Raw genomic sequence first — 69,049 nt, 5'->3', positions numbered from 1 at the left:
GCGCACCGAGGCAGCCAGCACCAAAGTGCCTCGGTGGCGGGAGCGCTGTCCCCAGAAGAAGCGTCCTGCTGAGAGGGGGACGATGAGGTACAGCCGATGCTACGGGCTGCCTCTGGGGCCTGGGGCAGCGGGCCTCTCTCACGAAGGGGTCACAGCCCGCTCGTTGCCAGCTTGGAGATCGCTGCCCTTCCCCGCACCCTGCGGTGCACAAGCCGTGGGGGTCCACAGAGCGCTGCCATGGAGGGGCCTGGTGGCTGCCTGGGGAGCTTTCCAGGCCCGGAGGGTTACCAACCCCTGTGCCCGTTTGGGCCAGTCGGGAAGTGGGGTGGCTGAGCAGGGGACACGCAGCCTTTCTTCTCCTGCCCTAACTACCCTCCCCGCTGCTATCCCCGTGTCCCCATCAGTGCGCCCATGGCCACCGCCTGCCAGGAGGCTGCTGCAGGGATTCCTGTGCCGCCTGCCCTGCCAGGAAGCCTGACGGGAAGCTGCTGCTTAGTGGCCAGAGCACTTTTGCCAGGGTGGTCTTTCACCGCTTCGCAACCAGGAAATTCTGTGCTTCACACAGGCAAGAAAGATGCTGGTCCTGCTGCCGGACATCCTGGAGAGCCAGCAGAATGCCAGCACTGACAACAAGAGGAAGGCCCTGCTTGTCTTCAGAAACGTCATGGGCCATATGAAGAGGAAGGAGGCCAGCCTCACCGCTCTGCAGCTGGCGGAGAAGCTCCTGCCGCTCTTTGATGACGTAAGGCTGCTGTGGGAGCCTGAGCCCCACTGATGGGCCCTCCGCAAGGACAACTGCCCGGCAGCCCAGCCCTGCGGCAGCCCTTGGCCAGGGCTCTTCCCCTCCTCACGCCCCCGCGCTCTCGTGGGGATGGCTTCTGGGCTCTGCAGCCCCGCACGCCTTCTCCCTCACAGCTTGATGCCTCCGGGCAACCTGAGCCCCCCGGGGCCATTCAGCCGCGGCTGCAGATCTGGCCCACAGCTCCTGTGTGCAGAACCTGACTCCAAAGCAGCCCCCCTCACATCAGCCACGCTCACGTCCTTGCTCAGGGAGCGCCTGTTGCTAAAGTCCTCCTGTCCTCCTCCCTAGCAGGAGTCCAGCCAGCTGCGAGAGCTCTCCATCTGCCTCTTCAAAGACGTCATGCAGATGGCGGTGGGGAACGACAAGCGGCAGCTGAAGAAGAGCGTGCAGAGAAGCCTGCTCCCCCTGCTCTTCCGCATGAGTGACCGGACCGAGAGCGTGGCCGAGGTACAGATTTCAGGCCCCAGCGGTCATGCAGAGAAGGGCGTGCTGACACCACAGGGGTGGCCTGGGCATCAGGGAGGGGCAAGGGCTGCTGGCAGTTGGACTCTGGGCAGAGCTCCCCTCCTTGCCTGCACCGCTCCCCCCACTGCCTTCCTCCTCCCTCTGTGCCTCCTGCTGCAGAGGGGGACGGGGAGGTGGGGTCCCCTCCCATCCCCGCTCCCCCCATTCCGCCCTCCTCCAGCACACCCCAGAGGAAGGCTCCCACCATCCCCAGCGTGAGGAGGGGCGCAGAAGCTGGCACGGACATTTCCCACACCTGCCCTACCTGGTCAAGCCGGGCTCAGCAGCAGCCCATGGCCACCAAGGCCTGAACATGAGAGGCCCTAGAGGCTTCCCAGCTGCCCCTGCAGGTCTTGGAGGCCAGGCCTTTGAGCCCAAATCCCTCTCCACAAGCCCCCCAATCCCTGTCCCCCTCTGCAGGCCTCTCGGGAAGCCCTCCTCGTCGCTGCAAAGCTGCTCAAGTGGAAACAGCTCAAGCACCTGACCAAGACCCAGCAGGCATGCAGAATTGGGGAGTGCTTGGTGAGGACAACCCCCAAGCCCCAGGGCCCGCGCTGGACGAGGGCTGCCCCCTGTGCAGCTCTGCCTCGCCTGCCCTGCTCCAGCCCAGAGCCCACAGCCTGGAGCTGCATCCTCCTTCCCTGCCCTCAGGCACAGAGCCCCCCAAGGGCTCTTCTCCACGCCCCTCTCCCCTCCCCACCCTCAGCATGTTGCACGCCCGGCTGCGCCCTGGCTCAGAGGCTCTCAGGACCTGCAGAGCCCACTCTGCCTGTGCCTGCCTCTCAACCTCAGTCCCATGCCCTTGTGCTCTCTCCAGCTGCTGCAGGACAGGAGCAGAGTTGAAGAATACCTGAGTCAGAGCCTGCCATACTTGACCGATGCTCAGGTCACCTTGCGAGAGGCGGCCGTGAGCTTCATTGGTGAGCCACAGCCCCTGTGCCCCATGGGGTCCCTCTTTTGGCAGCCTGGCCCCAGCCCCAGCCGCTGCACTGGCAGCAAGGGGCAGCCCTGCGGCTGCCACAGCCCTGACTGCCCCGTGCAGGGCCTGGGCAGCCAGGGGCTCTGTGCCTCCCTCTCCCAGCCCTGCCCACGCAGCTGGGCTTGCTGGCAGCCTTGCTCAGTCCCACCCACCCTTGCCTACTGCCCTTCCCTGGGCTCACCCTGCTGAGGGGGAGGAGGGTGTGCAGCCAAACCGGCAGAGCCGGGAGCTGCGCTGCTGGGAGCATGCTGGGGAGCGGGAGGTCTGACGCAGCTCTGTGCCTAGGGCTTGCCGCGCAGCACCTGAGGGACAACAGCAAGGAGAAGCTGTCTGAGATCTGCAGCGGTGAGCAGGGGCAGTGCTGTGTGTGCCGGGGCTGGTGGGACAGGCCACAGGGCCTGGGCAGTGTGCTGCTGCTATGCCTCGCCCTGCTCCAGGGAAACGCTTTCAGGGCAGAGGAACACCTCCGGGGCATTCCTGAGCAGCACCTTCCAGCTCATCCATGTGTCCCACCTGCTCCTCCTGGCCAGGGAAAGGCATGGCTGGGGCTGGCATGGTCTGGAGGGGATGCCGCGGGGTCTCTGCAGATAGGTGGGTTTCAGCTCTGTTCTCTTTCCCTCTGTTGCAGCCCTCCAGCTTTTGGAGAAAGACGCCGAGCCCTCGCTCTCGTCCCTGACAGCTCAGACCCTGCTGATCCTGAGAGCTCCAAGGGAGCAGCCAACAGCGGGGCAGAGCCTGTGGGCGCTGTGCTGCTGGCCCTGCACAGCCAGGCAGAAGTGAAGCTCTCCTCAAGACAACGGCTCTTTTGGATTAAAGCTGGAAGCACAAGCCCAAGGCCGTGGCGTCCTTCCTTCACACGGGAACCATCCTGAGCGTGCCGAGCGGACAGCGCTGTTCCAGGCCTCTACCACTGTGTGCAGGGCAGCTCACCCCTCAGCACACCACTGACATCACAAGCAGCTGTGCAACACAACTTCCTGCTCCTGCTCTGCCAACTCCTCAGACATCTCTGACATCATAATGACCGGTACCAGGAACGTTCCTGCTCCAGCCATACCACCTACACAGCTCCACGTGACATCACAAGCACCGCCAATACACAGCTGCATGCTCTGCCCTACTACATACACTGCCACCACAGGCATCACACGTAGATGTACACGCCACGAGACACCTCTGTCTTGCGATGATCCGGGGATTTCTCCCACGCCAAAGGTGCCAGCCCCCAAAGCTCTGGCCGGCCCTCACTCTGGCCATCTGCCCTTGCCTTGCTTCAGACCATTCCCAATACACACACATTCTCAGGCTCACTCTCACTCCAGGCACAGACCACCCCCCAAGGTACAATCATCCACCAATTTTCTCTGACACTATAGGCCTAAGTGCTAAGAGCTGTTGCTGGTCATCACCTTCCCTTGACTGCGCTTCGCAGCCAAACACACTCTGCCCATCTGCCCTTGCCTTGCTTCAGACCATTCCCAATACACACACATTCTCAGGCTCACTCTCACTCCAGACACAGACCACCTCCCAAAGTACAATCATCCACCAATTTCTCCCATACTATAGGCCTAAGTGCTAAGAGCTGTTGCTGGTCCTCACCTTCCCTTGACAGCGCTTTCACAGCCAAACACACTCTGCCCATCTGCCCTTGCCTTGCCTCCCAGCACTCCCATTACACATTCACAAGCTCACTCTCACTTTCGGCACAGACCACCTCCCAAAGTGCAAATTTCCAGCGATTTCTCCTACACCGCAGGCCAAAGGGCTAAGAGATGTTGCTGCTCCTCACCTTCCCTTGACAACGCTTTCACAGCCAAACACGCTCTCGCCATCTGCCCTTGCCTTCCCTCCCAGCACTCCCAATACACATTCTCATACTTACTCTCACTCTCGGCACAGACCACCTCCCAAAGTTCAATCATACACCAATTTCTCCCACACCATAGCTCTACTGGCTTAGAGCTGTTGCTAGTCTTCACCTTCCTTTGCAAGTTCTTTCACAGCCAAACACACTCTGCCCATCTGCCCTTGCCTTGCCTCCCGGCACTCCCAATACACATTCCCATACTGTGTGTTTGAAATCGCTGGGCGTTTGCACTTTGGGAGCTGGTCCGTGCCGGGAGTGAGAGTGAGCTTGACAATGTGTATTTGGAGTTGTTGGTGGAAAGGCAAGTGCAAATCAGCATTGTGTGTTTCGCTGTGAAGGCGGTGGCCGGGAAAGGTAAGGAGGAGCGAGAGCTTTCCGTTCTAGCACCTTTGCTGTGAGAGAAATCACTTGACTTTTGCAGTATCGGAGCGGGGCTCTGCCTGTCGTGACAGTGACACAGAGGCTTGGCAGTGTAAGGAGCTAAGCAAGCACGGAGCGCCACTGTGTGTGGTCGGCAGAGCCCTGCTCTGACGCTGCAAACTTCCAATGCTTTCTGCCACAGCAAAGCTGCCAGCACTCAAAGTTCTTGCTGCTCTTCAGCTTTCACTGTGTGTTGTTTCACAGCCAAACACACAGTGTCGCTCCGTGACTGCTTATTTCCTTACACAGCCAGCTCTGTCTTACTGTCACGATCAGCAGAGCCCTGCTCGACACTACAAACATCCAGTGACTTCTCCCACAGCAAAGATGAGAGCACTGAATGCTCTTGTTGCTCCCCACCTTCCCGTGCCAGTGCTTTCACAGCACTAAGGCCTTCAACTATTGCGGTGGGAGGAATCTCTGAACATTTGCACTTTGGGAGCTGGTCTCTGCCGAGAGTGAGAGTGAGCTTGAGAACATGTCTTCGGAGTGCTTGGCACAGAGGCAAGGGTACATCACCATTGTGTGTTTCCCTGTGAAGGCGGTGGCTAGGAAAGGTAAGGAGGAGCGAGAACTTTCCGTGCTGGCACCTTTGCTGTGGGAGAAATCGCTGGATGTTTGCAGGCTCGCAGCAGGGCTCTGCTGATCAGACACAGTGGTGCCTGTGTTTGCTTTGCTCCTTACAGCTCCAAATTCACTCTAGAGCATCAGCACATCAAAGTTCTTGGATGGAGCACCTGCTGCATCCATTTGTCCACAGGGATCCACTAAATCCAAGCTTACTGGTGAAGCCACTACTCACAGGACTCATTCCACATCGTGACCATCGCTCCTCTCGGGAACAGACGGGAAAGCTCTGCATGACAAAGGCTGTCAGGACGTGCTCCAGAAGACCAGTACAAGAAGACCCCCGTCACCTAATCGCACAGAAATAATTCCAGCTCAGTGAAACAATTATTGAAAATGAAACACACAGAACAGCATCCACCATCAAAACTCTTTCAGTCGTAGTTTTAACTGCCACAGAGCTGCAGGCTGGCGACCTTATCACCGTCACAGGACCCCAAAAGAAATGCTAACTGGCAAACAGTAACTCTGCCCACAGCCCGTATCTCTCCAGCCTTCAGAGGCAGAATAGCTCAGCCCACAGCTCTGCAGGTACAGACCAGCCCAGGCTTACAGCCTGTGTCTGCCTACTCCATCATCTGCCCAGAAAGTCAAATCAGCGGCTCCCGTCACGCAGCTCCCCCTGCCCAGGGCTGGGGCTGGCAGCACAGACAGGCCTGCATTTTGGGAAAGCCTTGGGGCCCAGAGCAATTCCCGGGCAGCTCCCTCCTGGCAGCTCCCTTCCCCTCCCCTCCCCTCCTGTCCCGTCCCCTCCGCTCCGCTCCCCTCCCCTCCCCACCCCTCACCTCACCTCACCTCACCTCTCCTCACCTCACCTCACCTCACCTCCCTCCATGAAGCAGGCCCAGACCCCTACATTGTGGCCCTAAACCCCTAATTCCTTGTGTTTGGGGGGACTTATTGGTCATATTGGGGTCACTCACCTTTTTTTGGTGGTGTTTCCGGTAGTAATGTGTGACTTCCGGTAATGCTGGAGGCCTTCTGGACCATAGAGAGGAACTTCTGGATCGTAGAGTTGGAAATCAAAAGCTCCTCTCTATGACCTGCACCGTCGAGTTCGACCCTGGAGGTCCAACTCCATGGTACGGCCTATAGAGTCGGCCCTGTGCAGCACAGAGTGGCGCGCCGGAAGCCCCTCTCGTACCCGGAAGTGCAGCTCCATGGTCCGGCTCCCAGGGATGGCCCACAGCGATCGTGGCGGTTTGCCGGTAGCGTTTGGAAGGCGCTGTCTGTGGTTTGGGAGTCCTGCACGGGCAGAGCGTGGTGTTGGTTTTTTAGGTTGTTCGTTCCTTTTGTTGAGCCTTTGTGTGCTGGATGTGCCTTTTGTTTTGCAGTGGGTGTTTTTACTTGGGTTTATGGGTGTAGATGTTATTTTGTTTGTGTGTAGGAGTGCTGGTGTGCAGGTCGGTTAACAGATTTGTTGACTCTTGTTTATATATTTGATGGGTGAAGTTTCCTAATGGTGATGTAGTTTGCATTCCCGCTGGGATTAATGAGCGGTGATGGTAATCTGTGGGGGAGGTGGTGGGTGTGATATCAGTAGTCCTGGCTGGAATGCTAATGATTGTGTAGATTAAGGTATAAAAAAAATTAAAAATAATCAGTCTGGTGCAGCAGTAGAAAATGCCATGCTCCCTGGGAGTAAAATTAATTTTTTTTTTTTTTTAAATGCTTACTCGCAGGGAGTATGTAAGTTTCTCCTGCTGCTTCTTTTCTTTTTATAAAAGTGATTTTTCTTTTAGGTTTTTTTTTTTTGTCTCGACTGAGCGTGCGAGCGATGTCAGGGCCGTAGGGAGGCAAGGCAAAGCCAGAGCCCCCGTGTTTGTGGTGCTGTGGAAGCGGCGCCAAGGGAGGGTGAGGGCTGGGCAGAGCTTTGGGTGCTGGCACCTTTGGCGTGGGAGAAACCCCCGGACGTTGGCAATTTGGGAGGTGGGCTGGAGAGCCCTGAGGGAGGGCAGGGCTGTGCACAGCCCTTGCGCTGCTGAGAGAACAGCCCCAGGGCCATGGCCCTTCTCGCAGGCCGTCTCTCCGCAGGCCCAGTGTCCCGGCGGGCTGAGGAGCCGCTGCGGGCTGGGGGGCAGCGGGCGCAGGGCAGCCCTGGGAGGAGAGGCGCGGGCTGCCTGTGCCCGCCTGGCAACAGCCACGCCATTGGCCACAGCTGAGCCAATGAGCGGAGCCGGAGGCGGCCTGTCAGTCCCAGGCAGCCTGGGGCGGGGCCGGAGGGGGCAGAGGCCGAGCAGCCTGAGGGGAAATGGGGGAGGGGGGGAGCGGGGTGGGGGGGCTGGGGAGCTGCGGGGGCAGGGGTGCTAGGAGAAGGAGAAGAAGAAGGAGAAGAATGAGAATGAGAAGGAGGAGAAGAAGGAGGAGAAGGAGAAGGAGAAGCAGGAATCTCCCCGTGTGGGTGGGCCTGGGGGCACGGACCTGGAGACCTCAGTGCCCTGGGCCCCAGCATGGCCCAGCTCCCCAGCCCAGCCCCGAGTGCTCAGCCCCAGGGCCAAGGCCACAGGCAGGGTCCGAGCGGCTCCTGCTGCTGCCCCGAGGGTCGCCAGCCCGAGCCCTGAGAGCTGGAGGTGGGTGTCTGATGTGCGCAGGGCAGGGGAAGGCGGAGTGGCCTCCTCTCCAAGAGACGGCTGCAGGCTGTGGAGCGGGCGTGCTGTGGTGGGGACAGAGCAGGTGCCTTTGCTGTCCCCAGGCCTGCACGTGGGTCTCGTGCTCATGGTCGGCCCCACCTCTGTTGACAGCCTTTGATAACTGGGGATTTGCAGACATGGAAGTTGTTTCTCCCTCCAGGTGCCTGGCAGCAGCCAGCAGCCGTCGCAGGCCTCCAACAAGGATGGGGCGGCCATTGAGGACAGTGTCCCTGCCGCCACCACCCACCAGCATGCCCTGGCTCCGCCGACCTGTGGAACTGCAATAAAACCCTAAGGTGAGGTTTGGGGGCTGGCAGAGCCTGCAGGTGGGTGGCCAAGCTGAGGAAAGCCTGCATCGCCCCGGGGTTGGGTTGCCTTTGTTTGCTTTTTCAGCAGCGGTGACCACCCCAGCAGCCCCAGGGAAGCCCATGGATCTGTCCGAGCAGGGGCCAGACGCCTTTGGCAAGGCCCTTCCTGAGCAGGTAGAGGACACCACCAACTGTATGCTCACCTGGCTCAACACCACAGACAGTGAGGACACTGTCCCTGATGTCCCTGACAGCCCCAGCTTGACTGCCTTCCCCCACCAGCTCCCCAGGCTCTCCAAATGTGTGGCAGAGGGTGGCTGCCCCAAGGAGCAGGCGGTGGTGGCAGGGCTGGGGGACAGCAAGGACACCGTCCCCGATGACCCCGACTTGTCTGACTTCCTCCATGAGTTCCCCGAGCTCTCCCAGTACGTGGCAGAAGGCGGCTGCCCCAAGGAGCGAGCGGTGGCGGCGGGGCTGGTGGATGGCGAGGACGCTGTCCCCAATGTCCCCGACATCCCCCACTTGACCTCCTCCCTCAACAACCTCCCCCACCTCTCGCACTACAGGGCAGAGGTGGCTGCAGCAAGGAGCGAGTGGCGGCGGTGATGCCCCCAGCTGCGCCCCAGCACCATCCACCCCGCACGGCCCCACTGCTGGAGGAGGCGCTGCGGAGGCAGCCCCGGGGGCTTTTGACCCGCTTGCCGCTGGGCACTGTCTCCTGCCGAATGGTGCCTAACTCGGGAGAGGCGGGTGGCAAGAAGGCCAAGGGCCTTGCGCCAAGCAGCAGGAGAGCGTGGTGAGAGAGAAATGGGAGAGGGATCAGGACAGAGGCAGAGAGGGGAAAGGGTGCGAGGGGAAAGGAGAGGGAAAGGGAGAGGCAGGGGGACAGTGCAGGACACAGAGCAAGGGAAGGACGGGAAGCAGAGGCAGCTGAGCAGGGGAGAGAGGCAGGAAAGAGGGGACAGGCTGCAGGACAGAGAGGAAGAATAAGGCCAGGAAGCAGGAGATGGTGATAGAAAAGATGAGAGAGGTGTAGAGAGAGAAGAAAATAGCAACAGGCTGTAGGGCAGCAGAGGAGGAATTAGAAAATACAGACAGGGAGCCAGAGAGAGTAAATAAAAGAAGGAAGAAAATAGTGATGGGCTAAAGACAGAGAGGGAGGAATTAAAAAATGGGTGCAGGGAGCTGGACAGAGAGCGATGGGGAGAGACCCAAAACAGCAATGATGGGCACCTGCCCCCATTTCTTGAGCAGTCCCCAGGAAATGCGTTACCGGGAGTCTCAAGGAATGTGCTGCCTGCAAAAGGCCTGCCCTTGGGCCTAATCCTGCACCCTAATATTGGCATCACCTTGCAGAGCGGCCAGGAGTGGGGAGAAAAGCCCAGCTGGAAGGAAAACAACTGCCCAGCTTTGGGTTTTTTCTTGGTTTGCTTGTTGGTTTTGCTTTTAAAATAATACTATTTAGGCTCTAAATACAACCTGCAAGGAAGAAGGTATCAGGCGTACCAGGCTGGCCACATTTCAAGCCTGAATGCATTCAACAGCCGCACAAACCACCGCTCACTCCCGCTGTGCACACTCCACCGCCTGCCTGCAGGTACAGGCAGCCGCCCTGTTTCTTGAGCACTCTCCAGGAGCGGCACCACCAGGCAGCTCAAAAAACCCTCCTGCCTGCAAAACCTTGAGCAGGGGTTAATGGGGGACAATTTCTCCTCTCTTCAGGCCTGCTGGTTAAAGACTCGTCCATGGAGAGATGGCTCAGGACCACGGTAGGGCCAGCGGCGCTGCTTTCTGGATGCCATGGTGGCGATGGGCAGAGGGACCGGTTGTCAAATCCCAGGTCTGGGTACCCGTGTGGGGTGTGTAGGGTGGTGGTTTGCGCATGGCACTGCTCTGTGCTGCTGGGTCCACGTCCCTGTTGGTTGCCAGATGCAAGGCAAAGGGCTTATCCTCGTTAAAAATGACTTGTCTAATTTCAGAAATTGTCTGCATAGAGTTAAAGATGAAAGTCTTCCTCATCTCTTTGTGCACTAGTAGAGAAGCAGTGGGGGGTTTTCAGGGCAGTGCCTGTGAACGAGCCTTTAGGAGATGCTGTCCCTTGACCCTCAGATGGGGCAGTGAAGAGTTTGAGAAAGTCGTGGGTGTTTTGGTGTTCACCAAAGCAGGTTTTTTTTTTTTTTTGTAGCTTATGTTTCTTATGTAGGAGAGCTGTGAGGCTGGGAGGACAGGCTGTGGGTAGGAGGGAATGTGCTTAGTTACATATCAAAGGTAGATAAAATAAATATCTGAGTAAGGGTCAGTGTAGCCATTCAGAGCTCTGGCTGTTTACATGTGGATCTGCACTTTTACCAGAATGGATTTGCTTACAGTTTTTCTTCTTGTCTAGTTCATGCGTGGGTACAGGAAAGAAGGCAGCAGACGTACACACTGGCTCAAATCCCTTTTTCTTGCTGGCCATAAAGGTGCCTCTCACTGGGAGCCTGAGAAGGACACCGTGTTACAATTCTTGATTCCTTATATGCAGTCTTAAGGCTACTCACATATCTGTTTTTACAGTCTAAAAAAGCTCTTGGATTTGACCATGAGGTGGCCTGTTAGCATTCACTTTTGAGTATTTGTTCACGTGAACCCCTGTGCAAGAACGCTTAATGCATATTTCCTAGCTGAGTTGGCACTCTTTTGGTGCAACTTTGCTGCTTTCAGCTGGTTTCCGTCTGGTGTCTTCTAACAGTAGAGCCACTTGTATAGGCGAGGTCACAGTCAGTCAAGTTCTCTTACGCATGTCTTCGAAGCCATCTTTACATAGGAGCTTTTCTTATGTACCGCAATGTGCTGGTCAGCTTTTTCACCCGGGATAGTTGAAAGCCCCCTTCCTCCCACTCCTCCTCCACAACTTCATCCTAATCCTCCTTCTCCTGTTAGTTGTCCTTATTCTCTTTTTCATCCTCTTGCTCACCTTCTTCTTGCTTCTCCTCCTCCTTCTTCTCTTTCTCCCCCACCTCATCCACTGCCTCCTCTTTGTTCTGTTCATCTGTTCATCCTGTATGTCATCCTCCTCTTCCTTCTCTTCATCTTCCTCCACCTCATCGTCCCATTCCTCGTCATTCTCCTTCTCCTTTTCCTTCCTCCTCCTCCTCCTCCTCCTCCTGCCCCTCTACCCCCTCCTTCTCGTCCTTCTCCTCTTCCTCCTCTTTTTTCCTCTTCTTTCTCATGTTTGTCCTCCTCCTCCTGTTCTGTGTCTTGTTCCCCTATCTTCTGCTCCTCCTCCTGCTCCTCCTTCTTCCCTTCCTATTTTTCCTCCTGCTCCTGGTGCCACCTGTTCCTCTTCTGACTGTTCCTCGTGTTCCTCCTCCACCTCTTCTTTCTCCTCCTCTCACTCCTCCTCATGTTTGTCCTCCTCCTCCTGTTCTGTGTCTTGTTCCTCCTTGTTCTCATTCTCTTTCTGTGTTCCTCATCCCCTTCATCCCCTTCCTCCTCCTCCTGCTGTCCATCAGTTCATCCTGTTTGTCTTCCTTCTTGTTCTCCTCCTCCTGTTTGTCCTCCTGTTAATTCTCTGTGATGGGGTCATCACAACGTGGTTGGTTGGGTGGCCTGGGAGCCGGTGATAGATGAAGGGATTCCCCGTTTAGAAGCGGCTTTCCATATGCCCTTTTCTTGTGTCAACATGAGAACGACGACAGGTTGACAGTGGGGGTTTTAAAGGGTTGGAGAGAGCAGGAAAATGAGCTGGACACTCTGTCCTGTGCTGCTAAAAGGTGGTCTCGGGCTGATCGATTCTGTGTTACCATTTGTGGTGATAAGTTGATTTCTTCCTGTAGGGCTGTAATACTCCCTGCGGTTTCATTAATGGCTTTTTCTAGTTCTCTTGACACATTTGCAGTAGCTCGCTCTAGTTTTGCAACCCCTGAGCGTGGGATAAAAGCTGTTACAGACAGGGGGAACGTAGTGCCACATGCCATCAGAGGGCTGTAACACTTCTTCCCATAGCTATCAGTAGCTAGGAGCTCCAGAGGCAGAAGAGATACTGGTTCTACCCTGTGTGGGAGGTATTATTGCACTTAGAATCCACTTTTCAGCTCAGGTGGAGGGTAAATCCTGGAAAGCCCTTTCTTCACCTATCCAATATTGCCCTGGTGCTTGTGCAAATAGGGCAGTCTGATCTTCAAATGAGTCTGAATGATGCAAATGATTTCCTGTGCAAGGGTTAGCATGTGCCGGATTGGGCTGTTCAGGTAAACCAGTAAGGCTGGGACCCAGAGGAGATGGCTCAGAGCATCAGGATCCTCTGGGCCCGTAGTGGCAGCCAAACCCTTACCATTACCTTTAGTTTGATTGTGGCTTCCTGCAGAACAGCAAGTGAATCTCTCTGCGAACATCCACGTTGTCTGGCAGTGTGCAGGGCCGGATGAACTCCCTCCAGGAAGAAATGGCCAGCGTGCTGGCTTATTCGAATGGGTTTCATGTAAGGGCTTCTGGAGAATCTCCCTTGCCCGCTCAGTGGATGTGGTAGATGGGAAGGTTTGGAGGAATGTGTGGAGGAATGGCGATTGCCTTTAGGGAGAGCTCGGGGTTAGGAGGAAGAGGGCGGGGCCGCCGTGCCCCCATGACGCGCGCCTTTTGTCATAATGCGCTGGGTGAGGTGAGGCGCTGGCGGCAGCCCGTGCACTTGTCGTCCAGGAAAGCCCTGGGCGGAACGCTGAGGCCGGGCGCCCGAGTGGCCATAGGGAGCGGTCGGGCCTGGGAGCGCTGCGTGCGAGAGAGGGAGCGGAGGAGGAGCCGGGGCCGCGGGGGCCTCTCCCCATCGTGTGGCCGCCCGGCCGGGCTGCGAGGAGGAGCAAGTCGTGTGTCCACTACAAGTTCTCCTCCAAGCTGAGCTATGATACGGTCACCTTCAGCGGCCTCCACATCCCCCTGTGCGACCTCAAGCGCCAGATCATGGGCCGCGAGAAGCTGAAGGCGGCCAACTGCGACCTGCAGATCAGCAACGCCCAGACCAGCGAAGGTGCGTGGGGGCGGCGGGCGCGGGGTCTTGGGCACCTAAAGCTGCCTGCTTATCTGCAGACGTGTCCTGGTTTTGTCTGGGACAGAGCTGGTTTTCTCCCTAGTAGCTGGTGTGGTGCTGTGGTTTGGATTTAGCATGAGAATAATGTTGATAGCACACTGATGTTGTAGTTGTTGCTCAGGAGTGTTTGTGGCAGTCAAGGACTTTCCCGCTTCCCATGCTCTGCCAGGTGCAGAAGAAGCTGTGAGGGGGCAGAGCCGGGAGAGCTGACCCAAACTGGCCGGAGGGCTGTTCCATACCATAGGGCGTCATGCTCAGTATAGAAAGTGGGGGGAGTTGGCTGGGGGGCAGCGATTGCTGCTCAGGGACGGGCTGGGCATCGGTCGTTGGGCGGTGAGCAACTGCGTTGTGCATCACTTTGTGCTTTGTATGTTCTTTTATCATTAGTAGAAGCAGTATTACTGTTTCTCTTCCTCTGCTGTCCTATTAAACTGCCGTTATCTCAACCCATGGGTTTTAACCTTTTCCCCCCCGATTCTCTCCCCCATCCCCACGGGGTGTGGGGGGAGGGTGAGCAAGTGGCTGTGTGGTGCTTAGTTGCCGACTGGGGTTAAACCACGACAAGATATTTAAACTATGTTCAGGAGAATGTCTGTGAAGAGACTTAAGAGCACACTGTTAGGGGTCCTAGGAATGCCATTGGATTGCATGGCACGCGTAGGTAGAGATCCATTTCAGAAGTCTTGTATTTTTCTACTACTGTTGAATGAAATTGTCAAGAGCTTTTGAAAAATGATTGCTTTGCTTGAAGGGCTTTGCTGCAGAAGGGTCTGTGAATGTTGTCTTGGGTTGCTAAGGTACTGTCAGCTTCACACATGCCAGCAGGCTGAGTGGCCAACTGGCTGGCGTCACTACTGGAATGGTTGGGTCTGTGTCAAACAGAGCCTTAAAACCAGACTGATGGATGGTCCTAAATGTGATGGAGCCCAATTCTTATCCCCAGGAGAAGAAACGTTTTGAGATAGGCCGAACATGTGGCTTTTCTTATAGCAGGTGAGGAACAGAAAGCAAAGTTTTAGAAGAAAAAGTGATGCTTATAAAGATGTTCCACCGTAAAGTGTTACTCTAGTGTATATCATACCAGTTTTACAAAGTGTGTTGCTTTGTTTCCATACGTAATCAGAATCCGGTGAAGAAAAAGTGTCTGCTTCCCTAGGTTCTGTTAAGCGTGGTGTTCCCTAAAGGTGAGGTTAAAGAAGGAGTATCTGTCATGCTTTAAAGAGCATCCCTCTTGTTCACCAGTGAGCAGATCCTCCTCTAGGTCGGTTGTGTTGCCCTTTGACCTTTGTAAAAGGAGTCTAAAATTTTAAACTTGGTCTATTAGTGACACAGGTGCTTCCTGAAGCTTTCCTAAGGGTGTTTTCCATGTGAAAATGCAAAAATCCCCCCGTGGTTTTCAGAGCAAAGCTAGAGAATACATTTCAGTGTAATGTATACGTATACCAAATTTTTGCTTGAAATGCATAACCATGAATTTCAGTTTTTATTCATCAGATGTAGATGCTTAAACTCACTAGAAGTAAACAGGATTTTAAATATGACTGTGTCCTGGTTTTGGCTGGGATAGAGTTAATTTTCGTCCTAGTAGCAGGCATAGTGCTGTGTTTTGGATTTAATAGGGGAAGAATGTTGATAACACGCTGATGTTTTTAGTTGTTGCTGAGTACTGCTTATGCTAGTCAAGGACTTTTCAGCTTCCCATGCTCTGCCAGGCACACAAGAAACTGGGTGGGGGCACAGCCAGAATAGTTGATCCAAACTGACCAAAGAGCTATTCCATACCATACCACATGACGTCATGCTCAGTATAGAAACTGGGGGGGGTTGGCTGGGGAGCAGCGATCGCTGCTCGGGAACTGTCTGGGTATCGGTCGTTGGGTGGTGAGCAATTGCATTGTGCATCACTTGCTTTGTATATTATTATTATTATTATTATTATATTGTTGTTATTATTATTATTTTACTTTATTTCAATTATTAAACTGTTCTTATCTCAACCCAGGAGTGTTTCTCACTCTTACTCCTCCGATTCTCTCCCCCATCCCATTGGGGTAGGGGGAGTGAGCGAGCGTCTGTGTGGTGCTTAGTTGCTGGCTGGGGCTAAACCACGACAGACTGGAATAAAATGATATGATGGACTCTTTTAAGATGCTGGGAAGGCAGACTGGATGGTTGGGAGCTATTTTAAATGTCAGGGGGGCAGGGGTGTCCTCTTCCATGCTTACTCTAGAGGCGCGTTCTATAAAGGCAGAATTCCCTTCAAAAAGCCTGCACTCAGGAATGATGCATTTCAGCTTGCCGCCTCCTCTTAATTTGATCTGAACTTCTTCACCTGTCTTTTAGAATAGATGTTCTCACAATGTTGTGGAAGAACTGTGAACTGCAGAGCTCAGGATTCCTGAGTGCTCTTTCCTGCCCTGTAACATTCTGACTCCAACCCCTTGGAGCATGTGCTATTCTGCTTCTCAGGCAAGAGACAACAAACCAACAACCAAACAGCAAGCCCCAGCTGGGACCTGACCTGGTCTCAGTGCAGATGGCAGGCTGTCTTCTGTGTTCTGTCAGTCCTGAGTGACCTTGGAGACCAGTGTGCTGCTGGCATTCAAACTGTTTTAAATGAATGGAAAAGATTTTGCTGCTTGTGTGTGATTACCAAACGTGAAGACTTCTAGGAATGTCCCATTAGTGTGTTGAGACGATAAAAGCGCAGTGTTACATAGAAAGCTTTGCTTTCATCCCTGTGAAGGGATTGCCTGAAGTGCTATGTCATTACATAGTAATAGACATTCTTACAAACTGAATACTGTTTTGTTCTGTATTTGTGTTGTTTTCAGAATACACAGATGCTAATGCGCTGATTCCAAAGAACTCATCAGTGATCGTTCGAAGAATCCCTGCTGGAGGAGTCAAAGGCACCAGCAAAACCTATGTTGTGTAAGTATCCATACAGCATTGTACCCTTTGTTAGGGCTTTCAGTGTGTTAGCTGGTTTTGTGGATATTAGTTTACAGAGGCATTCCGATTGCATCTTTGTTGTTAAAGGTGCTGTTAATTTTGGTTGTCATGAGGTAGATTGTAATGTATCTGTCCCAAAGTCGACTGGGACATGGGGTTTGAACTGCAGCAATGGTGACTTTTAAGATGATTCTCTTGGGCTTGTTCTTGGGCTTGATTTTTCTGAGACCCAAGTTGTAGGTGCTGTTTCCTCTACCTGAGTGGTCATTATTAAATCTTCTTGCTTCTATTGCTTTTATAGTGAAGTAGTAGTGTGAACTCAGAATTTGTTCCCATCTCAGAAGAGTCTGATTGTTGGGGTTTGACTCTTTCTTGCCTTTGGGGGAGGGAGGGTGGGATATGGCAGGTATTCTTATGCCCCAGGTCTGGGGGTTTTGCATCCTAGCTGTAGAGGAAAGAGCGAGGGTGTCCAGCTGGCAAACCATGCAAACAAGAAGTTCCATTCATAAGGGATTTGTATCAGTTTCCTAAAGACAGCATCCGTTTCAGGCAAGAGAAAAAGAACAATATCCCAAAGTGTATTGCCTTTTGAGCGAGTACAATGAAGGAATAGTTAATCCTTTCCAAACCTGAAACGCAGGAAGCAGTTTAGCACGTTGCCAACTGTTGCTAGTTCTCTTTCTACATCTGTTTTTACCCTAAGCTGATATCTGTGCTCCAGGTTTTAGTTCTGTATTCCCAAGATTTATGGAGGACAGAGAACTGGGCGTATTGATTAAAATGACAGCCACTCAAATGCCATCCTGCCTACAGCATCATTGCTGTCATTTCTGTATTCACACAGTCCAGTTGTGTATCAGCTGCATTAGCACTGTTTGAATGGTCACGTTTTCCAGCCTTCTTAAAGATAGGCCTCTCCACCACAGTTAGTAGGTGTTATTAGCTTGTGGTTTTGCCATGACCTTCTGATGTGGGTTCCCCATAAATAAAGTATACTGATGAGTTACAGTGTGTCTCGAACAAACAGTACAGCAGCATCCTGGTGCCCGTGAAGCACTTGCAAGCAAAAAAACCCTGAATTTGTGGGCACATTACTGCAGCAGTTGTTGCAGTGCTTTCAGGCACTACTGAGTAATTCTGGACGCCACGGCGTTGTGCTTATAAACGTGGCCTTGTTTTGGGGGTTAATTTAAGGATGGATGCTCAGTGCTGCCTTGTGAATGCATCCTCCGTTTCTGGTTGGGTGGCACCCTCTCCTGGTATTGTAATGCTGCCCTAAAGTGAGAGGACAGATGCTGCTGGCATCAAAGCTCAACTAAATCCCTGTGTGTGGGGACAAGGAAAGAATGGCACTGCTGTTGTAACGTTGAAAATTAGCCGTGCAGATTAGCTTTTGATTCCTCCAGCTGGAAACATTGCAGAAACTGCTGGTAGGGTGGTTAATGTTTGGGAATGATGAATGCATGCTGTAATGGTGGAGAGGCCTTGAAAATGTGTTACTCGCCTTGCAGTTTGTTCTTGAAGGAGAATGTACAAAGAAACCCCTGTGTGGTGATCTCAAGCCTTTCCTTGTACTTCCTCATCTTCAGGAGGTACGGGCTCTATTTTAAGTTCTGATCACCTCCATTTCTCTTCCAGAAGTCGAACGGAGCCAGTGAGTGGACCATCAAAACCAGTATGTAAAACCACAATCTGACACTTTATTCTACACACTGCGCTTAATTGTAAACAATGTAGCTTTGTATTAATTTTCCAAACAGTAAGTCACTGAATACTTTACAAAGTACACTGAAAATAAGTTTCCTGTAGTGATGGTTCCTTCTCAAACAAAATTAAGTATTTTTTTAAATTTTGGCACAAGGCTAGAGCCTGGTGCATTTGTGGGTGAAATCCCTGTCATTTGTCTTAACCTCTGCCTGCAGTTTGCTTTTGGAGCTGGGTGACTTCAGGGTTGGATGCTGCTTCAATTTCCCAGAGGTTAAGCCTGTCTTTAGTGTACCACCATATGATGCTAAACATATAGAGAAGGAACGATGAACTGGAGTGAGGAATCATTTTCTGCATTTTCCCAGAGTCTGCTAAAACTGCTGCCTTGAATTCTTCCACTGCGTTAGGCACTAAAGGACAAGAGCGTTTTCCACGGAAGGCTTTTAATCTCTCTTCTGATCCAGTTAGTGACCCCTTGAGGAGAGCTGTTCAGTTTACATTGTGAAATGTTATTCTACGCTTTTGAACAACTTCAGGCATAATAAGCAGTGATTCGAGTGTCTTTCTGCTAAGGTTTTACTGGTGTGAGCTTCACTGCTGCTTGTGGCGTAATAGAATTGAGTATACTGGAAAAGGAACAAGCGAGGAGTTCCCCTTTTTCCTTGTGGAAAAAGTGCCCTCCAGTCTTAGTTCTCAACAAACACAGCAGTCCATTACGAACCAGTGGCCTGAGGACTTCATTCCTGCAAGCCCTTCCGTAGGGAGCTGGGAGGGAGGAGTGTGGTTGCAATTTATTCTCATAAATCCCTTTTTAGCTGAAAATTGGCAGCTTCCTTACCCCTGTGACTCTTAAGCAGTTGTGAGCATTTGACAAGGGTCCCTCTCTGAGATAGTCTGGAGCAGTAAGTTGATCTCAGGCGGGTTTGGTGAGTTTGGTTTCTTCTCATTAACCACAGAGGCACTCTGGAGCTGTCACAGGTTTGGACGCTTTTTTGAACAAATACAGATTACACTGGGTTGGAAATGCCTCTTTCAGTGACACTCAGAGGATATGGTGCAGCCTTTCAGACTGCAGTAGAGATGAACTATTGCTGTGTTTTGATTGTAGAACTTGAATATGTGTTTAATGTTTTGTGCACAGATCGATGACTCTTCTGGATCTATTTCTCTGGCCCAGCTTGTTAAGGTATATCTAGATCTATTCTTGTCAAATGCTTAAAACCAAAAGTGTTTGCTTGTATTTTAAAATCTTATACTGTGATCTATAGCTGGATAACTCTTGTAATGTGAACAGAACTTTAATTTAGATTTTACTAATTTAAAAGTATTTATTTTAACTGTAAAATATATGCGTATTTTGATACTGTCCTGTAAAGAGTAGTTGCCAGTCTGGAAAGATAGAAGGGGAGTACCTTATCAGCTTCAACGTAATGTTGCTGTATTACTCACCTTCAAGACGCAAAGAAGCAGCACTGCAGAAGCTGTTTACCGTTTTTCATACGTTTCATTCATTTTGTGTTGGAAACTAACACAACTTTCAGAGAAGAATTATATGGTCTGTAAGTTATGGACATTTCAGGGCGGGTTGCAACAGCCAAACGAGAAGCGTTTCTGGAACATGGACGATTGCGTGGCTATTTTTGAATTTCTAGTCACGATAGTTACAGTTCCGTTCTGTGAATGCTGCAGAGTTTCATACATCGTAGTACATCTACAGTGGACAGCACAATCTAATTTGTTTGAGCGCAGGCTGTCAATTGTGTAAATGTACCTGACTGTTTATAGGAATATGCCAGTGTGTATGTGTGGCATATTAGCAGATGGGACCTTCTGAAACTGTTGCAATGCCGTGTTTTGCTGTGGAACTGCTTGCGTTCTGTGCTCAACAATGTGTAGCTTTGCCTGGTGATGGCACTAGTTAGTGCAAAGGCGTAGTGCTAGCCAATGGAATGAGTGGTCTTTCGAGTGACAAAGATGAGAGAAGGCAGGGCCTAGTGCAGAGGAGCTGCTTCTTTCTTCTGAAAATAAAGGCTGGAGTTCATTTCCAAGAAAGAGAAATCTCTTCCCACTCGTAACTTCTTCCCTCACTCACTGCAGAAATTACACTGTGTACATTTGGCCAAAAAAAAAAAAAAATTAGTTTGGAAGGTATCCACCAGAAGAAATTGGACTCCATTAGTGCTGTGCCTAAATGTGTCCTTGTTTCTGTAAACTCATGTGAAGTTTTCCTGTGAAATGTGAAAAACTGTCCAAGTGGTGTAGACATTTCAGCTTTTGAGAACATTTAAAGAAAAATACAGGAACATAACATAAAGCAGCTCAGAACTGTTACTTGCTCTGACCTCCTGAGTGCAGACTGCCTTAGCATGGAGGCAATGTGTTGTAAAAAGTTTTCCGGTTTGTTATTCCTATGTATTAAATGCCCTATTTGAGTTTTGGTCTATTCCTAGGATGTGTTTTTTGTGTTTTGGAAGTGTTCTGTAAACCGTTTGGGTTCAAACAAACTAGTCAAGTATCTGTAAAGTTGTCTGTAAATGTTAATGGCAGTGACTTCATAGATGTTGATGTGGATGATGTTACAGTTGAGCAAAAACTGTCTATATGAATGACTTGACAGATGTTGATGTGAATGATGTTACAGTTGAGAAAAAAACTGTCTATATGAAACAACCATTTAATAAAATACTGAAACTAGATGGTTGCTTTTGTGAATGAATGCATCTAAAAGCAAAAACATGCGCTGTTGATCTGAAAGATAGGTGCTTGAAGGTCCAAGTCATTTACAGTCCCTCCCTTCGTCCCTGCTTATGTCTGGACTAGTGTGCAATAAAAAAATCTGACCAAATACTGGTTAAACAAAAGCAGCTGGCTTCAAGAATTTGATGATCTCGTTGTGCGTAAGGTTTATGAAGAAGTTAGTAGGGGGGAACATGCAGTTTGGACTGCCTACAGCACATGATGGTGACATTTCTACTGAAAAGAATCCTTTGTCTTGCTGAGGGATTCTAAAAATCTTGATTCCTTTTCATGCTTCTGTGTCCGAAGCTCAGTTTCAGCAAGCAGAAACAACTTCCCTGACTGCTAAGTTGAGTGTCCTTTTAATGCTGCAAAAGGTAAATCATGATAGTGGCATACATCTTTCTCAGTTAAATGTACAGCGGAGATCTTCTCCTTCACATAGTCTGGAGCTTAATATCAGTTCAAAAATACTGGACAGTGTAATTGTTTCTACGCAGAGCTTGAGTCCACGTGGAAGAAAGTGGGACTGGTTCCACAAGCCTTTATGCAAGGTGCAGACAGAGCCTAAGGTTTTGGGTGCCCAGGAATGCTCTTGTCAAGCAGGTTAACGGGCACCCAACCCCCACGTAAGGGCATAAGGACTCCCCAGAACATCTTCAGCACAACTCTGTTTTATATGAGTAGCTGTTTTGGTGCAGCCTCAGCTGGCGTTGTGCTGCTCTTGACGGGACTGGGTGAGTGCTGTGGTCTTTGGCCGTGGGGGCTTCACTGTGTTTCTCATGCGTGTGTCAAATCCTGACCTGTTAAACAGACTGCCAATCTGGCTGAAGCCGATGCTTCCGAGGAAGATAAAATAACAGCGATGATGATACAGTCTTGCCAGGAATATGATCCATCCAAGTGAGTGTTGCTGATGTCAGATCTGTTCTTTGAAGATGATGGAAAAGCTGAAAGGATGCTTGTTGGAACAAGAGAGACACCTTTGCATACCTTTTTCTTTTTTTCCCCAAAATCTTTCAGTTACCTGAAGAAAGCCTTGGGTCCACCTCCACCATCTTACACTTGCTTCCGTTGTGGAAAACCTGGCCACTATAGGAAGAACTGCCCAACACATGGGGTAAGATTGTGGGGGACTGCTGGTGTTCGGTAGTTTGTCATTGTTTTTACCTTGGCAGTCACGGAACAAATACAGAAACGCTCCTATTAAGAGTTGTTTCTCTTGGGGTGAAACACAGAGGTTACCTGGCAGTGTTGCAAAGCCCTTCAAACTCCCAGGGAAACCTGCAATTACAAATGCAAAAATGTCTTTTTTCCAGGCCATAGACATTAAATATGTCCATAGACCTTTCTCTGTGGACTTTCACGCACATTTTTGTATATTTCAATATCACTGGAAATGTTTCTGGTTTTAACTCTTTTTAACTCTACTGGTTGTAGACAGGTTTCAGGATTCCGTCTAAACCCAAGATGTTTCTGTTGACCCCATCTTGTGACTATGTGCGTGTTTTAGGTACACAAGCCTCTGGTTGAGTATTCATGCCATTGAACGTTCGTCACTGAATGCATATGCATGAGGTCTGAATTCAGCCTTCATCTAGAGATGGTGAACACAAGTTTCCCCAGCGAGTGATTCAGAGCAGCGAACTGAGCTCTCGCGCTGAATTGCGCTGGGGAGGAGGAGCGGGTTTGTGTCTCTTCTCCGAGTGGATGGCGAGCGCAGGGATATTTCCCCCTTCAGGAACCTGAAGTTAAGCCAAAGAATGTTGGATGAGTTCAAAACGCTGCTCAAGCCTTTTGAACGTCCTGGCTTTGTTCTTTTAGGAAAAGAAGTATTTTAGTTGAGCAACCCTTACGCTGGGTACAAGGAGAGCACTAAAGGCTTTTGCTGCTTCAAATAGTCCTTGAAATGTCATTTGAAGTGTGGGTCTTGAGCTGAGATATGTCTGCGTTTCTTTCCTTAACAGGACAAACAATTTGAGTCTGTTCCCAGAATTAAAAAGAGCACAGGAATTCCCATGAGTTTCATGGTGGAGGTGAAAGATCCCAACACCAAGGGTGCTATGCTGACGAAAAGTGGAAAATATGCAATACCAGCTATTAATGCGTAAGTAGGGAATTAATTGGACTGACCACAAAGGGAAGGAGAGAAACGATGTGTAAACGTCCGAGTGGCAATGCAACCAAGTTGGCCAGCATCTGGAATAACGGGAGAGGAAGCATTGTCATTGTAGCTTAACCTTAAAATCTGTGATACTTTCTACCATTAAAATAGGGCGGTCCTTCTGTTCCTGCCCCTGCAAGTTGGTGAAACTTGTGGTATGCTAAGAATGTGTATTTCTGCAAAACGTTTCAGTAGTGTTTACAGCGGAGTCGGTCTCTGTGAACGCTCATTTTGCTTCTGGGTTATGCTTCAAAGGCTTCCTGCAAAATGTAACAAAGAGCTGTTGGACTGAGCTTTCCTGCCCCCCTGACTTTTATCCAATCCCATGTGTGAAACAGACTGAAGTTTTCCTGTGGCTATAAACTAAGAAAAGACTACTGTGTGCTGACAAGAGTGGCTGTTTTCAAATGCACTTGGTAGCACTTGTGTTTTTCTGTCATGGATCTCCTTTTGTAGAAGCTGTAACACAGACTTCCTCCATTAATCAAACGTAATTACTCAGAGACTAACTTTACCCTGAGCCTGCAATTTACACTTACCCTCTGGCAAAGGAGAGGTGGGATTCATTTCACCTTATTTCTAGGTGTCAAGGAATTATTTTTCCAGTCTGAGCTGGTTTCGGAGTTGATCCAATGAATGGGAGAGTTCTGCAGAAGGAAAATTCTTGCCCCCTCCCTCTTTTAGTGCTGTGGCTACAGAAAAGTAGTTCAAACGAAATGCCTACATGTTAGAAGGCTAATGGTGTATGAGAAGGATTCCATCTATTCTCTTCCTTTGATAAAATCCAAAGTTTGGAAAAGTTTTCCTTTAGCCATCTTTAAGTCTTTCCTTTTTCCTTCCCCACCCTGCCTCCAGGGAAGCTTATGCTAGAGGCAAGAAGGAAAAGCCTCCCTTCCTACCAGCGGAGCCGTCCTCCTCCTCCTCAGCTGATCCTATTCCAGAGGAGTTGTTGTGTCTCATCTGTAAAGATCTCATGACAGATGCAGCTGTTATTCCCTGCTGTGGGAACAGTTACTGTGACGAATGTAAGTGTTACTGCCCTGTCTGTTCATTCAAAACATCACATGTGATCTTCGGAAAGCAGAAATAGGAGATAACAGAATTGCTTTATTACCACTTCTACTTAATACTTCAGTATACCCTGAACAAGAAAGGACTCTTCTCGTATAAAGGAAAAAAAATGCAGAAAGCTGTTTCCCCTTTTCATGTATCTGGTTAAGTCCTCTTTACATGGGAAAGGATGAGTATGAGAAGAGTGCATCACTGTGCAGGTGATTACAGTATTGGATATGGAATGCATTTAGTTTGTCCACAGTCCTTTCCCTCATACAAAATTATACAGCCAGCTCTGGTGCCTGACTGTGCTCTGCAACAAAGGGAGAGTCAGGCATTTAATCCACGTTCTTCTCCACGGGAGAGCTGGTTAAAACCTTCACAATTCAAATCTACTAATGGTTTTTTGAGACGTGTTTTATTCATTAACCTGGAGGTTGGTGACTTCTCGCTGTACTAGACAGTGGAAAAAAGACTCGTGGGGACATCAAGACACAGCCTACTCTACATCTTCAGGTGTGACAGTAGTGAAATATCAAACCTGTACGGTTGTGTGCTGCATACGAGACATTTGTGACACTATTGAACTTTTATAGCTTCATGCTCTCAATTCCAGACCACATTCACCCATTAATCATAGACGTGTTTTGAGAATTGATTAGAAGCCAACAAATGTCCTCACTTTGGCTAAAACCTTTTTTGATGGTTCTAATTATTCACAGGCATTAGAACAGCGTTGCTGGAATCTGAGGAGCATACCTGCCCAACGTGCCACCAGACAGACGTTTCGCCTGATTCTTTAATTGCCAACAAGTTCCTACGCCAGGTGCCATGATGCCTTTTACGTAAACTGTTTGTAAGACAAGTCTGTTTGTGAAAAGGTGAAAGGGAAGCAAATACTAATTTACATCTCCTTTAAGCAAGGCTAAATGGAACAAGGCCAAATTTACTTTTGAAATCCATGATCTGTTGTTACAGAAGCTTACAGCCTGGCACATTCAGGTCACACTTTTGTTTAAGATGATTGCCTCGCTTTCAGATTTGGTGTTAACACTGAAGGACTTTAAATACAGATACTCTGAGTCACCAGTCATTAATATCAGTGTCTAATGGGATGTGTTCATATATCTGTATGGCGATTTATTTTACGGTTGATAGCATTTATAAGAACACAAAAGCAATTTTACTCTGCGGAGGCTTTTGTTGGTGTATCTCCTGAAGTTCCATATTACCTTTTTGTCAATGTTTTTCTGCCTCTAGGCTGTGAACAACTTCAAAAATGGAACTGGCTACACAAAAAGGCTCCATACACAAATTCAGCAGCAACAGCAGCAGCAGCCACCACCACCACCACCACCACCACCACCACTCCTGCCCGTCACCCCTCCTGCTGCTCTGGTGAGTGCCGCTCAACTGTCTAAACCTTCCCCTCTGTCAATCAGCAGTCTGTTGGAAGAGAAGGTAAGTTTTATTTCAGCCTATGTGCTGATTCTTACTTTTCATAGAGCTTATTTTCCAACTGTTTGCATTTATTCACAAGGGCTACCAGATTCCTGTTCAAAGACAGCCAGCATTAGCAAGTGTTGTGGGCCCCCAAGGACAACCAATACCCACAGCTGGTAAGTAACTAGAACTTCAGGATTTCCTGAAAAGAATTATCTTCAGACCAGCTGAATGGGATTTTTTTTTTCTTTTTTGCCTCCCCACTCCAGTAGGTCATCCAGTGAGAGCCAGACCAATTCGCTCAGCAGGTGGCAGAGCAGGCTGGGAACTGTGAGTATTCTACAGAAATTCAATAGATGCCTACTTGTAACCTGCTAAACGAGGCCGTAACACATAACTTATACAACAGCTGATTTCTAATGAAGTGAATATGCATAGATAGCAGTGGAGGGAGAATACACATGGTAATTAATTTTGAAATGGTTTAATTTGAGTTGGGGCTTTAACAAAGGGGATCTGGGCTTGCAGTAAGGTTATTGAAAACAAATCTCCAGTAGAGGATGGAAAAGAGGACTCTGAAAAATGAATGCTTTTTTGAGGAAACCATAATTACCTATAAAACTTAAATATAATTAAAGGATCAAATAGAAAGCCACCCTTTTGATCACTGCCTGAATACGGCTGAAGAAATTGATTTCCCAATAGTAAACAGCCTCCAACATTCTTTTTTAAATAACTTAGATGATACTGATGGAGCAAATTGTTGGAAAAGTCAACGCTGTTATTTTATGACAACGTTGAATTTCTTTCAATTCAGCCATCTCAAATAGCCAGGATGCTTTCTCTCAGTTGGAGAGGGAGGAGTCTGTTTTATCTATTATTGCAGTGCCAAGTGAGTCCTTCCTTTTGGTACATATTTGTAATGGCATTGAGTGACATTGCTAGCGGCTGAGTTCAGAAGCTTTTAGATTTGACTTGTCTTGAAATGCAGTCACTGTCCTTGGTTAGAGCTAGAGGTAGGTGCCAAATGTTGCTAGGACATCTGGCTAGAAGTGCTGATGAAATAGTCCTGTAGGTAGGATTGCAGTACAAGTATTTTGCATCCTGTACAACTTGCCAAATAAGGAGTGAAGTTAAGTAGACTCAGCTGGCATTTTAAAATTGAGCTCTCTTGAGGCTAAATCATGTTTTCTTGATGTTTGGTACTGCATGGGAGCTGTTGAGATTTGCTCTTTTTGCATCTTACTGCAAAAAAAAGATTGCACTGCATGTAGTCGTGGAGGAGTGAAAAATGTGCCGCTTCCCGTGCCAGTATACACCACCTGAAATCAATCAACAGCTGTGGTAGTTCATGAGATAGGAGTGAGTGGAAATAGAGTTACCCTTCCTGGATGTTTTCACACCAGCAAAGCAGCAGCTGTTCTGCCTTGTAAGCAGAAACTCTTATCAAGCTCTTGACTTTGCAGTAGCATCATGTCAGCAGCTGAAAGCAGCTTTGCCATAAGCATATGGGAAAAAAAAAAAAAAAACAAACACAAAATTGGGACAAAAAAAATTGGTGAGAGTGACTGTTTTGAATTACCTTCAGTATTTTTTTTTTGTGTTGTGCTTTTTTAAGGTCCAAGTCTCCCCGTAATGCTTCATCTTACTCTAGAAGGTCATATACCTATTCCAAGTCAAGAGCTGGTTCTTCCCATTCCTACTCTCGAAGATTTGGTCGTTCCCATTCTCACTCCTACTTGCGGTCGCCGCCGAATCGAAGAAGAGGCAAAGGGAAGAGCCGTAACTCTCGGTCTAGGTCAAGGGCACATGGTTATCACCAGTCAAGGTCAAGGTCACCCCCATACAGAAGATCCAAATCACGGCCAAGATCACCAGTATTTAGAGGCCAGTGTCCCATGAAACAGACTATACCTCAAGGGGAGGAAGAAAGGCAGCCTTTTAACAGACACACACAAGTTCCACCCTATGACATGAAGGTTCACTATGGCAGATCTGCTGACGTCAGAGATCCTTTTGAGCAGGAAAGATACAGCGCATGGGAAAGGAACTATCGAGAATGGTATGAAAAGTTTTACAAGGGCTGTTCTGTTACAAGGGGCGCTCTGTTCATGCTCCCAAGCAGAGACGATGCCACCCCTGTAAGAGATGAGCCTAGACCAGCAGATTATAGCGCTTTCAAACCGGGGTCTGAAAAGGAGAAAAGAGAGAAGGATAAGCCAAAAGCAAAAATTGAAAAGGCAAAGCAGAAAGTAGAAGTGGCTTTTCCTCCAAAGAACAACAATATAACAAAAGCATCTAAAGCTTCCCAGAAGATGGACACCAGTCTTGAAAAATCTGCTCAATTGGAACCTCCTGTAAAAAAAGCAAAGAAGGAGTAGCCAAAGGCCAAGAGTGTTGAAACGTTTTCATCTTAAAAGGCTGAGAATATTTTGATATTTTCCTGTAAAGAGTAGTTTCCACTTTGGGAAGGTAGAAGGGGAGTACCTTTTGGAGGCAGGGGGTGGGGGGGAACGGGGGCGTTGCAGAAGCCATTCTGGAACATGGACAATTGCATGGCTATTTTTCTCTTTGTTTACTAGCATGTGTATAAACACAAATCTCATGTTCATAAATAAAGTTAAGATTCTTTTAGCCTCGTCTATTCCCTGGCATGTCTGTATTACATTTCTAAGTAGCATCTTACCATAAGGGAACAGAGAAGTCTCCAAAAAAAAAAAATTAAACCAAAGGAAAAATCCTGGAGTGGGAGGGAAGACTTAGAGTTGGTTAGAAGGAATTCAAGTAAATGAAAGAGAAAGCAAACCCATTCCCTTCTTGTTTGCTCTGACTGTCCCTGATTTGGGCTGTGGGTGGCTGTCAGCAGGGTGGAAGCCTTGCATCTCTCTTCACAAGTCCTCTCTCCCTCCCCCTGTAAAAGCTCTGCAGCCTCAGGTGCTTCTGGTCTTGGAGGCACAATGAGCTGCATTCTTAAAGCTACCTCAGGCCTTGGTCTACAGAGAGGGGGTTTGGTCTTGGTTTTGGTTTGGTTTCTTTTTTTTTTCATACGCATATCCCTGTATGAATTTCAAAGCAGAACCTGGATCTGTGTGTGGCAGGAATAAATCACTGGAAAGCTTGCCAATTCTTGTTGCACAGTAAAGCAGCAAAACTAAAATGAGTGAGACTTTTTTGAAAAGAAGACGCACAAAATCTTATGCTTTGTGTATTTCTTCATTGTCTTATCCTTATGTTCGCTGTCATTCTACACTTGCAAATTTGTGCTACTGTCCTGCTGTTCCTGCAGCCAAAGCAAGCAAGTGGATCCTTTTTGGTTTAGTATGACTATTTCAGTAAGTGCAGGGATCTCTTGTTGGTGTTTGTCCTTAAAGGCTGAAGAAATGCAGAGTCATGCCCATTGTTTTAGTGCGGTCAAGCACAGCTGTGATCTGTGAACTTTGAGTTTAGCCAAGCCATTGGGTTTTAGGAAACCACTGGAATTTACATGCAGCACTGCAGCAGTGAGATTAGCCTTTTCCTGCTATTTTCTGTCCCCTTTCCCACTTGCTCTGTGTTCGTTTCTGTTTAGTCTTCTGTTGGAAGTGGGAGTTAATACATTCACTGTCAGTTCTGGGTTTTGGGGTTTGTCTTTTCTTCTTCTGTTTTTTTTTTTTTTTTTCCCAATTCTTCTGCATTATTATCTTTGGGTTGTATCCAAGTTGCATACATCGCCTGAGGATGGAAACATTTACCCTGCTCCTGGGAGCAGGGAGGGCTCAGGAGCATATCTGAAATGCTTGTACCCCAGGGCAGGCAGTGTGAGAAACAACCAAGCTGAACTGGAAGCCTGGGTCCATTCCCAGAGCTAGGATATCATTGGTATCAGTGAGACTTGGTGGGGCAGCCGGGTGTCAGCTACAGCTGCTCACATGCTGGAGTGCAGGGCAGTCCCGGGAGAAAAGCGGGAGCCAGGCACGTGCGTTGCATTTGCTGAGCAGGGCTGGGTCCCTGGAGGGCAGAGAGCAGTGGCTTGAAGAATGGCAGCCTCAAAGGGCGTGCAAGGTGCGGGAGCTTCCTGCTGCCACCCTGGCTTGTGGGGATAGAGCTGAGGCACCCAGCCGAGTGCAGCCTGGTCCCTAGGATGGCAGGGCAGGCTCTGCCTGAAAGTGGAAGAGCTGCTCTCAGGGCCCTTGAGGCGTAGCATGGCTTCATGGGCACCAGAGCTGGGCCCCAAACCAACTGGCTCAAGGCTGCTTTGGATTTTGGAATGGACCTGAAGGTGGTGCCCAGTATCTGCTCAGAGCAGACAGAAGGCGGCCTTAGAGCAGACAGCTTGTCTCCTGTGGATACTCTGCTGTTGCAGCCCCAGATTTTGCAGGTGGTTAAGGGGGATGGATGTGAGAGGTGGCCACACTTGACAGAAAATTGAAGGAAGAGTTGGGGTCATTTTGGGGAGAGGAATCTGGCAGGGACAGCAGTACCCGGGAAACCCCATCAGTAATGGCATGGAAGTCCAAGAAGACCTAGCTAACAGCACCTGAAACACCACATCTGTTCCCAGGTGTGGCAAACGTGGGAGGAAGGGGGAAAAATAAGCAGGGGTAGGTGCCTTGTTTGGGAGGGGACACGGGCGCAGAAAGGCAGGAGCCAAGGAAGCTGAGGGCGATGTACAAGCATGGAAAGTGGAGAGGAGTGGGGATCAAGGATCCAGCTGCTGCTTGGTTTGCTGGTTTGACTGAGCCCTGCACCTAATCCCCACAGCCCGTCCGACCTTCTTTTGGAGGGCGATTCCAAATCCTTTTGTGCGTGGCCCCACTCTGTGTACCCGGTGCAGGGTGGGTGCAGAGGCCTGGCTGCTGCAGTGGCAGAAGGGAGCACAGGGCATGGGGACCCAGCAGCTGGAAACACCGAGTGTCCAGGGCCAGGTACTGCTGGAGCGCTGTGTGTGTGCAATTCGCGAGTGAACTTGAAGCTGGACGAGCTGGCGAGCAAAGAGGAGAGACCCTTTCAGTCATGTGGGTGGCATGTGGCTGCAGCACGGGTACACGGGGTTATATGTTGTTATTATTATTAATACTACTATGACTATTTTACTTAATTTATTTCAATTATTACACTGTTCATATCTCAACACACGAGTCTTCTCACTTTTAACCTTCCAAATCTTTCCCCACATCACCAGGACAGGGGAGTGAGCGAGCGGCTGTGTGGTGCTTAGTTGCTGCCCAGGGTTAAACCACCACACTCTGTGAGCTGCTCCCTTAGAGCTTGCAGTCACCTGCACATGTCTGGGGCCACCTCCTGAAGCCCAAATGTCACCAGGTGTTTGTGCCTGAACAGCTCCCTCCTGGCCTCCATCTCCATTATTGCTGTTGGAGGTGAGACAAGGAGCTCCCATGCAGGTGCCCATGTTGTGCCCACCTGAAGTGAGGCAGGAGGAATCCCCCCTCCTGTGGGTTTCTGGCAGACATTCTTGCCCCTGGACTAAACACCCGGAACAGGACCTGAATTCCTTCCCTCAGCAGGGGTACAGGAGACCCCTTCCTGTTACAGTCTCTGTTGTCCTGCCTAAAGATGGGTTGAGAAAAGGTGATTCTTGGACCTAACTCTTTCTCTGGTAAGAGAAACGCACTGGTGGAACTGTCTCTCCAGCTGCGGGAGGGACCATGAGTGATGGCTTCAGGCAGTTTCACAGCAGGTTCCCCTGCAGCCCCAGGGACAACACAAGGCAGCCCAGAGGGGCAGAGCAAGGGCTGCCTTGGGCTGGTGCTGTGCTGCTGAGCTGGGCCGGGCTCCTGGGACGCAGGCAGCTCCTGGCAAGCGGGCAGCGCTGCAGAGAGACAGCTCTGCCCAGGAGCAGCTCCTGTGCCAAGCGCAGCAGGGCTGAGGGCAGTGCCTGCAGGCAGGGAGGGGAGAGGAGGGAGGCAGACAGGGGTTAAAGGCAGTGTGGGGTGGGAGGGTGCTGAGACCTCACTGTGGGAGAGATCTTCACAGCCCTTGACATGGTAAGACTCTGGTTGCAGGGCAATGCAGGTGCAGTTCCTGGAGGCATCTTCTAAAGCTGGCACATGCCACAGATTACAGGATCTGTAAGTACAACTCTCAGTTCTTCTCTATTGTAGAGGAGTAGGGCATACAGCAGAGCAGGGCTGCCCTGCTGCACTGTCCGAGGGATAAGGCATGACAGCTGCCTTCTCCAAGGGATGGCTGCAGGGGTGTGAAGGCGGGTGTGCAGCCAGGGGTGCCCAGGGCTGTCCTTGCGAGCAGGGTCCCTGCACCGCAGGGTGCTGTGTGCCGGGGCAGGGACTCTGCTGCCTGCCAGGGTCAGCTCTCAGCCTGCCCAGGGAACTCCCCACGGTTGTGCCAGGAGAAGCTGTGGGTGGAAGGAGGGACCCCAGCAAGGCAGGGTCCTTCTGCTGGTGAGAGGGTGCTGCGTGGGTCAGGGCTGCTCAGAGCTTCAGCCTCATCTCCAGAATGTTTCCAATAGGAGGTTTCAAGGGGAACATCAAGGCAGGGACTGCTATAATGAGAAGGAACTCTCCTCTGTTTTCAATTCCCTTCTCTTGGGGAACAGCAGGCAAGAAATGATAAAGGAGTTCTTAATTTTGACAAGACACTGAGATGGCTGAACTGGAATTTTGAGTGATCAATAGGTCTTCCAGGAGTCTCCTAATGTATTTTCAGCCACTCCTCTGCATAGGGATACTAGCAGGATCACCTTGGCTGGACCCACCTGCCTTAGACTGACCTGTCCTTCTTTCTACCTGCAAACAGGACCATGCGCCCAGCCAGCACCCTGCACACAGGGAGGTTTCTGGAGGGCTGAGGTGAGTGCACAGATATTGCGATGGGGTCTGTGAGTGCTCACAGGGAACGACATGGCAGAGGGAAACACCTCCCAGGATGAAAATCTCCAGGAAGCAGGGATAGGATCAGGGAATGAGAGGAAACAATAACCAGAAATGTGGGAGGGAGAATTCAGAAAACTTCATCTCATCCGCTCCAATGCAGAGCCCTTCCCCTGAGCAAGCCCCCTTGCCTGGTGGTTTTTCAGGGTAACATGGGAGTGGGATCACCCTACATCTCAGAAAGTTTCAAGATCAGGGCTCCTGGAACTAGACAGAGGGACAGACAAGCTTCCCTCACTCTTGCAGGAAATCTCAGACAATCCTGCCTCTCAGAACTCACTCTGTTCTCCCTGAGTGCAGCAGAAATGCTGACAGTTTCTGATACCCAAGAACTCTCCCTGGGGTGAGAGGGGAGGTGGAGCTGTAAAAAACCTAAACCTCTCAAAGTGCCTTCTGCCATCCTGGTTCCTTAGCACTGGGAGTGCAGATGCTGACAAGTCCTTCTGCATTACGAGCAATCCCATCTGATAAAGTCAAACACCTGGACTGGCTCCTGCCCCCACCGTTCCTACGAAGCCACTGCTGCAGAGCAGGGCTGACTCCTTGGCAGTCAGCTGGCAGAGGCCCTGCTCCTCAGAACACACTCATCCAGCACCAAACAGAGCTCCAGCCATGGAGAGGAAGAAAGGTCTCCTAGAAAAGTAAAAGTGTGTGTGTGTCTAGCAGCAGAGTGCCTAGGACAAATGGCTTTGAGTTTGCTCAGAGAAGCAGCCCCTAATTTGGCTTTTTTTTTCTTTTTGACAGTGCTCCGTTCTTACAGGAACCAAATGTCTAACCACAGCTCCATCACTGAGTTCCTCCTCCTGGCATTCACAGACACACGGGAGCTGCAGCTCCTGCACTTCTGGCTCTTCCTGGGCATCTACCTGGCTGCCCTCCTGGCCAACGACCTCATCATCACCGCCATAGCCTGCGACCACCGCCTCCACACCCCCATGTACTTCTTCCTCCTCAACCTCTCCCTCCTCGACCTGGGATCCATCTCCACCACTGTCCCCAAAGCCACGGCCAATTCCCTGTGGGACACCAGGGCCATCTCCTACTTGGGATGTGCTGCCCAACTCTTTCTGGTTGTCTTTTTCATTTCAGCAGAGCATTGTCTTCTCACTGTCATGGCCTATGACCGCTATGTTGCCATCTGCAAACGCCTGCACTATGGGACCCTGCTGGGCAGCAGAGCTTGTGTCCACATGGCAGCAGCTGCCTGGGGCAGTGTCTTTCTCTATGCTTTGCTGCACACGGCCAATACTTTTTCATCACCCCTCTGCCATGGCAATGCCTTGGACCAGTTCTTCTGTGAAATCCCACACATCCTCAAGCTCTCCTGCTCAAATGCCTACCTCAGGGAAGTTGGCCTTATTGTGATTAGTGTTTTTCTTTTTTTGGGTTGTTTTGTTTTCATTGTGGTGTCCTATGTGCAGATCTTCAGGGCTGTGCTGAGGATCCCCTCTGAGCAGGGACGCCACAAAGCCTTCTCCACATGCCTCCCTCACCTGGCCGTGGTCTCCCTGTTTTTGATCACTGCCATCTTTGCCTACCTGAAGCCCCCCTCCATCTCCTCCCCACCCCTGGACCTGGTGCTGGCAGTTCTGTACTCGGTGGTGCCTCCAGCAGTGAACCCCCTCATCTACAGCATGAGGAACCAGGAGCTCAAAGATGCTGTAGGGAAACTGATAACTGGATGTTTTTAAGAAGCTATAAACTTCTCCTGCAGGGCATTTTAATGTAAATCATTACAGGCACAGCCTGTCACCTGTATTTTTTGTTGTTGGTGGTGGTTTTTTCCTTGTCATAATGTTGTCATCCCCTTTGTACATCACTGTCTGCTTTTATTTTCTGAGTGTTTGTGTAAATGAGGAGCCCTGCTCTGTCTGTGTGTTTAAATGCAGTAGAGCACACTTCAGTCACTCTTTTTGTCTTCTGTTCCTTCCTCCAAGGCCTTTAAACACAATAAAGTACACTTCAGTGAATTTTCTTGTCCTGCGATCCTTCCTCCAAGGCCTTTTTGGACCTGCAGGGACAGTTCCTTTGTGCACGGGTGGAGGAGAAAGGAGTACCGGCATGGCAGCACTGCCAGGGAGCAACAGCCCTTGCTCTTCCAGGACTCTTCTCTTTCCCCTTCTACACTCTCGTTCTGATCCCTTGCGTTGCTGTAAGGCCTGAGTGCTCTGGCAGCTTGGTCACAGGCGTGCTGCGTGGTAGTGCTGTGACCGCAGGCAGGGACAGGCCATGGGCACTTCTGTGACAGAGCTGGCCTCCATACCAGCATTTCCATAAAGAAAGGTGATGTCCTCAGGGCAGGGCCTGAAGCCTTAGCTCTGCTTTCAGAGTTGCTCTCAAGGAGACACTCAAGCGAGTGCTGTGTTGAGGGAAACACCAGTGAAGAGCTCAAGTGTGTGAGTGTGCAGGACACAGCAGTGCCCCTTGCACAGCCAGGGATCACCTTGAAGGACCAGCAGAGCAGGGTCTGCTCTGTGTCCTTGTTTGCTGGACACCACGGGCAAGGTGCCCCAGGGCAATGGTCACAGAGCAGCCCCTTGCAACCACCCTTCCCAGCACTGGCCTCTCACTCCACCTCGGACACGTTGTTTGTCCAGAGGAGACTTAAGCATGCCCATGGTGTGCGTGTGGGGAGATGAACCCGAGTGAGCACCAATGCCATCAGCTATTGCCAGAGGTGCCATGAAGGCCAGTGGGACAGGCAGTGCCTCCAGGTCACTGCACCTGGAGAGTAACATCCCCGGGGAAACCACCTGAATGCAGCACTGGGATGTGCTCCCTTGACCCGAGGTGCCTGTGTCCATTCCCCCTGCCGTGGGGCATCTCAGATGGGTGCAGAGCAGGGCGACCCACCGCAGGGCTGAGGTGCCTCCCAGCCTCTGGCAGTGGCAGCAGGAGGCCAGAGGGTCATGATGCTTGCTGCAGTGCAGGGCCTGCGCGTGTGCAAGGGCAGGACTCGTGCCTCTACACAGCCCTGTGTGTGTGAGGAGTGCAGGAGGCCAGCTCCGATGGGGACACCTCAGGGGGCCCTGAAAGGGAAAGACATGGCAGAGGGAAACACCTCCCAGGTCTCTTTATAGCCACATTGGTGATACCTGGAGTGAAGCACTGGATGATGTAGTGGGTGGGAAATTGGCTGGTGCCTCAAGCCCAAATGTCACCAGTGGTAGAGTCCTCCTGGTGGCCACTTCCTAGTGGCATCCCTCCGTGCAAGCGCTTGCGCCAACACTCTTGAGTGTCTTTATTAACTCCCTGCATCATGTGATGCAGCCTTTTCAGCTCCTTTGTGGATGATGCCAAACTGGGCAGAGTCCTTGAGACATCTCATCTGCTTAAGCCTGCCTAGAGCAGCACAGCTGGACAAGGTGATGTTCATGGGTCTTTTCCAGCCTGAGTTATTCTATGATTCAATGAATCTTTTCCTTGGAGAGATTTCTGAAGATAGTCGAGAAAGTCAGAAGTAGAGATATAAAATGCACCAACAGAAATACAGCAGTTCCTCTGAGGAACGTTTCTCCACACAAACCATGGTAGGCAATGTATTAGATCAATTTGGTGAAACAAGCTTACTGTTGTCTGCTCACGTAGTCGGCCACAAGGAGGGTGATGGCTGGGTACAGTACCATGTGGTCACTTGTGTCTCAGAAGCTCCTAATCCAGCCAATGGCTGTGAAGGGGGCTGTGAGGTCACTTCTGCCTCTGGAGGTGACAGGCCAACAGCTGGACTGTGTCTGGGAAAGGGACTTCATTCTGAAACAGCTGATAGGTCAGCCCTTGACTCATGGCTGGGATCTGTGCTTTGAAGCGCACATCTGCCAGCATCTCTGACAGGCCAGCAGAAGGCACCTGGTTGGCACATTGACTGGGAGATGCCTTCTGCCCAAGGACCGAGGCTCACTGCAGGAAGGGGGCTTCTCTTTTGGTTGTCATGTCTCTTCTGCCTGAGAACATGATGGGACAGCAGCAGGCACGCAGCTTGGTCATGTCTATCCGAGAAGCTGAAAGGGCAGCAGGCTTGGAAGATGGTGGTGAGGTTCCTTCTGTGTGGTGAGGTGAAAGGCCACAAGAAGGCTGATGGGTTGGGATGCCTGCTTGAAGGGTTGTTTCCCAGATGATGGAGCTTTTTTTGCACATAGGAAACAGCAGGAGAGGGAAACACTGCCACACAGTGACCCTGGGAAGGTGGAGATTAGGAGGAAGAAATGTCACTCAGAGGGTAGTGCTGAGGGACATGAAGTCCTCCAGAAGGAGTATGAAATCAGTCCATCTCTCCGTGTTTCAAGGAACAGAGTGTGAGGGTGGACAGACGTCAGTGAATGCATGGAAATGCCAGGGTGAGAGCAAGGTGGGGAAGCGAGGTGGGTGCCTACAGCCTGCAGGGAAAAAGAAGCAGCTGTGGCACAGCGCAGGACAACCTGTGTCAGAGATGGCAAAGAGCGCTGGCAAGGTTGGAAGTCACCAAGAGGACCCAAGCCCTTGTGCCCCTGGGTACAGCAATCATCTCTGCCACCAAGGCCCATGAGCAGACATGTTGTGCTAAGGCACTGGGGGGGCCTCATGCCCTCCTTGCACACCCCCAGGAAGCCTGGAAGCTGTCACACCGTTGGCCTTCACTCAGCATCACACCCCACACAGCCCAGTGCCCCAGGAAGGGCCCTGAGCAAGGTGTGAAGGACAGGATCTGCCTTCCATGGGGCTGGGGGTCAGGCCTTGGCCTTTCTGCTTCATCAAACAAAGCCAGGGCTTTCTCAGCAGCTGAGCTGCCTGCACATTACCTTTGCCTCCCTGCAATCACAGCCTCCAGTTCTCTGCTCTAACGAGTCCCTTGGGAATCTTTGTCAGTAATGGTCCTCAGTGGGACTCATTAATGCTTCAAGGTACTTTGGGTTTTGCTTTTGACATTGAGTCTTGGAGAGGTTTGTGCAATCTCCCCTCAGTACCTGAGCATCAAGCACTCAGCACCAAATACTCCATAGCACTCATTAACATCAAGCAAGCCCTAACAAGCTGTGTCTCTTCCTGTAATTGTCTTCTACTCTTGTACAGTTCATTAAAGAGGTTTCCTAGTGCACTTCTGGAAAAAAAATTCAAAGAACTTCTAATAAAAATGAATTTCTTTTTAAAGGGTGTAGTTTGTTAAGTTTCAGTTTAGAGAAGAGAGGATAGCAGCCTTCTCGGAGTGCTATTGATGCAGGGTCTCCCCTAAGGAGGTCAGGAGTGGTAGCAGAAGCTGTCCCTTGAGCTCTGACACAGCATGGACACCCTTGCTCCTCACCTCCCCAAGCCCATCATGGCTCTCATCGCCCACCTGGCACTTGCATCCCTTGTCCTTACATCAGACTTCTCCTCTGCACTCTGCAGCTGGATGGTACAGCTCCTTTGTGCCAGCTCCCACCTGCTTGCCTTCGAGACCTGGCTGCACAAAGGCAAAGGGGGATTGCTCTCATTTTTGAGCAAGCAGAATAAGATAAGACTCAGCATTACAATCAAACACCCTCCTCAACTGTCTGCCAAGTACAAGCTGCCACCAATGAGGTTCACCTTCCACAAGGCATAATCATGCCAGAAACATTTGAGACAGAAGGGAAATGGTAAAACAAAGATAACTAAAGATTTGGCTAAAGTCAGAATTAGCCAGACAACTGAAAGATAGGCAAGCTTTTAACTCCCTGAAGCTCAAATCAGCTACAGGATAGTTGAGACATGTCTGAATGATCAAAGAGTAAGAGGAAGGGAAATCTTGACAGCAACAGCACATGTTTCTGTACAGATAGGCTGCTGGCAAGGGGACTTCAGACATGGTCAATTTAGTTTGGACAGGTGGAAATACGTGAAAGATGAGGGAGATGAAATGCACAGCCCAGTAGAGAGAGGACTGACAATGCAAATGCAGAGGAAGGTCAATAGTTCTCCTCTTGCTCTTCAGGGGCACCCTGAAAGCTGCTCATTTTGATCTCAGGGGAAAACACTGATGTTTTATTAAAAGTATTCAATTGTTTTAGCTGATGATGTCATGCTCATCGATGTTAAAGATGTTTAAAAATTCCTGAGGTTTTCAGGCAGCGCTCCACTGTCTGAGCGCAAGCATGCAGGGCTACGTGGAGAGGAGCCAGTGTCTCTGCAGCCCATGCCTGGGACTGGCAGCTGTCACACAGGACCTGCTGGAGACGAGAGCCCCTCGCAAGCTGCAGCTGGAGCCTGGGCAGAGGGTCCCGGGGCACCTACACCGGCATCATGTGCCCATGTCCCTGTGACTGCCTGCCACCCCAATTGTACCATCAGTTCCTTTTGCAAACAAAGGCAGTACACAAAATCCCCCCGAGATCAGTATATTAAAACAAGACAAAACAAAGCATGGAGGATAACAACATCAACAGTGTTTGAAGCATAAAGTGTTAATAAGACATTTCCTTCCCTCTGTATCTTTCATTCTATTTCTTTGTTGATTCATTTTTTAAAAAAGATCACATTATTTCCATCCTCCTAAAGCCTAGAGCATTAAGAAAGGTAATTTTTGTGTCTTGCACAGAGCCCAGGGCCCCAAAGAACCTCCCAGCCCTGCACTGTCCTTGCACCCTCTAACTCTTGGCACAGAGCGAGTCGTGCTCGGATATGTTGACCACTCTTGCCTGATGCAGAAAAGCAGGGTACAAAGCTTCAGTGAAATGCTCTCTTTTTGGATGGCCAAATGTGACCTTTTCTCATCAAATCTGTGCTGTCTTTCTATGTAAGTACGTGGAAAAATATGTGTTTATTTGTAGGTCAATGTACTTCTGTGGCTTTGTCGCTCCGTCCCCTGCTCCACGGGGCACGGGGAGCAGGGTTCCCTCAGCTGCCTGCCTTGTGCTCACAACACACTCAGAGAAGCCCCTCTGGGTGCCCTCCCCATGCACGGCCATTTCCAGCCACCGCTGAGCTTGGCCTTTGCTGGCTCCATCCCTGCACCCACAGGCCAGGGGTCCATCTGCCTCCTGGGCAGCCTCTTCCCACTCCAGCCTCCCGGACCTTCCTTCTGCAGGGTCACCTCCTAAGTTGCAGGGGTCCCTCTTCATCAGTAGTCCTGGTTAACAGGGGAGGTCCCTGATGACTGGAGGCTTGCCAATGTGACGCCCATCTACAAGAAGGGTGGGAAGGAGGACCCAGGGAACTACAGGCCTGTCACCCTGACCTCAGTGCCGGGAAAGATTATGGAGCGGTTCATCTTGAGTGAACTCAACAGGCAAGTGCAGGTCAACCAGGGGATCAGGCCCAGCCAGCACAGGTTTATGAAAAGCAGGTCCTGCTTCACCAACCTGATCTCATTTTATGACCTGGTGACCCACCTGGTGGATGAAGGAAAGGCTGTGGATGTCATTTACCTGGACTTTAGCAAAGCCTTTGACACAGTCTCCCATAATATTCTCCTTGGGAAGCTGGCAGCTCATGGCTTGGACGGGCGTAGTCTTCGCTGGGTAAAAAACTGGTTGGGTGGCCGAGCCCAGAGAGTAGCGGTGAATGGAGTTATGTCCAGCTGGCAGCCGGTCACGAGTGGTGTTCCTCAGGACTCTGTTTTGGGGCCAGCCTTGTTTAATATCTTTATCGATGATCTGGATGAGGGGATTGAGTGCACCCTCAGTAAGTTTGCAGATGACACCAAACTGGGTGGGAGTGTCGATCTGCTGGAGGGTAGAATGGCCCTGCAGAGGGACCTGGACAGGCTGGACTGCTGGGCCGAGGCGAACTGTACGGGGTTTAACAAGGCCAAGTGCCAGGTCCTGCGCTTTGGTCACAACAACCCCATGCAGCGCTCCAGGCTTGGGGAAGAGTGGCTGGAAAGCTGCCTGGCCGAAAAGGAGCTGGGGGTGTTGGTAGACAGCCGGCTGAACATGAGCCAGCAGTGTGCCCACGTGGCCAAGAAGGCCAACAGCATCCTGGCTTGTGTCAGGAATAGTGTGGCCAGCAGGAGCAGGGAGGTGATTGTGCCCCTGTACTCGGCACTGGTGAGGCCGCACCTGGAATCCTGTGTCCAGTTTTGGGCCCCTCAATCCAAGAAAGACATTGAGGTACTGGAGCGTGTTCAGAGAAGGGCAATGAAGCTGGTGAAGGGTCTGGAGCACAGGCCTTCTGAGGAGCGGCTGAGGGAGCTGGGGTTGTTTAGCCTGGAGAAGAGGAGGGTGAAGGGAGACCTTATCGCTCTCTACAACTGCCTGACAGGAGGGGGCAGTGAGGTGGGTGTTGGTCTCTTCTCCATGTAGTGAGCGATAGGATGGGAGGAAATGGGCTCAAGCTGCACCAGGGGAGGTTTAGGCTGGAAATTAGGAAAAATTTCTTCACGGAAAGGGTAGTCAAGCATTGGAACAGGCTGCCCAGAGAGGTGGTGGAGTCCCCATCCCTGGAAGTGTTCAAAAAACAGGTAGATGTGGCACTTGGGGACATGGTTTAGTCTAGTCTACCCTTGATTGGCTTAGAGTAGACTTGGTAGTGTAGGTTAATGGTTGGACTGGATGATCTTAAAGGTCTTTTCCAACCTAAATGATTCTATGATTCTATGATTCATCGACACTGACCTCTTGCCAGGCCCTGCTCGACTCCCTGCACATCCGACTGCCTTCTTCGTGGGCTTTGAGGGCATTGTCCCTGAAGATCCAGGAGGGACTCACAGCTCCTGTGTCCTCCAGGACAGGCCAAGCACATCCTCAGCTAACTGCAATCAGCTCTCCTGCACTCCGCCACTGTCATTCTGCTACTTGTCCTCCTTCTCCACCACCTCATGGTCACTGCAGCCATGGCTGCCCTCATCCTTCACACCCCCAGACAGATCCAGCTGTCAGTAACTGAGACCAGCCCTGGTGAGCTCATCGACTCCCTGTGTCAAAATGTTGTCTTCCACACCCTCCAGGAATCTGCTGGCTTGCTTGTGCCCAGCCCTGCTGCCTTCCCAGCAGACTGTGCAGTGGCTGAAGCTGCCATGTCCCTGAGGAGCTGGGACCATGAGGCTTCCTCCAAGGCAAAGCTCTGTACACGCCAGCCTCCCCTTTGCACAGAGCTCACCTCCACCTCCTCACGCGCCCACCTGCCCTCCTGAGGAGCCCTTGGCGTCCATGGCTGCCCTGCCACCACTCAAGCTGTGCCAGCAGGGCTCTGCAGTGCCCATGGGGGAGCACGTTGGTGCCTGCCCAGCAGAAAGGAGAGCGCTGGGGAAGGGAGAGGAGAGGCAGGGTAAGGGGAAGGGTTGTGGGAGGTTGGCTGGGAGGTTCCTGCTGTTGCCAAAGAGGACGATGCAAGGAGAGGCCTGGTAGCTGGGAGGTGGATTTTGAAGTCCCTTCTTTGGAAACAACCCAATTGGGCTGGTGCTGAGGCAGGCCCCAAACTGTCAAATTTGGGTACAAATGGAGAAAACCTGAGACTGTTGAGGAAAAAGTAATTGCTGAGGGGGGCAAAGAGTTGGGGAGGATAGCGGGGCAGAGAAAGGGAGGGATGGAGGTGCAAGGTGGAAGCAGCAGCCCGTGGAAGAGGGGTCAGGAGGGGGATTGAAGGGGCCAGGTGCCCGTGGGGAGGGGCTGGTCAGTGCTGGCATGGCCAAACCCTGTGCCTGATCACCGTGCTCTGTCCTGCTTATGGTACTGGTTTCAGCTGGGGTAGAGTTATCTTCATAGCAGTTTGTATGGTGCTGTGTTTTGGATTTGTGCTGAGAACAGTGTTGATAACAGGGATGTTTGTGTTATTGCTGAGCAGTGCTTACACAGCGCCAAGGCCTTTTCTGCTTCTCACACTGCCCCACCAGCGAGTAGGCTGGGGGTGCACACGAAGTTGGGAGGGGACAGCTGACAGCTGACAGCTGACCCCCAAGTGACCAAAGGGATATAGCAGACCACAGGACATCGTGCTCAGCAACAGAAGCTGGGGGAAGAAGGAGGAAGTGGGGGTGTTTGGAGGGATGGCATTTGTCTTCCCAAGTAACCGTTATGAGTGATGAAGCCCTGCTTTCCTTTAAATGTCTAAATACCTGCCTGCTGGTGGGAGGCAGTGAATGAATTCCTCATTTTGCTTTGTTTGTGTGCACAGCTTTTGCTTTACCTATTAAACCAGCTTTGTCTCAACCCATGAATTGTCTCACTTTTACCTTTCCTGGCTTCACTCGTGTATGTGTTTGTGTATTTGGCCATACCTGCTTTGATGGTCAAGTGGGGCTAGCGAGGAGGAGGAGGAGGCCACCAGGATCTAGAGAGACCCAGGGTTGGAACTACCAAGTGGGTGATATGTCTGAGTGGGGGCGGACCCAAAGGCCAGGCCCCCAGTGGAGGGACCATGGGGCTGTGTGAGCCCGCGGGTGAGTTCTGCCGGGAACGTACAGAGCACTTGTGCAACCTTCCCAGCAGATCAGCCTGAGAGGGGCACCGCGATGGGGCCACTTGTGTTGCTCATGGCTGTGTGAGTGCTGCTGTTGGAGTGGAGGCTGTAACGGTGCTGTTGCCTGTTGGTGCTGCTCTGTGTAGGGTTGGCTGTGTCCATCTGTGTTTCCTTGCAGACGCCTGGATTTTGCCCCTTCCCTTTGGGTGACTCCAGCTTGGGCGATCTCTCCCTTTGTGGGGCTGCAGTCACTGCCCACCCCAGGCACACACTCTCCCTGGAGAAGCCCCGGTCTCTCCAGGCAGCTCTGGATTCCCCTCCTGGAGCATGTCTTCTTCCCTGTCCCATGTGGGACATCCCCGGGCATGTACCTCGGAGACCATTCACTATCTCCACCATCACCGCACACCAATGGGGGAGTCCAAATGCCAGCCCTTGGTCTCTAACAGCTGCCAATGTGACAATGAGCTTTTATCTCCCAATTCCAAGGAGAAAGAGGTTGTTTTGGGGTGAAATTCCTGGAGCCTGTTGTTAACATTATCTTTGAGAGAAGACCCCACCCTTCATTTAGTGCACTAGGGAGATCCCATTTTATTACAGAGATGCTAGGAGAGCGTTAGCTCTATCCCAGAAACACACACTTTTCTATGAGATCCAGGTGAGACAGAGCAGGTCCATTCCTCAGTCAGGAGTAAGAGAAATCAAAACAATTCTGTAGAAACTTAATGAACACTAATAGCCATCCAGATAATGACCACACATGTGTTAAAACAAAAAACCAAAAGACATGCCTGCAATGGGATACATGGTGAGTCATTTGTGAACAGTGATGGAAAATTTGTCACTGTTGAAAATCATGCATGAAATCACTTTCCTAATGGCCTCCTTGAGCTCCTGGTTCCTCATGCTGTAGATGAGGGGGTTCACTGCTGGAGGCACCACCGAGTACAGAACTGCCAGCACCAGGCCCAGGGGTGGGGAGGATGTCCAACCCCCCTGCAGTGAGCAGGGACAGCTTTAACCAGATCAGGTTGCTCAAAGCCCCATCCAACCTGACCTGGAATGTTGCCAGGGATGGGGCCTCCACTACCTCTCTGGGCAACCTGTGCCAGTGCTTCACCACCCTCATTGTAAAAAATTTCTTCCTTATATCTACTCTAAATCTACCCTCCTTTAGTTTAAATCCATTGCTCCTTGTCCTGTCACAACAGGCCTTGCTAAAAATATTCTCCCCATCTTTCCTGTAGGCCCCCTTTAAGTACTGGAAGGTCGCAATAAGGTCTCCTCGCAGCCTTCTCTTCTCCACGCTGAACAACCCCAACTCCCTCAGCCTGGCCTCATAGGAGAGGTGCTCCAGCCCTCGGATCATTTTGGTGGCCTCCTCTGGACCCGCTCCAACAGCTCCATGTCCTTCTTATGCTGAGGGCCCCAGAGCTGGACGCAGGGCTCCAGATGAGGTCTTACCAGAGCAGAGCAGAGAGGCAGAATCCCCTCCCTCGACCTGCTGGCCACGCTGCTTTTGATGCAGCCCAGGATATGGTTGGTTTTCTGGGCTGCAAGTGCACATTGCTGGCTCATGTCCAGCTTTTCATCTACCAGTGCCCCCAAGTCCTTCTCTGCAGAGCTGCTCTCAATCCCTTCATCCCCCAGCCTGTAGTGATATCGGGGGTTGCCCATCCCAGGTGCAGGACCTTGCACTTGGCCTTGTTGAACCTCATGAGGTTCACACAGGCCCACCTCTCCAGCTTGTCCAGGTCCCTTTGGATGACATCTCGTCCTCCTGGTGTGTCAACCACACCACTCAGCTTGGTGTCATCTGCAAACTTGCTGAGGATGCACTCGATCCCACTGTCTATGTCATTGATGAAGATGTTAAATAGCACCAGTCCCAGTACAGACCCCTGAGGGACTCCACTTGTCACCGGTCTCCATTTGGACATCGAGCCATTGACCACAACCCTCTGGATGTGACCATCCAACCAATTCCTTATCCACCAAACAGTCCACCCATCAAACCCATATCTCTCCAATTTAGAGAGAAGGATGTTGGGGGGGACTGTGTTGAATGCTTTATAGTCAGCGGGTGGTGAGCAATTATATTGTGCATCACTTGCTTTTTATATTATTACTACTATTATTATTATATTGTTATCATTACTATTTTACTTTATTTCAATTATTAAACTGTTCTTATCACAACCCAGGAGTTTTCTTGCTCTTACTCCTCTAATTCTCTCCCCCATCCCATCAGGGTAGGGGGAGTGAGCGCGTGGCTGTGTGGTGCTTAGTTGCTGGCTGGGGCTAAACCACAACGCTACTCTATGCCGTCGGTCCTGTCATATGTGAAGCAGCCTGAGGAGGCAATGGGGAGCTCATGAACCATCTCCACTGCCATTGGACACCAAGAAGAGAACCTTTAAAATCAGAACTTTTGATCTAATGGAACCCAATGTTACCATGAGTTTAACCTCAAACACAGGGAGAACACCGAAGGAGAAAAGACCAATTCCTTAGACATTTTCTTGGAAGCAACACTGTAAGAATAGCTCAGCCGGCACTGCACACAGGAGATCACCTTTTATTGAAGAGTTGCTATTGCACAGCTCACAGCTGACAGAGTGCTGTGCAAGGGTCAGACACAACAGGATCAAATCTCAAGACAAGCAGTCTAAAGCAGCAAAAATGTGTAAAAGTATGATTATCACATTGAAAAATGTAGACTTCTGGCCTCATAAACCCTGGGAAATGTTCAGAGAATGGGAGGGAGGTTATTGTGAGTAGAACAGGGTGAGTTGGGCCAGTTTCCATAGGGCATCTTTGAGCTCCTGGTTCCTCATGCTGTAGATGAGGGGGTTCACTGCTGGAGGCACCACCGAGTACAGAACTGCCAGCACCAGGTCCAGGGGTGGGGAGGAGATGGAGGGGGGCTTCAGGTAGGCAAAGATGGCAGTGATCAAAAACAGGGAGACCACGGCCAGGTGAGGGAGGCACGTGGAGAAGGCTTTGTGGCATCCCTGCTCAGAGGGGATCCTCAGCACAGCCCTGAAGATCTGCACATAGGACAGCACCATGAAAACAAAACAGATGAATACTACCAAGACACTAAGCACAGTAAGGCCAACTTCCCTGAGGTAGGCATTTGAGCAGGAGAGCTTGAGGATGTGGGGGATTTCACAGAAGAACTGGCCCACAGCATTGCTGTGGCACAGCGGTAGGGAAAATGTATTAGTCGTGTGCAGCAAAGCATAGAGAAACCCAGTGCCCCAGGCAGCTGCTGCCATGTGGACACAAGCTCTGCTGCCCAGCAGGGTCCCGTAGTGCAGGGGTTTGCAGATGGCAACGTAGTGGTCGTAGGCCATGATGGTTAGAAGATAGAATTCTGCTGACATGAAAAAGAGAAACAGGAAGACTTGGGCAGCACATCCCAAGTAGGAGATGGCCCTGTCGTCCCACAGGGAATTGGCCATGGCTTTGGGGACAGTGGTGGAGATGGATCCCAGGTCGAGGAGGGAGAGGTTGAGGAGGAAGAAGTACATGGGGGTGTGGAGGCGGTGGTCGCAGGCTATGGCGGTGATGATGAGGCCGTTGGCCAGGAGGGCAGCCAGGTAGATGCCCAGGAAGAGCCAGAAGTGCAGGAGCTGCAGCTCCCGCGTGTCTGCAAACGCCAGGAGGAGGAACTCAGTGATGGAGCTGCTGTTGGACATCTGCTGCCTCTGGGACTCAGTGACTGTCATTGGAGAAGAAGACAGTGACAAGGTAGTAGAGACTTCTCTGAGCAAAATCAAAGCAATTTCCCATACGACCTCCCCTTGTAACACATATCCAGCCTTTTCTTTTTCTAGCAGCCCTTCCTTGAACTCTGTGCCTGGAGCCCTGGCTGGTGCTGGCCGTGTGGGCCATGAGGAGCTGGGCATCTGCCCACAGGCTCTTGAGAAGTCAGCCCTGCTCTGCAGCAGTGGGCAGGGACAGGGACCAGTCCTGGTGTTCAACTGTGTCAGATGGAACCGCTGCTAACGCAGAAGGGCCTGTCAGCATCTGCACTCCCAGGGCTGAGGACCCAGGAAGACAGAAGGCGACTTGAAAGGTTTAGGTTTTCTACAGCTCCCCCTCCCCTGACACCCTGGTGAGTATTCTTGGATGTCAGAAACCCCCAGCATTTCTGCTGCACTCAGGGAGAACAGAGCGAGTGCTGCGAGGCAAGAGGATTGCCTGTGGCTCCGTGCAGAGTGAGGGCAGCTGCTCTGTCCCTCTGTCTGGGTCCCAGTTTCTCCGGGCTTGCACCTTTCTGAGATGGAGGGTGATCAGACTCCCGTGTTACCCTGAAAAGCCACCAGGCACTGCTGAGAGCAGAGGGATCTACCACAGACCACTAAATGTCTCAGCCTTTCTCAAGGTCTCAGCACCCCACCTCTAGCCAAGGACATGCATGGCTCATTGCACAAACCCAACAGCATTTTCTCTCTTGTAGCATCTCTGTGTTTCTCCATGCAGCTTTCAGACAATACAGAGATGCTATGGGACAGGTTTGCATGCTGGAGGGAAGCTCACAGCTTGGAAGGACACCTGCAGCTGGTAGCCAAGTGTATTAGTGATGGCATTTGAGTAAGGGAGATTGAGCTCATTGCCTCCATGCACTGACTGCATTGCCCACTGCCCCACAGCTTAGAGGAAAGCTGGGACACTTGTTCCCATGGACACACGGGCATGGGAGGACCCACAAGACCAGTGTGTGACTCTGCAGCTGAAACTCCATCTCCCCAGGGAGCCTGACAGCAAGAAGGAAATAACCCCAGCACTAACAGGGACAAGTGGAGCGAGAAGGAGAACTGGAGTGCGGGTGTGGGTGAGAGAGGCCAGGGCAGAGGCAGGCGGGCCCTCAGGCCAGCGTTGCCCTTCCCCAGCTGTGCCCGCCACCTCCCAGGCACCAGCATTGCCGGGCAGCTGCTCTCAGCCCCTGTGCTCTGCAGAGGGCCCTGGGCGTGGGGCTGGAGAGCTGCAGCACGGCTCTGCTGGAGCTCTGGCTGCAGAGGAGCTGGTTCGCGCCTTGGAGCCCCCAGCCCTTGGGGCAGAGGCTTTGCTGGCTGGGAGAGGAGGCAAGGGGGCTTGCTCAGGGGAAGGGCTCTGCATGGCAGGGGATGAGACGGAGGTTTCTGAACTCTCCCTCTCACAACATTTCTGGTTTTCGTTTGTTCTCATTCCCTGATGATATCCCTGCTGCCAGGAGATTTTCCTCATGGGAGCTGTTTCCCTGTGCCATGTCTTTCCCTGCCAGCACTCACAGACCCCATCCCAACCTCTGTGCCCTCTCCTTAACCCTCCAGAAACCTGCCTGTGTGCAGGGCACTGGCTGGGCGCATGGTCCTGCTTGCAGGTAGAAAAAAATCACAGGTCAGACTAAGCCTGATGGGTCCAGCAAAGGTGATCCTGTTTCTGTCCACGGGCAGAGCAGTGGCTGAAAACTCATTGGGAGACTCCTGGAAAACCTGCTGATCACTCAGAGTTACAGTTCAGCAGTCTCAGTGCTCTGTCAATATTAAGAACTCCTTTATCTTTCTCACCTGCTGTTCCCCAAGAGAAGGGAATTGAAAGCACAGGGAAATTCCTTCTCTTTATAGTAATCCTTGTCTTGATCTTCCCCTTGAAACCTCCTATTGCAAATACTCTGGAGATGAGGCTGAAGCTCTGAGCAGCCCTGACCCACGCAGCACCCTCTCACCAGCAGAAGGACCCTGCCTTGCTGGGGTCCCTCCTTCCACCCACAGCTTCTCCTGGCACAACCGTGGGGAGTTCCCTGGGCAGGCTGAGAGCTGACCCTGGCAGGCAGCAGAGTCCCTGCCCCGGCACACAGCACCCTGCGGTGCAGGGACCCTGCTCGCAAGGACAGCCCTGGGCACCCCTGGCTGCACACCCGCCTTCACACCCCTGCAGCCATCCTTTGGAGAAGGCAGCTGTCATGCCTTGTCCCAGTCTCTCATGGTGCAGCAGGGCAGCCCTGCTCTGGAGCATGTTCTTCTTTACAACAGAGAAACTCTGAGAGTTGTACTTACAGATCCTGTAATCTGTGGCATGTGCCAGCTTTAGGAGACCCCTCAAGGAAATGCAGCTGCATTGCCCTGCAACTAGAGTCTTACCATGTCAAGGGCTGTGAAGGTCTCTCCTGCAGTGAGGTCTCAGCACCCTCCCACCCCACACTGCCTTTAACCTCTCCCTGCCTCCCTCCTCTCCCCTCCTTGCCTGCAGGCACTGCCCTCAGCCCTGCTGCGCTTGGCACAGGAGCTGCTCCTGGGCAGAGCTGTCTCTCTGCAGCGCTGCCCGCTTGCCAGGAGCTGCCTGCGTCCCAGGAGCCCGGCCCAGCTCAGCAGCACAGCACCAGCCCAAGGCAGCCCTTGCTCTGCCCCTCTGGGCTGCCTTGTGTTGTCCCTGGGGCTGCAGGGGAACCTGCTGTGACACAGCCTGAAGCCATCACTCATGGTCCCTCCCGCAGCTGGAGAGAGACTCTTACTTCCAGCAGTGTAATTTCTCTCACCTGAGTCAGATTTAGCTCCTGTAATCACTTTTCCTTATCTCCACCTTAGACAGGACAACCAGGCAGGGATCTCCTTTTCCCCTGCTGAGGGAAGGGTTCAGCAGAGTCAGTGGAGCCATCTCATCCTGGGCCTGGAGTCCTGGGGCCGCAAGGGCTCTCAGCTCCCTCCCATGCAGAGCACAAACCCACAGGAGGAGGGATTCCTCCTGCCTCACTTCAGGTAGGCACAACATGGGCACCTGCATGGGAGCTCCTTGTCTCAGCTCCCATGGCAATAATGGAGATGGAGGCCAGGAGGGAGCTGTTCAGGCACAAACACCTGGCGACATTTGGGCTTCAGGAGGTGGCCCCAGACATGTGCAGGTGACTGCAGGCTCTAAGGGAGCAGCTCACAGAGTGTGGTGGTTTAGCCCTGGGCAGCAACTAAGTACCACACAGACGCTCGCTCACTCTCCCTGTCCCGGTGGGATGGGGAGAGGTGTGGAAGGTTAAAAGTGAGAAGACTCGTGCGTTGAGATAAGAACAGTTTAATAATTGAAATAAATTAAGTAAAATAGTCATAGTGGTATTAATAATAATAACAACATATAACCCTGTGTACCCGTGCTGCAGCCACATGCCATCCACATGACTGAAAGGGTCTCTCCTCTTTGCTCGCCAGCTCGTCCAGCTTCAAGTTCACTCGCGAATTGCACACACACAGCGCTCCAGCAGTACCTGGCCCTGGACACTCGGTGTTTCCAGCTGCTGGGTCCCCATGCCCTGTGCTCCCTTCTGCCACTGCAGCAGCCAGGCCTCTGCACCCACCCCTGCACCGGGTACACAGAGTGGGGCCACGCACAAAAGGATTTGGAATCGCCCTCCAAAAGAAGGTCGGACGGGTTGTGGGGATTAGGTGCAGGGCTCAGTCAAACCAGCAAACCAAGCAGCAGCTGGATCCTTGATCCCCCCTTCTCTCCATTTTCCATGCTTGTACATCCCCCTCAGCTTCCTTGGCTCCTGCCTTTCTGCGCCCGTGCCCCCTCCCAAACAAGGCACCTACCCCTGCTTATTTTTCCCCCTTCCTCCCACGTTTGCCACACCTGGGAACAGATGTGGTGTTTCAGGTGCTGTTAGCTAGGTCTTCTTGGACTTCCATGCCATTACTGATGGGGATTCCCGGGTACTGCTGTCCCTGCCAGATTCCTCTCCCCAAAAAGACCCCAACTCTTCCTTCAATTTGCTGTCCAGTGTGGCCACCTCTCACATCCATCCCCCTTAACCACCTGCAAAATCTGGGGCTGCAATAGCAGAGTATCCACAGAAGACAACCTGTCTGCTCTAAGGCAGAAATACGCAAAGCATAAGCTTCTGTGCGTCTTTTTTTTTTAAAAAAAATCTTCACTCATTTTACTTTTGCTGCTTTGCTGTTCAACAAGAATTGGCAAGCTTTCCAGTGATTTATTCCTGCCACACACAGATCCAGGTTCTGCTTTGAAATTCATACAGGGATATGCGTATGAAAATAAAGAAACCAAACCAAAACCGAAACCAAACCAAAACCAAGACCAAACCCCCTCTCTGTAGACCAAGACCTGAGGTAGCTTTAAGAATGCAGCTCATTGTGCCTCCAAGCCCAGAAGCACCTGAGGCTGCAGAGCTTTTACAGGGGGAGGGAGAGAGGACTTGTAAAGAGAGATGCAAGGCTTCCACCCTGCCGACAGCCACCCACAGCCCAAATCAGGGACAGTCAGAGCAAACAAGAAGGGAATGGGTTTGCTTTCTCTTTCATTTACTTGAATTCCTTCTAACCAACTCTAAGTCTTCCCTCCCACTCCAGGATTTTTCCTTTGGTTTAATTTTTTTTTGAGACTTCTCTGTTCCCTTATGGTAAGATGCTACTTAGAAATGTAATACAGACATGCCAGGGAATACACAAGGCTAAAAGAATCTTAACTTTATTTATGAACGTGTGATTTGTGTTTATACACAAAGTATAACTAGTAAAGTATAGCTAGCAAACAAAGAGAAAAATAGCCATGCAACTGTCCATGTTCCAGAATGGCTTCTGCAACGTCCCCCTCCCCAAAAAGTACTCCCCTTCTAGCTTCCCAAGTGGGAACTACTCTTTACAGGATACTATCAAAGTATTCTCATCCTTTTAAAAGGAAGATGTTCTAACAATGTCTGTGTCTGGCTACTCCTTCTTCACTTTTTTCACAGGAGGTTCCATGTGAGCAGATTTTTCATGATTGGTGTCCACCTTCCTCTCCCACGCGCTGTATCTTTCCTTTTCTAATGGATGTCGGAAGGCAGCAGAACTGCCATGGGGAGCTTTCTTATCGTATGGTGGAACTTCTCTGTGTCTGTTAGAATACTCCCTTTCTCCTTGCCCTTAAGGTGTTGCCTGTTTAGTGGGAGACTGGCCTCTAAATACTGGTGATCTTGACCATGAACGGGATCTTCTGGATGGGGGTGACCTTGACCTTGACCCGTGAGAACCATGTGCCCTTGACCTAGAATGAGAGTTGCCACTCTTCCCTTTGCGTCTTCTTGGATATGGTGGTGATCTTGAGTAGGAACGAGAACAGGAATGTCTATATGATTGAGAGGAGGAGCAAGTGCAGGAAGAATTGGATCTTGACTTGGAGTCGGTATATGAACTTCTAGAGTAAGATGAAGTACTGCAAGGAGACATGGACCTTAAAAAAACCACAACACAGAAAAGAATACTGAAGGTAAGTCAAAACAGTCATTCTCCCCAGGTTTTTTCCTCCCAAGTTTGGTTTGGGTTTCTTTTTCCTCTCCATATGCTTACATCAAAGCTTCTTTCAGTTGCTGACATGATGCTACTGCAAAGCGAAGAACTTGATGACATGTAAGAGTTTCTGCTTACAAGACACAACAGCTGCTGCTTTGTTAGTGTAAAAACATCCAGGAAGGGTAAGGCTATTTCCACTCACTTCTATCACATGAACTACCACAGCTCTTGATTGGTTTCATGTGACTCAATGCCATTACTCCAGGAAAGATCCTGAGAGCACGACCAACAGAGTTATTCAGACTCCTGCCCAAGTGATTTTGAGGAATAGAAAACATCAGCTACCCTGAGTTTTTTCTTCACAAGTTTTTTCTTTTATTATTTTTTTAAAGAACCATCTCACGTTATTCCACCTATGGCCATTAGCATCATTCCTCCTCTCAAAGTCCTTCACCAATTTAACATTTCCTTAAACAAGCCTGATCTCTTAATTCCTACGAAAAGCTCAACAATGTCAATGGAATACTAGCGAAAGCCACCAGTTTGCAGTCCAGGTTAAAGTCTCTCCATGTATCCTCCAGAAATAAACAAAAGAGGAAATGAAGACCATTTCTCTCACGTATCTCCTCCAAAGTGCTTTGAGGTCATAGTTACACTCAGAATAGGGAGACACAGAAAATCCAGCAACTACACTACTCAGTTTCCAGCCTCTCACGGCTGTCAGGAGGTGAAGGATGTCACTGCAGAGAAGCTTTAGTAAAAGAGACGCATGTTCCTTAACAACGGCTGCCAAAGGACAACTATTGGTCAACCTGAATCTCTGCCAGAGCTGAGCTAGCAACCTACATGTGCAACTCCTATCACTGCTGATCCCTTGAGTCACCCAATCCACCTAACAAGAGAGGTGGAGTGGAACTCCTCCTGGTTCTTCCAGACAATCTGCTTCTCCTTTATGGACATGGAAAGCAGTTACCTGGAAAATGAATGCCTATGCTCTTCTTGAATCTTTTTATAGTTCATCAGTTCCTTAGCAAAAGCACGTGTAAACAGCGATCTGTGCATACTCAGTTCATTATAAACCAGCTGCTGTACAAGTCGTGTTACGGCCTCGTTTAACAGGTTACAAGTGGTCATCTACTGAATTTCTGTAGAATACTCACAGTTCCCAGCCTGCTCTGCCACCTGCTGAGCGAATTGGTCTGGCTCTCACTGGATGACCTACTGGAGTGGGGAGGCAAAAAAGAAAAAAAATCCATTCAGTTGGTCTGAAGATCATTCTTTTCAGGAAATCCTGAAGTTACAGTTACTTACCAGCTGTGGGTATTGGTTGTCCTTGGGGGCCCACAACACTTGCTAATGCTGGCTGCCTTTGTACAGGAACCTGGTAGCCCTTGTGAATAAATGCAAACAGTTGGAAAATAAGCTCTACGAAAATACAGGAATCAGCGCATATGTTGAAATAAAACTTACCTTCTCTTCCAACAGACTGCTGATTGACAGAGGGGAAGGTTTAGACAGTTGAGCGGCACTCACCAGAGCAGCAGGAGGTGTGACGGGCAGGAGTGGTGGTGGTGGTGGCGGTGGCTGCTGCTGCTGTTGCTGCTGAATTTGTGTATGGAGCCTTTTTGTGTAGCCAGTTCCATTTTTGAAGTTGTTCACAGCCTAGAGGCAGAAAAACATTGACAAAAAGGTAATATGGAACTTCAGGAGATACACCAACAAAAGCCTCCATAGAGTAAAATTGCTTTGGTATTCCTGTAAATGCTGTCAATCCTAAAATAAATCACCATACAGATATATGAACACATCCCATTAGACACTGTTATTAATGACTGGTGACTCAGAGTATCTGTATTTAAAGTCCTTCAGTGTTAACACCAAATCTGAAAGCGAGGCAATCATCTTAAACAAAAGTGTGACCTGAATGTGCCAGGCTGTAAGCTTCTGTAACAACAGATCATGGATTTCAAAAGTAAATTTGGCCTTGTTCCATTTAGCCTTGCTTAAAGGAGATGTAAATTAGTATTTGCTTCCCTTTCACCTTTTCACAAACAGACTTGTCTTACAAACAGTTTACGTAAAAGGCATCATGGCACCTGGCGTAGGAACTTGTTGGCAATTAAAGAATCAGGCGAAACGTCTGTCTGGTGGCACGTTGGGCAGGTATGCTCCTCAGATTCCAGCAACGCTGTTCTAATGCCTGTGAATAATTAGAACCATCAAAAAAGGTTTTAGCCAAAGTGAGGACATTTGTTGGCTTCTAATCAATTCTCAAAACACGTCTATGATTAATGGGTGAATGTGGTCTGGAATTGAGAGCATGAAGCTATAAAAGTTCAATAGTGTCACAAATGTCTCGTATGCAGCACACAACCGTACAGGTTTGATATTTCACTACTGTCACACCTGAAGATGTAGAGTAGGCTGTGTCTTGATGTCCCCACGAGTCTTTTTTCCACTGTCTAGTACAGCGAGAAGTCACCAACCTCCAGGTTAATGAATAAAACACGTCTCAAAAAACCATTAGTAGATTTGAATTGTGAAGGTTTTAACCAGCTCTCCCGTGGAGAAGAACGTGGATTAAATGCCTGACTCTCCCTTTGTTGCAGAGCACAGTCAGGCACCAGAGCTGGCTGTATAATTTTGTATGAGGGAAAGGACTGTGGACAAACTAAATGCATTCCATATCCAATACTGTAATCACCTGCACAGTGATGCACTCTTCTCATACTCATCCTTTCCCATGTAAAGAGGACTTAACCAGATACATGAAAAGGGGAAACAGCTTTCTGCATTTTTTTTCCTTTATACGAGAAGAGTCCTTTCTTGTTCAGGGTATACTGAAGTATTAAGTAGAAGTGGTAATAAAGCAATTCTGTTATCTCCTATTTCTGCTTTCCGAAGATCACATGTGATGTTTTGCATGAACAGACAGGGCAGTAACACTTACATTCGTCACAGTAACTGTTCCCACAGCAGGGAATAACAGCTGCATCTGTCATGAGATCTTTACAGATGAGACACAACAACTCCTCTGGAATAGGATCAGCTGAGGAGGAGGAGGACGGCTCCGCTGGTAGGAAGGGAGGCTTCTCCTTCTTGCCTCTAGCATAAGCTTCCCTGGAGGCGGGGTGGGGAAGGAAAAAGGAAGAAGTTAAAGATGGCTAAAGGAAAACTTTTCCAAGCTTTGGATTTTATCAAAGGAAGAGAATAGGTGGAATCCTTCTCACTCCCCATTAGCCTTCTAACATGTAGGCATTTCGTTTGAACTACTTTTCTGTAGCCACAGCACTAGAAGAGGGAGGGGGGAAGAATTTTCCTTCTGCAGAACTCTCCCATTCATTGGATCAACTCCGAAACCAGCTCAGACTGGAAAAATAATTCCTTGACACCTAGAAATAAGGTGAAATGAATCCCACCTCTCCTTTGCCAGAGGGTAAGTGTAAATTGCAGGCTCAGGGTAAAGTTAGTCTCTGAGTAATTACGTTTGATTAATGGAGGAAGTCTGTGTTACAGCTTCTACAAAAGGAGATCCACAACAGAAAAACACGAGTGCTACCAAGTGCATTTGAAAACAGCCACTCTTGTCAGCACACAGTAGTTTTTTCTTAGTTTATAGCCACAGGAAAACTTCAGTCTGTTTCACACATGGGATTGGATAAAAGTCAGGGGGGCAGGAAAGCTCAGTCCAACAGCTCTTTGTTACATTTTGCAGGAAGCCTTTGAAGCATAACCCAGAAGCAAAATGAGCGTTCACAGAGACCGACTCCGCTGTAAACACTACTGAAACGTTTTGCAGAAATACACATTCTTAGCATACCACAAGTTTCACCAACTTGCAGGGGCAGGAACAGAAGGACCGCCCTATTTTAATGGTAGAAAGTATCACAGATTTTAAGGTTAAGCTACAATGACAATGCTTCCTCTCCCGTTATTCCAGATGCTGGCCAACTTGGTTGCATTGCCACTCGGACGTTTACACATCGTTTCTCTCCTTCCCTTTGTGGTCAGTCCAATTAATTCCCTACTTACGCATTAATAGCTGGTATTGCATATTTTCCACTTTTCGTCAGCATAGCACCCTTGGTGTTGGGATCTTTCACCTCCACCATGAAACTCATGGGAATTCCTGTGCTCTTTTTAATTCTGGGAACAGACTCAAATTGTTTGTCCTGTTAAGGAAAGAAACGCAGACATATCTCAGCTCAAGACCCACACTTCAAATGACATTTCAAGGACTATTTGAAGCAGCAAAAGCCTTTAGTGCTCTCCTTGTACCCAGCGTAAGGGTTGCTCAACTAAAATACTTCTTTTCCTAAAAGAACAGAGCCAGGACGTTCAAAAGGCTTGAGCAGCGTTTTGAACTCATTTGACATTCTTTGGCTTAACTTCAGGTTCCTGAAGGGGGAAATATCCCTGCGCTCGCCATCCACTCGGAGAAGAGACACAAACCCGCTCCTCCTCCCCAGCGCAATTCAGTGTGAGAGCTCAGTTCGCTGCTCTGAATCACTCGCTGGGGAAACTTGTGTTCACCATCTCTAGATGAAGGCTGAATTCAGACCTCATGCATATGCATTCAGTGACGAACGTTCAATGGCATGAATACTCAACCAGAGGCTTGTGTACCTAAAACACGCACATAGTCACAAGATGGGGTCAACAGAAACATCTTGGGTTTAGACGGAATCCTAAAACCTGTCCGCAACCAGTCATGAAAAAGAGCTAAAACCAGAAACATTTCCAGCGATATTGAAATATACAAAAATGTGCGTGAAAGTCCACACAGAAAGGTCTATGGACATATTCAATGTCTATGGCCTGGAAAAAAGACATTTTTGCATTTGTAATTGCAGGTTTCCCTGGGAGTTTGAAGGGCTTTGCAACATTGCCAGGTAACCTCTGTGTTTCACCCCAAGAGAAACAACTCTTAATAGGAGCGTTTCTGTATTTGTTCCATGACTGCCAAGGTGAAAACAATGACAAACTACCGAACACCAGCAGTCCCCCACAATCTTACCCCATGTGTTGGGCAGTTCTTCCTATAGTGGCCAGGTTTTCCACAACGGAAGCAAGTGTAAGATGGTGGAGGTGGACCCAAGGCTTTCTTCAGGTAACTGAAAGATTTTGGGGAAAAAAAGAAAAAGGTATGCAAAGGTGTCTCTCTTGTTCCAACAAGCATCCTTTCAGCTTTTCCATCATCTTCAAAGAACAGATCTGACATCAGCAACACTCACTTGGATGGATCATATTCCTGGCAAGACTGTATCATCATCGCTGTTATTTTATCTTCCTCGGAAGCATCGGCTTCAGCCAGATTGGCAGTCTGTTTAACAGGTCAGGATTTGACACACGCATGAGAAACACAGTGAAGCCCCCACGGCCAAAGACCACAGCACTCACCCAGTCCCATAAAGAGCAGCACAACGCCAGCTGAGGCTGCACCAAAACAGCTACTCATATAAAACAGAGTTGTGCTGAAGATGTTCTGGGGAGTCCTTACGCCCTTACGTGGGCGTTGGGTGCCCGTTAACCTGCTTGACAAGAGCATTCCTGGGCACCCAAAACCTTGGGTTCTGTCTGCACTTTACATAAAGGCTTGTGGAACCAGTCCCACTTTCTTCCACGTGGACTCAAGCTCTGCGTAGAAACAATTACACTGTCCAGTATTTTTGAACTGATATTAAGCTCCAGACTATGTGAAGGAGAAGATCTCCTCTGTACATTTAACTGAGAAAGATGTATGCCACTATCATGATTTACCTTTTGCAGCATTAAAAGGACACTCAACTTAGCAGTCAGGGAAGTTGTTTCTGCTTGCTGAAACTGAGCTTTGGACACAGAAGCATGAAAAGGAATCAAGCTTTTTAGAATCCCTCAGCAAGACAAAGGATTCTTTTCAGTAGAAATGTCACCATCATGTGCTGTAGGCAGTCCAAACTGCATGTTCCCCCCTACTAACTTCTTCACATGAAGTGATGTAACTACAGGAAGCAAAACCTGCACTTTTTTCCAGCTGACTGTGTCCTTTTTACAGACAAATTGTAATATAAACCTTACGCACAACTATGTCTTCATATTCTTGAAGCCAGCTGCTTTTGTTTGACCAGTATTTGGTCAGGTTTTTTATTGCACACTAGTCCAGACACAAGCAGGGACGAAGGGAGTGACTGTAAATGACCTGGACCTTCAAGCACCTATCTTTCAGATCAACAGCACATGTTTTTGCTTTTAGATGCATTCATTCACAAAAGCAACCATCTAGTTTCAGTATTTTATTAAATGGTTGTTTCATATAGACAGTTTTTTCTCAACTGTAACATCATCCAGATCAACATCTATGAAGTCACTGCCATTAACATTTACAGACAACTTTACAGATACTTGACTAGTTTGTTTGAACCCAAACGGTTTACAGAACACTTCCAAAACACAAAAAACACATCCTAGGAATAGACCAAAACTCAAACAGGGCATTTAATACATAGGAATAACAAACCGTAAAACTTTTTACAACACATTGCCTCCATGCTAAGGCAGTCTGCACTCAGGAGGTCAGCGCAAGTAACAGTTCTGAGCTGCTTTATGTTATGTTCCTGTATTTTTCTTTAAATGTTCTCAAAAGCTGAAATGTCTACACCACTTGGACAGTTTTTCACATTGCAGAGGAAAACTTCACGTGAGTTTACAGAACCAAGGACACATTTAGGCACAGCACTAACGGAGTCCAATTTCTTCTAGTGGATACCTTCCAAACTAATTTTTTTTTTTTTTTTTGGCCAAATGTACACAGTGTAATTTCTGCAGTGCATGAGGGAAGAAATTACGAGTGGGAAGAGATTTCTCTTTCTTGGAAATGAACTCCAGCCTTTATTTTCAGAAGAAAGAAGCAGATCCTCTGCACTAGGCCCTGCCTTCTCTCATCTTTGTCACTCGAAAGACCATTCATTCCATTGGCTAGCACTACGCCTTTGCACAAAGTGCAATCACTAGTGCAATCACCAGGCAAAGCTACACATTGTTGAGCACAGAACGCAAGCAGTTCCACAGCAAAACACGGCATTGCAACAGTTTCAGAAGGTCCCATCTGCTAATATGCCACACATACACACTGGCATATTCCTATAAACAGTCAGGTACATTTACACAATTGACAGCCTGCGCTCAAACAAATTAGATTGTGCTGTCCACTGTAGATGTACTACGATGTATGAAACTCTGCAGCATTCACAGAACGGAACTATAACTATCGTGACTAGAAATTCAGAAATAGCCACGCAATCGTCCATGTTCCAGAAACGCTTCTCGTTTGGGTGTTGCAACCCGCCCTGAAATGTCCATAACTTACAGACCATATAATTCTTCTCTGAAAGTTGTGTTAGTTTCCAACACAAAATGAATGAAACGTATGAAAAACGGTAAACAGCTTCTGCAGTGCTGCTGCTTTGTGTCTTGGAAGGTGCGTAATACGGCAACATTATGCTGAGGCTGATAAGGTACTCCCCTTCTATCTTCCCAGACTGGCAACTACTCTTTACAGGACAGTATCAAAATACGCATATATTTTACAGTTAAAATAAATACTTTTAAATTAGTAAAATCTAAATTAAAGTTCTGTTCACATTACAAGAGTTATCCAGCTATAGATCACCGTATAAGATTTAAAAATACAAAGCAAACACTTTTGGTTTTAAGCATTTGACAAGAATAGATCTAGATATACCTTAATAAGCTGGGCCAGAGAAATAGATCCAGAAGAGTCATCGATCTGTGCACAAAACATTAAACACATATTCAAGTTCTACAATCAAAACACAGCAATAGTTCACCTCTACTGCAGTCTGAAAGGCTGCACCATATCCTCTGAGTGTCACTGAAAGAGGCATTTCCAACCCAGTGTAATCTGTATTTGTTCAAAAAAGCGTCCAAACCTGTGACAGCTCCAGAGTGCCTCTGTGGTTAATGAGAAGAAACCAAACTCACCAAACCCGCCTGAGATCAACTTACTGCTCCAGACTATCTCAGAGAGGGACCCTTGTCAAATGCTCACAACTGCTTAAGAGTCACAGGGGTAAGGAAGCTGCCAATTTTCAGCTAAAAAGGGATTTATGAGAATAAATTGCAGCCACACTCCTCCCTCCCAGCTCCCTACGGAAGGGCTTGCAAGAATGAAGTCCTCAGGCCACTGGTTCGTAATGGACTGCTGTGTTTGTTGAGAACTAAGACTGGAGGGCACTTTTTCCACAAGGAAAAAGGGGAACTCCTCGCTTGTTCCTTTTCCAGTATACTCAATTCTATTACGCCACAAGCAGCAGTGAAGCTCACACCAGTAAAACCTTAGCAGAAAGACACTCGAATCACTGCTTATTATGCCTGAAGTTGTTCAAAAGCGTAGAATAACATTTCACAATGTAAACTGAACAGCTCTCCTCAAGGGGTCACTAACTGGATCAGAAGAGAGATTAAAAGCCTTCCGTGGAAAACGCTCTTGTCCTTTAGTGCCTAACGCAGTGGAAGAATTCAAGGCAGCAGTTTTTAGCAGACTCTGGGAAAAAAGATCTCTACATGCAGAAAAAGATTCCTCACTTCATCATTCCTTCTCCATATGTTTAGCATCATATGGTGGTACACTAAAGACAGGCTTAACCTCTGCGAAATTGAAGCAGCATCCAACCCTGAAGTCACCCAGCTCCAAAAGCATACTGCAGGCAGAGGTTAGGACAAAACACAGGGATTTCACCCACAAATGCACCAGGCTCTAAACTTGTGCCAAAATTTGTACACTGGGGTTTAGGTATTTCCATTTGCAGACAAACTATTCAACTAAACTGCTTCATCCAATAAAGTGGAAAGATGAAATGCAGAACTTGACAATAGCACTTTGTGTAGCAATGATGTTTAAATTCACAGCAATCTATGAAAGACATTTATGCACTCAGAGGGGCCCAAGCAATATCACTTCAATCATTCAGTTTTAGGAACAAATACCCAGGTATTTAAGGACATGGAAAGGAATCATTTAGCTGCACAGAACTGTCCTCAAAATGTATGTGATATGTGACATCATATTTGTTTGAACCCCCAAATCAGAAGTAAGGAACAGTACCAAGCTGAACAGTAATGGATTTTCAAAAAACATTAGGCAAAAAAAAAAAGAGTTTCAATACAAAAGCTAAGTGATACAATGTGAAAATGGCAAAAAATGCACTCCAGACAATTTGTGTTGCAAGGAACAAAAGCACACAACAACCAATACAAACATACACACTACGATGCTGAATCAAATACATTCTATTTACAACATATACTATGTTCCACTGGAAAACAGATTAAGTTACTGTTTGGAAAATTTATACCAGGCTACATTGTGTAGAATTAAGTGCAGTGTGCAGAAAAAAGTGTCAGATTGTGCTTTTACGTACTGGTTTTGATGGTCCACTCACTGGCTCCGTTCGACTCCTGGAAGAGAAATGGAGGTGATCAGAACTTAAAAATAGAGCCCGTACCTCCTGAAGATGAGGAAGTACAAGGAAATGCTTGAGATCAGCACACAGGGGTTTCTTTGTACATTCTCCTTCAAGAACAAACTGCAAGGCAGTAACACATTTTCAAGGCCTCTCCACCATTACAGCATGCATTCATCATTCCCAAACATTAACCACCCTACCAGCAGTTTCTGCAATGTTTCCAGCTGGAGGAATCAAAAGCTAATCTGCACGGCTAATTTTCAACGTTACAACAGCAGTGCCATTGTTTCCTTGTCCCCACACACAGGGATTTAGTTGAGCTTTGATGCCAGCAGCATCTGTCCTCTCACTTTAGGGCAGCATTACAATACCAGGAGAGGGTGCCACCCAACCAGAAACGGAGGATGCATTCACAAGGCAGCACTGAGCATCCATCCTTAAATTAACCCCCAAAACAAGGCCATGTTTATAAGCACAACGCCGTGGCGTCCAGAATTACTCAGTAGTGCCTGAAAGCACTGCAACAACTGCTGCAGTAATGTGCCCACAAATTCAGGGTTTTTTTGCTTGCAAGTGCTTCACGGGCACCAGGATGCTGCTGTACTGTTTGTTCGAGACACACTGTAACTCATCAGTATACTTTATTTATGGGGAACCCACATCAGAAGGTCATGGCAAAACCACAAGCTAATAACACCTACTAACTGTGGTGGAGAGGCCTATCTTTAAGAAGGCTGGAAAACGTGACCATTCAAACAGTGCTAATGCAGCTGATACACAACTGGACTGTGTGAATACAGAAATGACAGCAATGATGCTGTAGGCAGGATGGCATTTGAGTGGCTGTCATTTTAATCAATACACCCAGTTCTCTGTCCTCCATAAATCTTGGGAATACAGAACTAAAACCTGGAGCACAGATGTCAGCTTAGGGTAAAAACAGATGTAGAAAGAGAACTAGCAACAGTTGGCAACGTGCTAAACTGCTTCCTGCGTTTCAGGTTTGGAAAGGATTAACTATTCCTTCATTGTACTCGCTCAAAAGGCAATACACTTTGGGATATTGTTCTTTTTCTCTTGCCTGAAACGGATGCTGTCTTTAGGAAACTGATACGAATCCCTTATGAATGGAACTTCTTCTTTGCATGGTTCGCCAGCTGGCAACCCTTGCTCTTTCCTCTACAGCTAGGATGCAAAACCCCAGCCTTGGGGCATAAGAATACCTGCCATATCCCACCCTCCCTCCCCCAAAGGCAAGAAAGAGTCAAACCCCAACAATCAGACTCTTCTGAGATGGGAACAAATTCTGAGTTCACACTACAATGCCTATCTCTCTTCACTATAAAAGCAATAGAAGCAAGAAGATTTAATAATGACCACTCAGGTAGAGGAAACAGCACCTACAACTTGGGTCTCAGCAAAATCAAGCCCAAGAACAAGCCCAAGAGAATCATCTTAAAAGTCACCATTGCTCCAGTTCAAACCCCATGTGCCCGTCGACTTTGGGACAGATACATTACAATCTACCTCATGACAACCAAAATTAACAGCAGCTTTAACAACAAAGATGCAATCGGAATGCCTCTGTAAACTAACATCCACAAAACCAGCTAACACACTGAAAGCCCTAACAAAGGGTATAATGCTGTATGGATACTTACACAACATAGGTTTTGCTGGTGCCTTTGACTCCTCCAGCAGGGATTCTTCGAACGATCACTGATGAGTTCTTTGGAATCAGCGCATTAGCATCTGTGTATTCTGAAAACAACACAAATACAGAACAAAACAGTATTCAGTTTGTAAGAATGTCTATTACTATGTAATGACATAGCACTTCAGGCAATCCCTTCACAGGGATGAAAGCAAAGCTTTCTATATAACATTGCGCTTTTATCGTCTCAACACACTAACGGGACATTCCTAGAAGTCTTCACGTTTGATAATCACACACAAGCAGCAAAATCTTTTCCATTCATTTAAAACAGTTTGAATGCCAGCAGCACACTGGTCTCCAAGGTCACTCAGGACTGACAGAACACAGAAGACAGCCTGCCATCTGCACTAAGACCAGGTCAGGTCCCAGCTGGGGCTTGCTGTTTGGTTGTTGGTTTGTTGTCTCTTGCCTGAGAAGCACAATAGCACATGCTCCAAGGGGTTGGAGTCAGAATGTTACAGGGCAGGAAAGAGCACTCAGGAATCCTGAGCTCTGCAGTTCACAGTTCTTCCACAACACTGTGAGAACATCTATTCTAAAAGACAGGTCAAGAAGTTCAGATCAAATTAAGAGGAGGCGGCAAGCTGAAATGCATCATTCCTGAGTGCAGGCTTTTTGAAGGGAATTCTGCCTTTATAGAACACGCCTCTAGAGGAAGCATGGAAGAGGACACCCCTGCCCCCCCAACATTCAAAATAGGTCTCAACCATCCAGTCTGCCTTCCCAGATCTTCAAAAGAGTCCATCATATCCTTTTTTTCCACTGACATTTAAAATCCTGTTTACTTCTAGTGAGTTTAAGCATCTACATCTGATGAATAAAAACTGAAATTCATGGTTATGCATTTCAAGAAAAAATTTGGCATACGTATACATTACACTGAAATGTATTCTCTAGCTTTGCTCTGAAAACCACGGGGGGATTTTTGCATTTTCACATGGAAAACACCCTTAGGAAAGCTTCAGGAAGCACCTGTGTCACTAATAGACCAAGTTTAAAATTTTAGACTCCTTTTACAAAGGTCAAAGGGCAACACAACCGACCTAGAGGAGGATCTGCTCACTGGTGAACAAGAGGGATGCTCTTTAAAGCATGACAGATACTCCTTCTTTAACCTCACCTTTAGGGAACACCACGCTTAACAGAACCTAGGGAAGCAGACACTTTTTCTTCACCGGATTCTGATTACGTATGGAAACAAAGCAACACACTTTGTAAAACTGGTATGATGTACATTAGAGTAACACTTTACGGGGGAACATCTTTATGAGCATCACTTTTTCTTCTAAAACTTTGCTTTCTGTTCCTCACCTGCTATAAGAAAAGCCACATGTTCGGCCTATCTCAAAACGTTTCTTCTCCTGGGGATAAGAATTGGGCTCCATCACATTTAGGACCATCCATCAGTCTGGTTTTAAGGCTCTGTTTGACACAGACCCAACCATTCCAGTAGTGACGCCAGCCAGTTGGCCACTCAGCCTGCTGGCATGTGTGAAGCTGACAGTACCTTAGCAACCCAAGACAACATTCACAGACCCTTCTGCAGCAAAGCCCTTCAGGCAAAGTAACCATTTTTCAAAAGCTCTTGACAATTTCATTCAACAGTAGTAGAAAAATACAAGACTTCTGAAATGGATCTCTACCTATGCGTGCCATGCAATCCAATGGCATCCCTAGGACCCCTAACAGTGTGCTCTTAAGCCTCTTCACAGACATTCTCCTGAACATAGTTTAAATATCTTGTCGTGGTTTAACCCCAGTTGGCAACTAAGCACCACACAGCCACTTGCTCACCCTCCCCCCACACCCCGTGGGGATGGGGGAGAGAATTGGGGGGGAAAAAAGGTAAAAACCATGGGTTGAGATAACAGCAGTTTAATAGGACAGCAGAGGAAGAGAAATAGTAATACTGCTTCTACTAATGATAAAAGAACATACAAAGCACAAAGTGATGCACAACGCAGTTGCTCACCACCCGACGACCGATGCCCACCCCGTCCCTGAGCAGCGATCGCTGCCCCCCAGCCAACTCCCCCCACTTTCTATACTGAGCATGACGCCCTATGGTATGGAACAGCCCTCCAGCCAGTTTGGGTCAGCTCTCCCGGCTCTGCCCCCTCACAGCTTCTTCTGCACCTGGCAGAGCATGGGAAGCGGAAAAGTCCTTGACTGCCACAAACACTCCTGAGCAACAACTACAACATCAGTGTGCTATCAACATTATTCTCATGCTAAATCCAAACCACAGCACCACACCAGCTACTAGGGAGAAAACCAACTCTGGCCCAGACAAAACCAGGACACATCTGCAGATAAACAGGCAGCTTTAGGTGCCCAAGGCCCCGCGCCCGCCGCCCCCACGCACCTTCGCTGGTCTGGGCGTTGCTGATCTGCAGGTCGCAGTTGGCCGCCTTCAGCTTCTCGCGGCCCATGATCTGGCGCTTGAGGTCACACAGGGGGATGTGGAGGCTGCTGAAGGTGACCGTATCATAGCTCAGCTTGGAGGAGAACTTGTAGTGGACGCACGACATGCTCCTCCTCGCAGCCCGGCCGGGCGGCCACACGATGGGGAGAGGCCCCCGCGGCCCCGGCTCCTCCTCCGCTCCCTCTCTCGCACGCAGCGCTCCCAGGCCCGACCGCTCGCTACGGCCACTCGGGCGCCCGGCCTCAGCGTTCCGCCCAGGGCTTTCCTGGACGACAAGTGCACGGGCTGCCGCCAGCGCCTCACCTCACCCAGCGCATTATGACAAAAGGCGCGCGTCATGGGGGCACGGCGGCCCCGCCCTCTTCCTCCTAACCCTGAGCTCTCCCTAAAGGCAATCGCCATTCCTCCACACATTCCTCCAAACCTTCCCATCTACCACATCCACTGAGCGGGCAAGGGAGATTCTCCAGAAGCCCTTACATGAAACCCATTCAAATAAGCCATCACGCTGGCCATTTCTTCCTGGAGGGAGTTCATCCGGCCCTGCACACTGCCAGACAACGTGGATGTTTGCAGAGAGATTCACTTGCTGTTCTGCAGGAAGCCACAATCAAACTAATGGTAATGGTAAGGGTTTGGCTGCCACTACGGGCCCAGAGGATCCTGATGCTCTGAGCCATCTCCTCTGGGTCCCAACCTCACTGGTTTACCTGAACAGCCCAATCCGGCACATGCTAACCCTTGCACAGGAAATCATTTGCATCATTCAGACTCATTTGAAGATCAGACTGCCCTATTTGCACAAGCACCAGGGCAATATTGGATAGGTGAAGAAAGGGCACTTGAGGATTAACCCTCCAGCTGAGCTGAAAAGTGGATTCTAAGTGCATTAAGACCTCCCACACAGGTTAGAACCAGTATCTCTTCTGCCTCTGGAGCTCCTAGCTACTGATAGCTATGGGAAAAAGTGTTACAGCCCTCTGATGGCACGTGGCACTACGTTCCCCCTGTCTGTAACAGCTTTTATCCCACGCTCAGGGGTTGCAAAACTAGAGCGAGCTACTGCAAATGTGTCAAGAGAATTAGAAAAAGCCATTAATGAAACAGCAGGGAGTATTACAGCCCTACAGGAAGAAATGAATTTATCACCACAAATGGTAACACAGAATCGATTAGCCCGAGACCACCTTTTAGCAGCACAGGACAGAGTGCCCAGTGGAATGAGCTCATTTCCCTGCTCTCTCCAACCCGCAAACCCTTTAAAACCCCCACTGTCAGCCTGTCGCTTTTCTCACATTGACACAAGGAAAGGACATATGGAAAGCTGCTTCTAAACGGGGAATCCCTTCATCTATCACCGACTCCCAGGCACCCAACCAACCACGTTGTGATGACCCCATCACAGAGAATTAACAAGAGGACAAACAGGAGGAGGAGAACAAGAAGGAAGACAAACAGGATGAACTGATGGACAGCAGGAGGAGGAGGAAGGGGATGAAGGGGACGAGGAACACAGAAAGAGAATGAGAACAAGGAGGAACAAGACACAGAACAGGAGGAGGAGGACAAACATGAGGAGGAGTGAGAGGAGGAGAAAGAAGAGGTGGAGGAGGAACACGAGGAACAGTCAGAAAAGGAACAGGTGGCACCAGGAGCAGGAGGAAGAATAGGAAGAGAAGAAGGAGGAGCAGGAGGAGGAGCAGGAGATAGAGGAACAAGACACAGAACAGGAGGAGGAGGACAAACATGAGAAAGAAGAGGAAAAAAGAGAAGGAAGAGGAGTAGGGTAAGGATGTAGAGGGGCATAAGGAGGAGGAGAATGAAGAGGAATGGGACGATGAGGAGGAAGAAGATGAAGAGAAGGAAGAGGAGGGTGACATACAGGATGAACAGATGAACAGAACAAAGAGGAGGCAGTGGAGGAGGTGGGGGAGAAAGAGAAGGAGGAGGAGAAACAAGAAGAAGATGAGCAAGAGGATGAAAAAGAGAATAAGGACAACTAACAGGAGAAGGAGGATTAGGATGAAGTTGTGGAGAAGTGGGAGGAAGGGGGGGAAGAGGAGGAGGATGAGGACAACTACAGCAACGACAAACAGGAGGACAGAGAGGAGGAGGAAAAGAAGGGTAAAAGGATGACAATGAAGAGGAGTAGGAACAGGAGGTGGAGGAAGACAGTCGGGAGGAGGAAGAGGGGGAGGAGAGGAGGAAGTACTGCGAGCTAAATGTTGCAAGGCACACATACAGCAACGTACAATGAGAAATTACAAATAAACGTACTTGGTAACAAGTCCCCACGGTCACCTTTGTTCCCTTTCCCTTCCAGGTGACACCAGCCAAGCCCCAGGCACCTGCAGCCATTCGCTGTACACAGCTCCCCTGATGCTGGATATCTGATACACGTTTCATAAAACAACGTACCCCCAGAGATTTTGGCTGTTCACCTGGAGCTGGGGGGAAGGTGTGTGTGTGGGTGAGGATGATCTGCTTTATCCCTTTAATTTTTATGCCTCAGCAAAAACACTGCAACATTCCGACTAAAGGACAGCACTGAAATCAAAGGGCTCCAACCGCACATTGCCACCCGATTGCCTTACACAGAACAGACTTTGGATCCTGACTGCTCAGTTCACCCTGAAATAGTCAAGGGCCAACAAACCTAGATTCTCTCCATAACAGAAACAAGCTTTAATTGTAACTCGCTTAAACTCTGGCATACCATAACCCTGTCACCCCATAACCCTAGCACATTGTAGCCCTACAATACCAGAAAATGGATCACAAACTCCCTGGAGATCTCTGCCAGGGCCTTCATGTGGCCCCGGATCTTGGACATCACAACTTTGAAGTGGGAGTGAGACGGAGCCAACAGGACATCACCACCATCCGTCTTCAAACCCTGGAAAAGTGCCCAGCTTAAACACTCCTGGGGAGAATGGCTGAGGCACTCGGAGACTTTGACCCGGCCAGCCATGACCACGGGGCTTCAGCTCATCGTTTCTGTGCCACAGCCACCAGGCAGATGACCCCGTCCTCCCCACAAGACCCCTCGGGGCAGCCGTGGCTGCTCTGGGGGCCTCCGAGAGAACCAGCTCACCTGGGCTGCTCTGCGGCCACCGCGCGCCTTGGCTGTCAGGCGGGTCTCAGCGCTGCTCTGCAATCCGCTGTCACCTCCCTGCAGGACGCTCTCCAGCACATGGGACATCTCCGCTTGCTCACCCTGGGGACAAAGAGCAAAAGAGAGCGATGGCGTTTGCTTTCTCCCTGTTACCAGGGTGCCACAAGAGAGACCTGCCACCCCCAAATCACATACTGGGTGCTCTGGACAAAGCGTACAAGCTGCAGGCGTGGGTCAGGAGAGCTGTGGGGAGCAGGCAAGACATTCTGCGGTGCCCCGGCCCTGGCAGAAAGCAGAGCTGGAAAGAACAGCGGCGGAAGCCCAAGGCGGACAGCGCTGGGGCCCGGCAGGGTGCAGCACCCACAGAAATGCCCGGCTCCTTCAGCCTTGGCCCCGGGGCTGCAGCACGGGGACAGCACTGGCTGCGACTTTGCTGGGAAAAGCCAGGCAGGGGGGACCCTCACACCCCACACGGGTACCCAGACCTGGGATTTGACAACCGGTCCCTCTGCCCATCGCCGCCATGGCATCCAGAAAGCAGCGCCGCTGGCCCTGCCGTGGTCCTGAGCCATCTCTCCATGGACGA

At 49.6% G+C, this 69,049-nt stretch overlaps 4 protein-coding genes across 6 annotated transcripts; 2 read left to right on the top strand and 2 right to left on the bottom strand.

Annotated features, from left to right (window-relative positions):
• Window positions 1-12,545: 12,545 nt before the first annotated feature.
• On the top strand, window positions 12,546-27,641 carry LOC142595833 (E3 ubiquitin-protein ligase RBBP6-like). The gene is made up of 17 exons (XM_075724678.1): window positions 12,546-12,602; window positions 12,818-13,142; window positions 16,037-16,136; window positions 17,669-17,749; window positions 17,793-17,832; window positions 19,006-19,050; window positions 21,415-21,503; window positions 21,624-21,720; window positions 22,568-22,707; window positions 23,620-23,789; window positions 24,540-24,643; window positions 25,078-25,143; window positions 25,186-25,278; window positions 25,358-25,436; window positions 25,533-25,590; window positions 26,879-27,401; window positions 27,537-27,641. Exons 1-17 carry the CDS (start codon window positions 12,546-12,548, stop codon window positions 27,639-27,641), a joined length of 2,172 nt encoding a protein of 723 aa, XP_075580793.1.
• Window positions 27,642-32,914: 5,273 nt separating this feature from the next.
• Window positions 32,915-35,706, top strand: LOC142595869 (olfactory receptor 14C36-like). 2 transcript variants are annotated; one of them, XM_075724718.1, is made up of 2 exons: window positions 32,915-33,825; window positions 35,679-35,706. In XM_075724718.1, exons 1-2 carry the CDS (start codon window positions 32,915-32,917, stop codon window positions 35,704-35,706), a joined length of 939 nt encoding a protein of 312 aa, XP_075580833.1. The 2 variants fall into 2 exon arrangements, with proteins under 2 accessions (XP_075580833.1, XP_075580834.1); XM_075724719.1 differs by lacking the exon at window positions 35,679-35,706 and having other exon boundaries at window positions 32,915-33,838.
• A 7,583-nt stretch (window positions 35,707-43,289) lies between these two features.
• Window positions 43,290-46,261, bottom strand: LOC142595867 (olfactory receptor 14A16-like). Of its 2 annotated transcripts, XM_075724715.1 has the most exons (2): window positions 45,290-46,180; window positions 43,290-43,358 (listed from the first exon to the last, which is right to left on the bottom strand). In XM_075724715.1, exons 1-2 carry the CDS (start codon window positions 46,178-46,180, stop codon window positions 43,290-43,292), a joined length of 960 nt encoding a protein of 319 aa, XP_075580830.1. The 2 variants fall into 2 exon arrangements, with proteins under 2 accessions (XP_075580830.1, XP_075580831.1); XM_075724716.1 differs by lacking the exon at window positions 43,290-43,358 and having other exon boundaries at window positions 45,245-46,261.
• A 7,568-nt stretch (window positions 46,262-53,829) lies between these two features.
• LOC142595832 (E3 ubiquitin-protein ligase RBBP6-like) lies at window positions 53,830-65,454 on the bottom strand. Its single transcript, XM_075724677.1, has 9 exons — window positions 65,289-65,454; window positions 62,868-62,967; window positions 59,892-60,033; window positions 59,463-59,507; window positions 56,977-57,065; window positions 56,760-56,856; window positions 55,775-55,914; window positions 54,693-54,862; window positions 53,830-53,942 (listed from the first exon to the last, which is right to left on the bottom strand). Exons 1-9 carry the CDS (start codon window positions 65,452-65,454, stop codon window positions 53,830-53,832), a joined length of 1,062 nt encoding a protein of 353 aa, XP_075580792.1.
• Between the last annotated feature and the right edge of the window lie 3,595 nt (window positions 65,455-69,049).

Source organism: Pelecanus crispus, chromosome 23 (genome assembly GCF_030463565.1).
Source record: "Pelecanus crispus isolate bPelCri1 chromosome 23, bPelCri1.pri, whole genome shotgun sequence".
In the NCBI taxonomy this organism is placed as follows: Eukaryota; Metazoa; Chordata; class Aves; order Pelecaniformes; family Pelecanidae; genus Pelecanus; species Pelecanus crispus.
This window is presented reverse-complemented; position numbering and strand designations above follow the sequence as displayed.

Excerpts from the sequence above, each read along its gene's own strand:
- LOC142595833 (XM_075724678.1), top strand. The coding sequence starts at position 12,546 with ATGAACTCCCTCCAGGAAGAAATGGCCAGCGTGCTGGCTTATTCGAAT. Across the intron at positions 21,504-21,623 it reads CAGGAATATGATCCATCCAA|TTACCTGAAGAAAGCCTTGG; the intron begins GTGAGTGTTGCT and ends AAAATCTTTCAG. Across the intron at positions 25,144-25,185 it reads ATACACAAATTCAGCAGCAA|CTCCTGCCCGTCACCCCTCC; the intron begins CAGCAGCAGCAG and ends CCACCACCACCA.
- LOC142595869 (XM_075724718.1), top strand. The coding sequence starts at position 32,915 with ATGTCTAACCACAGCTCCATCACTGAGTTCCTCCTCCTGGCATTCACA. Across the intron at positions 33,826-35,678 it reads GCTGTAGGGAAACTGATAAC|TAGGCAATGTATTAGATCAA; the intron begins TGGATGTTTTTA and ends CACAAACCATGG.
- LOC142595867 (XM_075724716.1), bottom strand. The coding sequence starts at position 46,210 with ATGACAGTCACTGAGTCCCAGAGGCAGCAGATGTCCAACAGCAGCTCC.
- LOC142595832 (XM_075724677.1), bottom strand. The coding sequence starts at position 65,454 with ATGTCGTGCGTCCACTACAAGTTCTCCTCCAAGCTGAGCTATGATACG. Across the intron at positions 62,968-65,288 it reads CAACGCCCAGACCAGCGAAG|AATACACAGATGCTAATGCG; the intron begins GTGCGTGGGGGC and ends TGTTGTTTTCAG. Across the intron at positions 56,857-56,976 it reads CAGGAATATGATCCATCCAA|TTACCTGAAGAAAGCCTTGG; the intron begins GTGAGTGTTGCT and ends AAAATCTTTCAG.